The following is a 72,089-nucleotide window of genomic DNA, read 5'->3' on the forward strand; positions in this document are numbered from 1 at the left end:
ATAATTACAATTAATAATTAATATTATACATAATTAATACTTTTTTCCTCCCCCCACAGATTTTACCTTTGTATTTGCAAAGTGTATTGGGCTGGGTTCTAGACAGAGTTTTTCTGTCTCAGATGCATCACTCAGAGGGTGAGGCTCATGTCTCTTGCAGATGTAGGAGGTAGCGGAGTGCCAGACACAGACTCGTGCGCTCAATTAATGCAATAGAGTACAGTGATATTTTATACTTTAAATATTATAAGCTCTTAGAGTTTAAAAAATATTATATTTAATGTTCATATCATCTAGATATGAGTGCGCTCTGCCTTGGAGACATAAAAGCCCTTTAGAAGGAAGATCTCCTTTATAAACTATATAACTTTATATGTTCACGTCCTCAGTTCACAGATGAGAAAACTGAGCCCTTGAGAATTAAGCCCAGGCTCCTGACTTCTCGCCCACTTTGCTTTTACCACGTCAAGCTCTACTATGGGTAAGTGGTCAGTGTGGATCAAGGCGGCCGGACTGTAGGCCGGGCCTTCTTCCTAACGAGGGCCCCTGGGCGGGGGGCTCAGTTCTGCCCCCTCTGCTAGCCGGGGATAAGTGGGCGCCCGCACCGGGAGCCTCGGGCCCCGCTCCCCGCCGTGGCCATGGGTTGTGGCGCCAGCCGCCCGCGCCGGCCCGGGTCGAGAGGGAGAGTCAAGGCCAAGGCCGCCCCGGAGTCTCGAAGGATGCAGGTGGCCCGCCTCCGCGCCAAGATCGCCCCCCGGGTCCTCGCCAGGTAAAGCGCGGCGTGAACCGCAGGCGGAGGGGCTGGGCTGAGCAAGGTGAACTGCTGACCGAGGCGCCCTTAAAGTTCCCCTCGACTTGACCGGACCTTAGGCTTCTTTCTGATCAAAGGCCCCAGACCTCCCTAAATCTTCTCTGCCCCTTTGAGATGTAAATCTTTTACAACCCAGGAATGTCTTTCTCAAGGACCTGGGCGCAAACCTTTTGAAATGTAATCAAAGGAAGATCGAGGTTCTATCTACCAGTCTCTGTGGGAGGGTGGGAATCTCACTTCCAAGACACCCCTTCCTACCCTAATGCCCTTTAGTAATTTACTACAAGCTCACTCCAGCCTTACAACTCTCTTGCGTTGTGTTTCAACAGTTGAGTTCAGTCTCTCCCATCGCAGTAGTTTTGACCCCTCTTGCAATAGTCTGGAATAAAGTCTTCCTTGCTGTTTTTAGCAAGTGTCCAGTGCAATTTCTCTTTGAAAGAGGGGAGGAGGGCAGAAGATAGGGAAAGTTCAAGACTGAAGAAGTAGAAGGAGTCACAGGGAGTAGAGGGAGAGAATCCCTGACCTCAGAGCCCTGGGAAGGAGGAAGTCCTCCCACCCGCACAGCGCCTGGCGGGGTGGAGTTGGGGGGGCTTGCCATAAATACACTGGGGCTGAGGTGTGTGAAGGATCTTCTCTTACATTCTAGAAAAGGAGATCATAATTAGTGGAATAGAAACAGGGCTTTGAATCAACCAGACCTGAGATCCATTCCTGTCTTTTCTATTGTGTGTCATTGGGAATGGTCCTTAGCCTTTTTCCTTGCTCAATTTCCGCCTCTGTAAAATGGGAATAATAATAATAGCTGCCTCGTAAGAATGCTGTGAGGATGATTAAGTAATATATGTAAATGATGCTGTACAGTGCATGGTGCAGATCCTCATGTAGATACTATTATTGTCTTCATAAGATGACCATGTAAGAAATGAGCAAGGAAGGCTGGCCGGTTGGTTGGCCTGAGAAAGAATTTCCTCAGAGTGCCCCACGTTGGCCAGGTGGAGGAAGGACATCATGGAATCCCCTCCACTCTGCAGCATTTGGTTGGACACAGCGGTAGGTGGCTTGACCGGATTCTCAGGAACACTTCTAGTCTTAGGATTATACACTCACCTCATCACACTGTTCTGACCAGAGTCTATGCAGAGCCATTTCCTGGCATCCTTGGGAAATTCTGGTACAAGGATGACTTGAGGATTAGTCTAGTATCTGCTAAGCTTAGAGAAGAACAAAATTGGCTGATGCAACTGAACTTGAATCAGAGGGGATATGGGGTCTTGTCAAGACTGAATTGATTGGGTGGCATCTCTGGTCATCTGTGGCCAGGGGGTCTGGTCTAGTCTTTATCCACCTCATAACCTCCGCCTCCGGGTTAGTCCCAGGCCCTTAGATTATGACAAAGTCATAGAAGTAGAGGATCTCAATATTGGAAAGCTTTAGAGACTAACTAAAGGCTCTTCTTTAACCAATGAGGAATTGAGCCCTAAAAGATTAAGTGACTTATCCAAGCTGGTGACAGAAATGGGTCTAGAACACAGTTGCCTTTCCTCTCCATTGTGAGCCCAAAGGATAGATGATAGAATTTAAGTCTGACTATATTCACTTTCTTCTTGGGAGTTCATTACAATTGCTTCTGTCAAACCGGTTGCAATATTATTATTGTTTCCATGTTTCATTTTTTTAATCATGTTCAGTTTGTGGCAGTTGAGGTCAAAGTAATAATTTTGTTTCTTATAATCTCTGGGATGATGTAAAATTGCATGACCTACAAACCTGACTTTGAGGCTGCTTTGTGAGAGGGTGGGAGTGGAGGGTGGAAGTGGAGGAGGTGGATTGGCCTTGTAGATGCATACTCCCATGCCTGATTCCATTCTTAATGTTTTCAAAATAAGGCAATAATTTGGAAATAGTATTCATTCAGTGAATGATTCTCTCATTCAACATTTATTGCTGTGCCAGGCACTACACAAGATATAGCCACCCAAGTCACAAAAATAGTCACCATCGTCATAAAAATTGTCACCATCCTCATAAAAATAGTCACCATCCATGGCCATCAAGGGCTCGCAAGCAAGGCCACAGCTTCAGGCTTTTCTTGTGGGACATTTGTTATCTGAAAGCATTTATTTGCACTACTCTAAATTTTGGCTTAAAGCTTACTGTTTCTTCCAATGCCAAATTACTGGCATTTTTTCAAACATTTGGTTTATGAAGGCCCGTAACAATGTTGAATAACACTCCTTTTATTTGAGTGAGAGTGTAGTTCCTCAGAAATGGTAATTCGTCTGATAGTTGATGATTAATCCCATGAGCAAATGAATTTTCCTGCAGTTTTGAGGGCATAGTGATAAATTAGTATTTGCAAAGTGCTTTCATCCACATTAGAGGTAATGTGTTGGTCTGCAAAGCAACAGAATTTGAAATGCCTGTGATTATCTTCAAAATCACACTGGGAGTGCATGTGAATGAAAAAAGCAGAGTTGGAAAGAGAAGAGGGGACAGAATCCATTTAAGATTACTAAATTGCTATCTATTTTGATAAGGTAATTGGCCAGAAAATTAAATGCACCGTATAGAACAAAGCTATTTTCTGTAAGCTGGTACAGCCAAGTGCCATTTGTATTCAGTAAGCACAGGAATATAAGGAATAAGTAAGTAGACAAATGAAAAAAAAATACAGGAAGAATAAATTCAGCAAAAAGAAGTAAGGCTGTTTAAAGTACAGATTGATATTTGCATTTGAATCTTTGGTATTCAGTATGTGACTTAAAGAATTACCTTCTCCCTGTGTCCTGCTTGAGTACATTCCATTCGCTGGCATTCTTACCTGGGAGAAGTTTTAGTAAAGTGGGAAAAGCACCAAATTATGATGCAAGTAAGGAGACCTGGGTTCTAATCCTCACTCCACAAATTAAACAACCAATCAGCTAACCTGATCTTCAAATGTCTTCATTTGTAAAATGAGGGGTTGGATTAAATCATTCTCTAATATTCTTTCCAGCTTAAAATCATGATTCTAAGTCAAGCACTTTCTCAACATTTCTTAAATAAAGATAGAAGGTTAAATTTTGATAGGATTCTTAAATTTACATAGACATTAACACAGGTAACTAAAGTTTAAGATCCCTAGCCTTTGAAATCCTAGCTGACTTCCTGGTCTTTCTGAGAGATGATTACTTTACACATTACTCACATACATCCCAGGTTAAAATTTTGTTGGCTGTGTAAAATTGCAAGTGCAGTGGCATCAGGTAGGGGAAACTATGAGAGCTGCTGGCTACAAGGCGGTCCTGACACCACCGCCACCCGTCTTCTGAAAGCTGCCCTTATAATAGTGCAACCATGTTGACTTTCACAATGGTACATCTACTGAGGAGCGATTTAGGGTGATACCTTGGGTGAGATGTGAGTTATGCCTGGGACTGAAAGCTCACAGTCTAGTAACCTGAGGAAGCCTACTCTTTGTACCCTGTCTCCTGATATGGTTTCCTCCATCTTTGGAGAAGTTATAAATAAGACTAAGCTTCTTTTTTATTCTCTCCCCCTGGTTTGGTGGTTGCTGTTGCAGACTGATAAAAACAAGAGTTGGAGGGAGGAAAGAAAATGGTAGATGGAGGTCCCAAAATTCTTCAAGAAAATTTTGGAGAAATGCATTTGAAGGAATTGGATTTAAATCCCATCTATTGCAACTATCAATACAATCTGTATGGCCTTGGGAAATCACTTAACTTTTTAATATCACCCAGCAGGAATTTTATAGGATAGGATTTTAAAAAAATAAAATTCCTGGAGCATAATAAATGTGTAATAAATGGTAGCTATTGTTATTAAGATTATTTGTCTTTCTACCAACTAATTACTTTTATATCACTTGCCTCCATTTCAAAAGAGGATTTGGGGTGACTTTCAAAAATAATGAACACAGTTATGCAAGGAAATTGGATAGGGGGAATATAAAGCTAGAAAAGATGATATAAAGCATCTAATTAAATAATTTTGAAAATCATCGCTTCAGAGGGTAACAGATTTATTTGGGTTTTCTTCCAACAGATATGATATCAAGGCTTTTATCGGGACAGGCAGTTTCAGCAAGTTTGTCAGAGTGGAGCAGAAGACCACCAAGAAACCTTTTGCAATAAAAGTGATGGAAACCAGAATGAGAGAAGGCAGAGAGGCATGTGAGTCTGAGTTCTCCATCCTGCGGTGGGTTAGCTATCATTACATCGTCCAGCTCCTGGAGATCTTTGAGGCCCAAGATCAAGTTTACATGGTGATGGAGTTGGCTACAGGAGGGGAATTCTTTGATGGACTCATCTCTCAGGGATACTTTACAGAGCAGGACGCTGTCAGAATCCTCCACACGGTTGCTGATGGCATGAGGTGTTTGCAACGCATTGAAAATAACTCACAGGCACCTAAAGCCCGAAAATCTCTTATGTTATCACCCAGGTGCATAGTCAAAATTTTTTATCACAGATTTTGGTTTGGCACACTCTGGGAACAAAAGTGGTGACTGGACAGGGAGGATGCTCTGTGGGACCCCAGAGTAAATAGCCTCCGAGATTTTGCTAAGGAAACCTTACACCAGTGCAGTGGACATGTGGGCTTTTAAGGCCTAATCACATATGTTTTACTTAGCGGATTCCTGCCTTTTGATGGTGAAAGCCATATGAGACTTTACAGGAAGATTCTGAAAGGCAAATATAATTATACAGGAGATGTAAGCTCTCACTTTCTTTCTATTGACTTGGTCTTGAATAGAGTTTCTCAACCTTAGTGCTACTGCCATTTAGGGCGGGATGACTCTTTACTGGGGGTGGGGTGGGAAGAGGTCATGGGGTGGGACTGTCCTGTGCATTGTAGGATGTTTAGCAGCATCCCTGGCCTCTACCAACTAGGTACCAGTAGGTATACTACTAGCAGATACTGGTAGATACTGATTTCTAGTAGCTACACTAGATACACACCTTCCCCCAGTTGTGACAATCAAAATTGTCTCCAGACACTGTTTTTTTTTAAAGAATTATTTTTATTTTTATTTTTATTTTTATTTTTGGCTGCGTTGGGTCTTTGTTGCTGCACACGGGCTTTTCTCTGGTTGCAGCGAGCAGGGGCTACTTTTCGTTGTGGTGCACGGGCTTCTCATTGCAGTGGCTTCTCTTGTTGCAGAGCACGGGCTCTAGGCACGCGGGCTTCAGTAGTTGTGGCACGTGGGCTCAGTAGTTGTGGCGCACAGGCTTAGTTGCTGGGATCTTCCTGGACCAGGGCTCGAACCCGTGTCCCCTGCATTGGCAGGCGGATTCTTCACCACTGCGCCACCAGGGAAGCCCTGTCTCCAGACATTGCTAAATGTCCCCAAGGGGGCAAAATCACCCCTTGGTGAGAGCCACTGGTCTCAAGGTAGCAAGAGCCCCGATTACTGAGTTGTCTGTGGTTAGCACATGACATTGACAATCAAGTAGATGCGTGAGTTTTCTGTTGTTTCTTTAATCATCATGCAGAGCCTGAGCCAGCTGAGTAGATTAATGTGTACTCAGAGGCTCAGCATGCTGCTTGGGTGTTTGATGAGAGATTTTCTGCCTTGATTCTAGATGATCCACACCCTTTTTGAGATGTAGTGTTTCCTCAGTGAAATATTTAACTTCACAGTTTGTGTAAAATATTTATCCATTGTTTAAACTTGGAACTCCCAGTGTTTATGAATGTGTTAACTTTTTTGTTTTGTTTAAGGAAGGAAAGTAACCAATACTTCTCTGTGGGAAGCCTGACAAAATAGGAAATTCACTTCATGTTGAGGAAATTTATTTTATGTTTAACTATAAAAGGGCTTTTTTCCCCTCGTGAAGAAAAGTATGGATAGTTTGATTTTACCTACTTAAAGTGTAACATCTATATGTATAACATCTAAAGCAAAATTGAAAGCTAAATAACAAATTGAAAAATAATATTGTCTATACTCTGACAGATTTAATACCTTATAGTACATGTACATATTTAAAAAAAAAACTGATACAAATTGACAATTGAGAACTGAGACTTACATAGGGAGATAGATAGGAAAGGATGGGAAGAATTCACAGACAATGTAAACCACTGATTATTAAAAGCTTGAAAAAAATGTCTAGCTTCACTAATGACCAAAGAAATGCAAATGAAGACAACAATATCTTTTCTTTGTCTTTCAAACTGATAAAGATTAAAAAAAAAACACTCAACTTAATTCTACTCATTGCTGCTAAGAGTACTAAGAGACTAACCCTGTTATTCACTACTGGTAGAGGATGAATTGTAGATTTCTTGGAAAGTAGTTTGAAAAGATACATCTAGAACTTTTAAAAGTTTATGTATTTTGATCTACTAATTCCACTTTTAAGAATCTAAGGAAATATTCTCAGATGCAGCAAAGATTTCAGTGTCAAGAGGCTCATCTGGGCTATACTACAAAAGTGGACAATTGAAAAGAACGCTAAGAGAATGTTTGAATAAATTATTGAACATTCATACGATAGTCCCTAAATTATTCATGTTTAAAAATTATAAGGGTAATGGAAAATATTTCCGATATACTGCCAAGTAAAAAAACAAAACAAAACAGAATACACATTGTGTATACGGTATTAACACAAATCATGTGGGAAAATGTATGCATAGGGAAAAATCTTTGAGGAAATACAGTGTAATGCAGTATAATGTTAACAGGGCTTATCTCCCGGTTTACGGATTATGTACCATTTTGGTTTTCCTCTTTATAGTTTGAGTATATCTGTATTTCTGTTTTGGTTTTGTTTACAAAGAACATATATTTCTGTTTTGGTTATCTATTGCTGAATAACAAACCTTCCCTAAACCTAACGCCTTAAAATAACAACCATTTTATCATGACTCATGATTCTGTGGGTTGACAGGGCTCAGTTTGGTGACATTTCTGCTCCACATGATGTTGCAGCCATCTGGTCTTGACTGGGATGGAATAGCCTTGATGACCCCTCAAATGGCTGACCTCTTGGTGGGATGGCTGGAAAGCTGGATTAATTAGGTCACTGGGACCACTCGGCCTTTTTCTCTCTCCTCTCTCTGTGCATCTCAGGCCCCTTTTCTCCTCATGGGGTTTCTCCACGTGGTCTCTTCAGCAGGGCAGTCAGACATTTTACATGGCGGTTTAGGCTTTCCAAAAGGCAGTATTCCAAGAGGGAGACAAGAAGTCGCCAGTCCTCTTCAAGGCTGGGCTTGGAAATGGCACAGCATCCCTTTTGCCTCATTCTATTGGCCACTGTGAGTGCTAGGCCAACCCAGATTCCATGTGCAAGGAGACCACATAAAGTGTGGCTCCAGGGGGCCTGGTCCATTGGGGCCACATTTGGACTAGATATCACAATGTCTTTTTTAATGTGCAAAAATAATAAACAATTATTCTATTAAGAGGTCCTTTTGTCAGGTTTAATTCAGAGGATTTCTAACGTCAGGTTCCTCAGAAGGCAGCCCTGAGAAGAGGGTTCGTGTACAAGTAATTTATTAAGGATAGACTCCCATGGACACAGGTGAGGGAGTGAGGGAACCAGGATGGGTAAGGGAGGAGGCCAAGGCCATGGAGGTGAGCCTCATCCCACAGCATTGTTCCAGCCTGAGGGAGGTGAGCTGGGTCTTCACGCCCACCCCTCTCTGCTGACCCGTGGGGTGGTGATATGAATGCTGTGGCAAATACTCACTGCTCTCTGGGATCAAGGCAGAGTGACCCCCGAAGCCCAAGGGTGATGATGAAAAAGATCGAGGTGCTGCGTTTCAGAAGCAAAACACTCCAAAAGAGAAGAGTATACGCACATACCAAAAAGAGGGGCTCAGCGGCAGGATGGAGCACTGATATCTCCATGATGTCATGCTCTGTTTCTTGAGGAAATGCCTGTCTGTAGCCCCAGAGTACTGAAAGCAATACCACAGAACAGAAGTGCAACTGCTTTTAATAACTTATTGGATTTATATCGCCTTGGCCTTCTTCCCCATGCTTGTCAGCTACACATGTCTACATATTAATATTTTCTTTTAATATTACCAAGTGTCTTAGTCATCTTGAGCTGCCATAACAAAATACTACAGACTGGGTGGCTTAAACAACAGAAATTTGTTTCTCACAGGTCCAGAGTCTAGGAAGTCCATGATCGAGATGCCAGCAAGGTAGGTTTCATTCTGAGGCCTCTTCTCTTGGCTCACAGGCAGCTGCCATCTCACTGTATGCTCATTTGACCTCTTCTTTGTGTACATGCAGAGAAAGAGAGAATGAACTCTCTGGTGTTTTCTTCTTATGAGGACACTAATCCTATCAGATCAGGGCCCCACCATAATGACCTCATTTAACCATAATTACTTCCTTAGAAATTTCATCTCCAAATACAGCCACACTAGGGCTTAGGGCTTCTATATATGAATTTTGGAGGGACACAAACATTCATTCCATAACACCAAGGAAACATATGTCAATAGACTCAGATAAGGGTATCATCATGTTTTCTCTGTCATAATATTGTTGTCTATACCTATCAAGAAATCTAGTAATTTCTAAATGCACCAATTTTATTTAAAAACCAGGTGACCATCAAGTCTGGAAGCATAGGTGTGATAGACAGAATAATGCCCCCCCTGCCCCCCCCAAAGATGTCCACATCTTAATACCCAGAATCTGTGGCTATATTACTTTACAGGTCAAAAGGAAATTTGCAGACGTGATTAAATTAAGGGTTTTGAGATGAGGAGATTATCTTGGATTATCTGGGTGGGCCCAATGTGATCACAAGCGTCTTTATATGTAACAGGGAGGAAGAAGGGTCAAAGTTAGAGGACATGTGAAGACAGAAAGATAGGTTGGATTAATGTGTTTTGAGGATGGAGGAAGGGGTCACAATGAGCCAAGAAATGTGGGTCGTCTCTAGAAGCAGGAAAAGGCAGGGAACAGATTCTCCCCTAGAACCTCTGAAAGGAACATGGCTTTGCTGACACCTTGCTTTTAGTCCGTCTCTAAGAGGAACACGGCTCTGCTGACACATTGATTTTAGTCCCTAAGACCCATCTCAGACTTTTGACCTGCAAAACTGTAAGATGATAGATTTGCATTGTCTTTTTAAAAAGTTCTGTTGTCTATAACTGAAATTCCAGGTGTGACACATTGTGTGAATCACTTCTTTTCTCTAGAAGTCAGATGGAAGAGTGAAATAAATAGGATCAGAACATCCAGAGATCTCTTATGGTGAAGAAGAGAGACATGTTTAATATAAATAGCTGATATTTTACTAGACACCTGGCAGATCTGTACTCTAGTCTCACCCATGTCTAGGCAAAAAATTAGCTATAATGTTAATGTTTAATTTTTCTTGATTTTGGTGTGAAATACATTCCTTTTCATGAAGCTTTTATGACTATTCCACTGCTGTTCTTTCCTTTTCTGAATGCTGTTTAGGATTACCATAAATTTCTTTTGTTTTGACATTTAATCTATGTGTCATCTTTCTAAGATATTGTAGGCTCCTTGAAGGCTGGGATTCTGTCATATTTTTCGACCCGTCTCCAATATGATATCACAAAGAGGTAAGCATAGACAATGCATTACTTAAAACTAAATTGCTTTTAAAAATTGAGATTCTGATTTATACCTACATGAGTAAATGGATCTCAACCATCACTGCATTGAGCATAGAATACAAATTTTAATTTATGGTATGGTAGACTATTAGACAACTCATATTTTTAGTTGCTGAATTTATTAGATTCATTCTGGAATATTTGGGTGGTTTAAAGGCTGCATTTATTTTACTGGGTTTTGCAGGATAGAGGTGGGGGTTCCCCATTCCAGGTGTTCCTGGCAATGCCTGAGGAGCAACCAGGGTAGCAAGACACAGCACATGGTGGAAAAGAGGTGGAAGAAAGCAAAGAGTTCCTCCCCACTGTGTGAGGGAGACCTTTGCTTATCTACTTTGTCACCAATGCCATCACGATGGCTTTCAGCATGGTGGCAGGGCTCGTGCTGGAGTCTCATCCGTAATTCTCCTGGAGACCGTTTGACGCATGCTTGTGTGTCTCCACCCCTTCCTTCTTCCTGGTTAGGCCTTCTTCATGTCAGGAATCAAGCTCAGCTTGGGGAATACCCACATGAAAAATGCTTAGTGTCCCTGCTCTTAGGGATCTAGTGCTCTTGTCTGACAGTCCACGTATTACTATGTATCTCTTCAAATATGAAGGCTGTGATACACATAGGAAAAAAGGCTCAAAGTCCATGGAGCAAGGGAAGAGAGCCTCTCACTGTGTAGGAAAGCTGGGTCAGATTTCCTGGAGAAGGGGACATTTGTGCTGTGACTTGGTGGAAGAGTAGGAGTTTCTGAATGGGAGATGAGCACATTCTAAGTAGACAGAACAACATATGCAAAAGCACAGGAAACGGAATAAGTTGACTAGTAAAAAATAAGACTTTTAGAGCATTTGTGTGCATGTGAATACATATTTATATGTCTTTTGTAAAGTAGTGTAGTGTAAATGTTAAGAGCGCAGTCTGGAGCGATACTGGCTGCCCTTCACTCCCATCTCTGCCATTTACTAACTGTGTAACTCTGGGCTTGCTTCTTAATTTCTCTATATCTATCTCAGTTTCTTCATTTGTAAAACAGAAATAATGCTAGTGTCTGCCTAACAGGGTTGTTGTGAAGATCAAATGAGCTAATAGATGTAAAGTGCTTAGAATAGATTTATATGTTAGTACATATGTAGTCAGTGCTATATATGTGTTGGCTATTTCTGTTATTATTACTATTAATATGGGAAATATTGGGACTGAAAGTTTGAATTTTGCTTAAGCAATATATATATGTACATATATATATATATATATATAGAGAGAGAGAGAGAGAGAGAGAAAGATAGAGAGAGAATATATAATTATCAAGTGTACCTGTCTCACCTTTTAAATGGAATAGTGAGAAACGTGTGGTGTTAGCTTTTTAATATTCATGATAAATCAATTACACATTCTTGCCAATGAGTTGAGAATCACTTATTTTGCCTAATTATCTCCACTATATAGCAGTAATCTTTTTTTGGTGTGAAGTAAATTGATAATAAAGTGAGTCATAACCATATGAGCTAGCTGACAAGGATAAACACTGGTGTTAAAAAGATATATATATATATTTTTTTTAATAAAATTATTTTATTTATTTATTTGTTTTTGGCTGCGTTGGATCTTCGTTGCTGTGCGCGGGCTTTCTCTAGTTGTGGCGAGTGGGGGCTACTCTTCATTGTGGTGTGCGGGCTTCTCATTGCCGTGGCTTCTCTTGTTGCGGAGTACGGGTTCCAGGCGCACGGCCTTCAGTAGTTGTGGCTCGCAGGCTCTAGAGCACAGGCTCAGTAGTTGTGGTGCATGGACTTAGCTACTCCGCGGCATGTGGGATCTTCCCGGACCAGGGTTCGAGCCTGTGTTCCCTGAATTGGCAGGCAGATTCTTAACCACTGCACCACCAGGGAAGCCCTAAAAAGATATTTTAAAAATAACCCACATGGACATTAATAGAAAGTGGTGCCCATCTGCTTAGATTCACCTATGATTGCTGTACTGTTAGGAAAAAATTTACTGATATGTTCCCTTGGAAGGAACAGATCTGATGAATTATGCTCACCAGCCATGACCCCAGTTTCTTTCTATCTCCTTCTCTCCACTAGTTTCTCACATTTTTTCTTTACTGTATTTCTTCTCTACTCAGGTTATTAAGTAGGAAAAAAAGGAGAGGAGAGCAGAAGATTTGGTCCTTTAACTCACGTTCATTCTTTTTCCATCCTGACTAGAATGCCAATAATGAACATTACACTGTATCTCAGGCCATAATTCTTGCAATTTGGTTCCCATTCCTGTGTTTTAGTTCCTAAGTACTTCTGCTCACAAAAAAAGTGGTGCTCAATATTTTTTAATGACATTTTTACTTTAAAAGTTGTTTTACAGAAAATAATTTAAAGACTATAAATCTTTCAAATTGGACTTCATTTTCTGCTTGTCACTTTCTTCACCTCTTCTCTGACTTACCTTAAATTGAATGTATGGATATCTTCCTTTAAACTCAATCACAAAGAGTGAGTGTTTGTAAGAATTGAAACAGAGAGGAGCTTCAAGATGGCGGAAGAGTAAGACGCGGAGATCACCTTCCTCCCCACAAATACATCAGAAATACATCTACATGTGGAACAACTCCTACAGAACACCCACTGAACGCTGGCAGAAGACCTCAGACCTCCCAAAAGGCAAGAAACTCCCCACGTACCTGGGTAGGGTAAAAGAAAAAAGAAAAAAAGAGACAAAGAATAGGGACGGGACCTGCACCAGTGGGAGGGAGCTGTGAAGGAGGAAAGGTTTCCACACACTAGGAAGCCCCTTCGCAGGTGGAGATTGCGGGTGGTGGAGTGGGGAAGCTTCGAAGCCATGGAGGAGAGCACAGCCACAGGGGTGCGGAGGGCAAAGCGGAGAGATTCCAGAACGAAGGATAGGTGCCGGCCGGCACTCACCAGCCCGGGAGGCTTGTCTGCTCACCCGCTGGGGCGGGCGGGGGCTGGGAGCTGAGGCTCGGGCTTCGGTCGGATCCCAGGGAGAGGACTGGGGTTGGCTGCATGAACACAGCCTGAAGGGGGCTAGTGCGCCACAGCTAGCTGGAAGGGAGTCTGGGAAAAAGTCTGGAGCTGCCAAAGAGACAAGAGACTTTTTCTTGACTCTTTGTTTCCTGGTGCGCGAGGAGAGGGGATTAAGAGCGCTGCTTAAAGGAGCTCCAGAGACGGGCGGGCCGCGGCTATCAGCGGGACCACAGAGATGGGCATGAGATGCTAAGGCTGCTGCTGCAGCCACCAAAAAGCCTGTGAGCAAGCACAGGTCACTATCCACACCTCTTCTCCCTGGAGCTGGTGCAGCCCGCCACTGCCAGGCTCCCGTGATCCAGGGACAACTTCCCCGAGAGAACGTGAGGCGCGCCTCAGGCTGATGCAACGTCACGACGCCTCTGCCGCCGCAGGCTCGCCCCGTACTCCATACCCCTCCCTCCCCCCGGCCTGAGCGAGCCAAAGCCCCCGAATCAGCTGCTCCTTTAACCCCGTCCTGTCTGAGTGAAGAACAGACACCCTCAGGCGACCTACACGCAGAGGCGGGTCCAAATCCAAAGCTGAAACCCCAGAGCTATGCGAACAAAGAAGAGAAAGGGAAATTTCTACCAGCAGCCTCAGGAGCAGCGGATTAAATCTCCACTATCAACTTGATGTACCCTGCATCTGTGGAACACCTGAACAGACAATGAATCATCCCAAATTGAGGAGGTGGACTTTGGGAGCAACGATATATATATATTTTTTCCTTTTTCTCTTTTTGTGTGTATATGTATGCTTCTGTGTGTGATTTTTTCTGTATAGCTTTGCTTTTACCATTTGTCCTAGGGTTCTGTCTGTCCATTTTTTTTTGTACTTAAAAAAATCTTTTTCTCCTTAATAATTATTTTTTATTTTAATAACTTTATTTTATTTTATTTTATTTTATCTTCTTCTTTCTTTTTTTTCTCCCTTTTATTCTAAACTGTGTGGAGGACAGGCTCTTGGTGCTCCAGCCAGGTATCAGGGCTGTGCCTCTGAGGTGGGAGAGCCAAGTTCAGGACACTGGTCCACAAGAGACCTCCAAGCTCATGTAATATCAAATGGTGAAAATCTCCCAGAGATCTCAATCTCAATGCCAAGACCCAGCTCCACTCCGTGACCAGCAAACTACAGTGCAGGACACCCTATGCCAAAAAACTAGCAAGACAGGAACACAACCCCATCCATTAGCACAGAGACTGCCTAAAATCATAATAAGGACACAGACACCCCAAAACACACCACCAGACGTAGACCTGCCCACCAGAAAGACAAGATCCAGCCTCATCCACCAGAACACAGGCACTAGTCCCCTACACCAGGAAGCCTACACAACCCACTGAACCAACCTTAGCCACTGGGGATGACACCAAAAACAACGGAAACTACAAACCTGCAGCCAGCGAAAAGGAGACCCCAAACACAGTAAGTTAAGCCAAATGAGAAGACAGAGAAACACACAGCAGATGAAGGAGCAAGACAAAAACCCACCAGGCCTAACAAATGAAGAGGAAATAGGCAGTCTACCTGAAAAAGAATTCAGAATAATGATAGTAAAGATGATCCAAAATCTTGGAGATAGAATGGAAAAAATACAAGAAACGTTTAACAAACTCGTTTAAAGAGCAAACAAACAGAGATGAACAACACAATAAATGAAATAAAAAATTCTCTAGAAGGGATCAATAGCAGAATAACTGAGGCAGAAGAACGGATAAGTGACCTGGAACATAAAATAGTGGAAATAACTACTGCAGAGCAGAATAAAAGAAAAAGAATGAAAAGAATTGAGGACAGTCTCAGAGACCTCTGGGACAACACTAAATTCACCAACATTTGAATTATAGGGGTCCCAGAAGAAAAAGAGAAAAAGAAAGGGACTGAGAAAATATTTGAAGAGATTATAGTTGAAAACTTCACTAATATGGGAAAGGAAAAAGTTAATCAAGCCCAAGAAGCACAGAGAGTCCCATACAGGATAAATCCAAGGTGAAACACGCCAAGACACATATTAATCAAACTATCAAAAATTAAATACAAAGAGCAAATATTAAAAGCAGCAAGGGAAAAACAACAAGTAACACATAATGGAATCCCCATAAGGTTAACAGCTGATCTTTCAGCAGAAACTCTGCAAGCCAGAAAGGAGTGGCAGGACATATTTAAAGTGATGAAAGAGAAAAACCTACAACCAAGATTACTCTATCCAACAAGGATCTCATTCAGATTTGACAGAGAAATTATAAGCTTTACAGACAAGCAAAAGCTAAGAGAATTCAGCACCACCAAACCAGCTTTGCAACAAATGCTAAAGGAATTTCTCCAGGCAGGAAACACAAGAGAAGGAAAGGACCTACAATAATAAACCCCAAACAATTAAGAAAATGGTAATAGGAACATACATATCGATAATTACCTTAAATGTAAATGGATTAAATGCGCCAACCAAAAGACATAGACTGGCTGAATGGATACAAAAACAAGACCTGTATATATGCTGTCTACAAGAGACCCACTTCAAACCTAGGGACACATACAGACTGAAAGTGAGGGGATGGAAAAAGATATTCCATGCAAATGGAAATCAAAAGACAGCTGGAGTAGCAATTCTCATATCAGACAAAATAGACTTTAAAACAAAGACTATTACAAGAGACAAAGAAGGACACTACATAATGATGAAGGGATCAATCCAAGAAGAAGATATAACATTTGTAAATATTTATGCACCCAACGTAGGAGTACCTCAATACATAAGGCAAATACTAACAGCCATAAAAGGGGAAATCGGCAGTAACACAATCATAGTAGGGGACTTTAACACCCCACTTTCACCAATGGACAGATCATCCAAAATGAAAATAAATAAGGAAAGACAAGCTTTAAATGATACATTAAACAAGATGGACTTAATTGATATTTATAGGACATTCCATCCAAAAACAACAGAATACACATTCTTCTCAAGTGCTCGTGGAACATTCTCCAAGATAGATCATAACTTGGATAACAGATCAAGCCTTGGTAAATTTAAGAAAATTGAAATCGTATCAAGTATCTTTTCCGACCACAACACTATGAGACTAGATATCAATTACATGAAAAAATCTGTAAGAGATACAAACACATGTAAGCTAAACGACACACTACTTAATAACTAAGAGATCACTGAAGAAATCCAAGAGGAAATCAAGGAATACCTAGACACAAATGACAATGAAAACACAATGACCCAAAACCTATGGGATGCAGCAAAAACAGTTCTAAGAGGGAAGTTTATAGCAATACAAACCTACCTTAAGAAACAAGAAACATCTCAAATAAACAACCTAACCTTACACCTAAAGCAATTAGAGAAAGAAGAACAAAAAACCCCAAAGTTAGTAGAAGGAAAGAAAGCATAAAGATCAGATCAGAAGTAAATGAAAAAGAAATGAAGGAAACAATAGCAAAGATAAATAAAACTAAAAGCTGGTTCTTTGAGAAGATAAACAAAATTGATAAACCATTAGCCAGACTTATCAAGAAAAAAAGGGGGAAGACTCAAATCAAAAGAATTAGAAATGAAAAAGGAGAAGTAACAACTGACACTGCAGAAATACAAAGGATCATGAGAAATTACTGCAAGCAACAATATGCCAATAAAATGGACAACCTGGAAGAAATGGACAAATTCTTAGAAATGCAGAACATTCCGAGACTGAATCAGGAAGAAATCAGAAATATGAACAGACCAATCACAAGCACTGAAATTGAAACTATGATTAAAAATCTTCCAACAAACAAAAGCCCAGGACCAGATGGCTTCACAGGTGAATTCTATCAAACATTTAGAGAAGAGCTAACACCTATCCTTCTCAAAATCTTCCAAAATATAGCAGAGGGAGGAAAACTCCCCAACTCATTCTGTGAGGCCACCATCACTCTGATACCAAAACCAGACAAAGAGGTCACAAAGAAAGAAAACTACAGGCCAATATCACTGATGAACATAGATGCAAAAATCCTTAACAAAATACTAGCAAAGAGAATTCAACCACACATTAAAAGGATCATACACTATGATCAAGTGGGGTTTATCCCAGGAATGCAAGCATTCTTCAATACACACAAATCAATCAACGTGATACACCATATTAACAAACTGAAGGAGAAAACCGTATGATCATCTCAAGAGGGGCAGAGAAATCTTTTGACAAAATTCAACACCCATTTATGATAAATACCCTCCAGAAAGTAGGTGTTCAGGGAAATGTCCTCAACATAATAAAGGCCATATATGACAAACCCACAGCCAACATTGTTCTCAATGGTGAAAAATTGAAAGCATTTCCACTAAGATCAGGAACAAGACAAGGTTCCCCACTCTCATGACTATTATTCAACATAGTTTTGGAAGTTTTAGCCACAGCAATCAGAGAAGACAAAGAAATAAAAGGAATCCAAATCGGAAAAGAAGAAGTAAAGCTGTCACTGTTTGCAGATGACATGATACTATACATAGAGAATCCTAAAGATGCTACCAGAAAACTCCTAGAGCTAATCAATGAATTTGGTAAAGTAGCAGGATACAAAATTAATGCACAGAAATCTCTTGCGTTCTTATACACTAATGATGAAAAATCTGGAAGTGAAATTAAGAAAACACTCCCATTTACCTTTGCAACAAGAAGAATAAAATATCTAGGAATAAACCTACCTAAGGAGACAAAAGACCTGTATGCAGAAAATTATAAGACACTAATGAAAGAAATTAAAGATGTTACAAATAGATGGAGAGATATACCATGTTCTTGGATTGGAAGAATCAACACTGTGAAAGTGACTCTACTACCCAAAGCAATCTACAGATTCAATGCAATCCCTGTCAAACTACCACTGACAGTTTTCACAGAAGTAGAATAAGAAATTTCACCATTTGTATGGAAACACAAAAGACCCCGAATAGCCAAAGCAATCTTGAGAAAGAAAAACGGAGCTGGAGGAATCAGGCTCCCTGACTTCAGACTATACTACAAAGCTACAGTAATCAAGACAGTATGGTACTGGCACAAAAACAGAAATATAGATCAATGGAACAGGATAGAAAGCCAGAGATAAACCCACGTGCATATGGTCACCTTATCTTTGATAAAGTAGGCAGGAATATACAGTGGAGAAAATACAGCCACTTCAATAAGTGGTGCTGGGAAAACTGGACAGCTACATGTAAAAGAATGAAATCAGAACACTCCCTAACACCATACACAAAAATAAACTCAGGATGGATTAAAGACCTAAATGTAAGGTTAGACACTATAATACTCTTAGAGGAAAACATAGGTAGAACACTCTATGACATAAATCACAGCAAGATCCTTTTACACCCACGTCTTAGAGAAATGGAAATAAAAACAAAAATAAACAAATGGGACCTAATGAAACTTAAAAACTTTTGCACAGCAAAGGAAACCATAAACAAGATGAAAAGACAACCCTCAGAATGGGAGACTATATTTGCAAATGAAGCAACTGACAAAGGATTAATATCCAAAACATACAAGCAACACATGCAGCTCCATATCAAAAAAACAAACAACCCAATCCAAAAATGGGCAGAAGACCTAAATAGACATTTCTCTAAAGAAGATATACAGATTGCCAACAACATATGAAAGAATGCTCGACATCATTAATCATTAGAGAAATGCAAATCAAAACTACAATGAGATATCATCTCACACCTGTCAGAATGGCCATCATCAAAAAATCTACAAACAGTAAATGCTGGAGAGGGTGTGGAGAAGAGGGAACCCTCTTGCAATGTTGGTGGGAATGTAAATTGATACAGCCACTATGGAGAACAGTATGGAAGTTCCTTAAAAAACTAAAAATAGAACTACCATATGACCCAGCAATCTCACTTCTAGGCATATACCCTGAGAAAACCATAATTCAAAAAGAGTCATGTACCAAAATGTTCATTGCAGCTCAATTTACAATAGCCAAGACATGGAAGCAACCTAAGTGTCCATCGACACATGAATGGATAAAGAAGATGTGGCACATATACACAATGGAATATTACTCAGCCATAAAAAGAAACAAAATTGAGTTATTTGTAGTGAGGTGGATGGATCTAGAGTCTGTCATACAGAGTGAAGTAAGTCAGATAGAGAAAAACAAATGCCACTACCAAACATAAAATAGATAGCTAATGGGAAGCAGCCGCATAGCACAGGGAGATCAGCTCTGTGCTTTGTGACCACCTAGAGGGGTGGGATAAGGATTGTGCGAGGGAGGGAGATGCAAGAAGGAAGCGATATGGGAATAGATGTATATATATAACTGATTCATTTTGTTATAAAGCAGAAACTAACACACCATTGTAAAGCAATTATACTCCCATAAAGATGTTAAAAAAAAGAAAAGAAAAAGAAGATGTGGCACATATATACAATGGAATATTACTCAGCCATAAAAAAGAACGAAACTGAGTTATTTGTAGTGAGGTGGATGGACCTAGAGACTGTCATACAGAGTGAAGTAAGTCAGAAAGAGAAAAACAAATACTGTATGCTAACACATATATATGAAATATAAAAAAAAAAAAGAAAAAAAATGGTCAGAAGAACCTAGGGGCAAGACGGGAATAAAGACACAGACCTACTAGAGAATGGACTTGAGGATAAGGGGAGGGGGAAGGGTAAGCTGTGGCAAAGTGAGAGAGTGGCATGGACATATATACACTACCAAATGTAAAATAGATAGCTAGTGGGAAGCAGCCGCATAGCACAGGGAGATCAGCTCAGTTCTTTGTGACCACGTAGAGGGATGGGATAGAGAGGGTGGGAGGGAGGGAGATGCAAGAGGGAAGAGATATGGGGACATATGTATATGTATAACTGATTCACTTTGTTATAAAGCAGAAACTAACACACCATTGTAAAGCAATCATACTCCAATAAAGATGTTAAAAAAAAAAAAAAGAATCGAAACAGTGGTGCATCTCACTTTGACTGTGTAGATGTTACCCTTGGCATAAGGGATAGTGATTAGAGTGGAAAATAACTATTGGCTTCCTTGATTATGTTGCACTTCTTGACCTTGATCTTATCAATGGAATTCATGGAGTTGAGGAGAAAGAACTATTTGCATAAAGTTTTCATAAACTTAGAAATATATGGATTTAATATTATATTTATATTATTTATATTATGGTTTATGAGGCTTATAATATAGGAACTAGTTCTAAATGTATGTTATGTATGGAAGAATGGGTCAACCGATGATTTAGCATTCAAAGGTCAATTCAATTTTTTGTTATTTTTCTTATCTTTTTTTGAGGATAATTTCTGCCCAATCCTTTTAAAGTTTCAGCACTTTCTTTATGAGTGAAGAACTAAAACCATCCCTCCCCCCATGTCAAGGGCCTCAAAATTATCTTATTAACTTACAAAAATATATTCTATATGAGCCTCATGTAGGATTAATTAGCTCTTTTCCATTTTTAATTAGATGTCACCTATAATAACTTGTGAATGTCTATTCACTTTTTCCAGGGTTTACAAATGTCCCAACAGATAGAGCATTGTGACATAATTAGTCAAATCTTGACTTTGAGCAGTTTCAGCTTTGGCAAATATGAGACGTAATTTGAAGTCTGCTTTGAATATTGGGAAGAACAAAACCTTAAATATCTATGACATAAAGATTATGTACAGAATCTCTTGCTTTTTGAAATGAAGAACAATGATTTTGCTCAGTCTACTGCTAACAAAGTTATGGAGAGTTGTCATTACTTTGGGGCACATTTACATAAAATTTAATTGCAAAGCTTAAGTGAAATCCTACCAAGGCCATAAGGCTAAAGTTCAAAGAAGGAAGGGAAATGCTAGTCGGAGGGTAATCACCAGTAGAAATTTTAATAAAAACTACAATTTTTGAGGGGATTAATATTACTTTGAGTGCTCCTAGTCCAAGGATTTGAATGATAGCTTAACCATCTACCTAGAAAAATGGATGTTTGTAGTTTTATGAAAACTTATGATTAAATCCAACAGTAATTACACTTTACTTCTATAAGTTCTATATTTATAAAATTTCAACATTAATTATAATCCTTAAATTTTTTTCTTCCAGTTTTATTGAGATATCATTGACATACCACACTGTATAAGTTTAAGGTATACAGCATAATGATTTGAATTATATACATCATGAAATGATTGTCACAATAAATTTAGTGAACATTCATCATCTAATAGAGATACAAAACAAAAGAAAAAGAAAAAAAATATTTTTCCTTGTGATGAGAACTCTTAGGATTTCCTCTCTTAACAGCTTTCATATATAACATACAGCAGTGCTAATTATTAAATCTTGTTGTATATTACAACCCCAATACTTATTTATCTTGTAACTGGAAGTTTCTACCTTTTAACCACCTTCATTCAATTCCTCTTCCCCCTTCCCACCTGCCTCTGGTAGCCAAAAATCTGATCTCTTTTTCTATGAGTTTTGTTTGTTTTTGAAGTACAATTGTCCTACAACATTGTGTTAATTCCTAGTGCACAACATAGTGTTTCAATATTTCTATACATTAAAAAATGATCACCATTACAATGTTTAAAATTTAAGACATTGCATCCAGAATTTTAGGGACTACATCTATATTGCATGTGCATGTGCTTGTGGTGTCTAGCTTTTAATAATGATTTTTAATAATGATTCTCTGTGGGAATGCCTCAAAGGAACCAAGAAATATGAAAGCTTTGACTAGTCATATGAATATTATTCATTTTTTAAACTAGTTACGTAGTCAGTTTTTGTATATTTGGTAACCTCCTGCTCAAGCTATTACATTGCCTTTATTAATCAGTGTTCATTAAAAGAAAATAATTAACATGGGAATCTGGAATGTAAGACTCTGTTGTCTCTTGCAGGGGGAGCTGGGAATCTCTATGGGGACTCCTGGGGCTCCTGGGGAGGAGATTGAAGGAGACTATAGGATAAAAAACTGTGGGCAACCACTAGGTAAGAGAATCCTGAACAAATAATTTAATTTGGGAGCTGATGCATAAAATTAGAGATGAAAGTAGGGCCTGGTTGTCAGAACGAGGAAGAAGGGCAGGAAAGGATGGGGTGGAGGACAGAGCCAGTGAATGTAATACTGCAGAGAAGACCAGGGAGCACCAGATGAAGGGCAAGCTGGAAGACTCTGCTGAACAATAAGCCAGGAAGAGCCTCACTGGGGCAGGATCCAGAGAGCCAGACTCTTTCAAAGGCCCTGCACTTGGGTCACATTAAGAGAAAAGTATTCATCAACAAATTGGAAAGCAATAAACTACTATCATTCCCCACTTCTCTGTTTAGAGGCAAAGGAGTCAAGACATCAATAGAATATGATACCATCCTTCTAAAATTCTTTAATTCCTCCAAAGCTAATAGTGCAATTGCTAGTATTGAATTTTACTTTTATACCTTTTTTTGTTTTTGTTTTGTACAGTTTAGCTAGTTTCTATTAGAGAGGACAGAGAAATAGGCAGAGATGAACAAAGGAAGAGAGAAGAAAGTGGAAAAAGGCCCATATTGTCCACAAATATTACAATGTACTTGTAACTAATTGGATGAGCTTGGGATAAAAGAAAGTGCTGTCTTTCTTTTTACATGGTTCATTACCGCTTCACACAGAACAATTTTTTTTTTTAAGGACACACATTTATCATGGTAATAATAAGTGGAATTAGTCTGAGAAGTTTTGGATAATTTGCATCTTCTGGTCCTCTAAATATTGTTAGTGAGGTGTCTATAGAAGTACTGAGGAGGAAGTTACATTGTGATTTAATAGTAACCACGACAAAAGCAACAACAATCTACCTAATATTTTATACTTTGAAAAGCATTTTTCACATACTTTATTAATTTGGTCCTAATAGGAGATACGATGATCCCCATTTTTCTGATGAGGAAACCAAGACCTTGAGGTTTAGAGCTGAGTGTGGCCAGTCAGCCTGTCTGGTCCAGACCCATTTACCTCAATCCCCAGCTCTTTCCACATTAAGACCAGTTAACTGACTGGCTGACAGCAGTGTCTCCCTGAGACTGTGGAGAAAAGCCAAATGGGAATTTTCAAGTCAAAGAGTGGGAGTGGCCATATCTAAGAAGAGAAATGGTGAGGAAAGCCTCATTGGACATAAGGTGGATGTGAAAGCTGCTGACAGAACTGAATGATGTCATCAGGTGACAGTTGGTCCAGAGTAGGAATTTGATTCAACCTGTGGTGCCATAACCTGATTGTTTTGTGTCATATAACACTATTAGTTCAAAAATTTTGAGCATGCACACTCAGTTTTTATGCATTTCTAGAATATATACATGTATGTATATTAATCTGTTTTATACTTCATAAAACATAGACAAAAATAAATTTTGGATTAAGAAGATACAAATACAGTAGAAGTCCTAACATTTTTTTCCTTGTACTTGTTGTCTTCTAATATGTAACATGAAATTGTCTTCTACATACTCTCTAGTTGTTCTTTGTGGCTCAGGGATTCTGTCATTTATAACCTGTGTTTGAATAATGAGCTTTGTCTGAAGAATTTTTTTCCAGGGCACTAGGTACCTTATTTTCTGCAACTGCATTTTCAATGTATATTCATTTGGTCATCTTAATGAGCCCTCCATAAATCTCATTGCACATATTTTATATTCTTTCCAGAAAGATTCAGTTGCTTGTCTTATAATGCTCCACTGGAGACATCTAATTTAACCTTCATTTAACTAGACATGAGCCCAGATAAATATGTCTGGATCCAGGGCCAAATAAATGTCTAGCCAGAATCAGAGGACATGCCATCATGAGTGTCAGCTACTGACATGCTTTGTCTAGACTTGCAAGGTTTATGTTTTATTTTCCCTGTGTTTAGCAAGTGTGTTCATTTATTTCAGGAATTTTATTTTTGGGATAAACGTTTCTCGAATCTCATTTATCTAAATAAACTGAAGGAAAAAAGGAAGAATAATTCCTTTACTGGTTTCTTTGATCCAGATTCTCAGAGTGCTAAGAGATTGGAGGCTGTGATGTTTATGTAAGGAGTTTGATTTTTCCTTCCACAAGGACAAAGCAATAGCTTGTAAGGATTCCCTTATTTTTCTTGAGATACACATATCAACCAGAAATTGCTGTTTGCGATATAGCAAATAATATATGGTCAGTTTTCTCAATCTCTCTCTTTTCTAGATAAGGAGGGATACAAAACCATAGTATTTTCCAGGTACGTGCTACATGTTGATAGGTAACACAGAAAACAAGTTTGAGGAAAAGCAACAGCCCTCTTGTCCCCATCCTCACAAAAGTCACTATGAACTTCTGTCATTGTACTTAAATTATATGCAAAAGCTGTAGATTTTGCCAGAATACATCCTCAAAACATCAAATAGCTGGTTGAACATGTCATATCTCTGCTACAGGCTGAATCCCACTTGTAGGCAACTGACTGGGAGTCATGTGGGCCCTGTGTGCTCAGAGGAAAGGCGCTGTGAGGGATTCTTCCCCGAAGTCCTCTTTTCTCTCCAGGCTGTGGAGATGTAGGCATCGTAAGTCCAGAGTAAGTTTTCAAAGGGAGAGAAAAGTTGATGATTTCCCGGTCCATTCCACTTTCCATTCTAACTCATTCTTGGAGTCACAGGGGCTCTCTGACTTGACCACAATGGGGTAAATACTCACCTGATACTGGTGGAGTTCACCAACAACAGCTGCTTCACCTTGTCCTGCTCACGTGAACAGGATGTGGAAACTTGCATCACTGCTGGCAGCACACTGGACAGATTTCTGGAAAAGAATTCTCATTCGTTGGACAGAGAGTTTGGAAGAGAATTTTTCTGTTTGTTTTTTTCTTTTGCTAAAGAGAGATTTTTTTTTTGTCTTTTCAAAAGTGGAATTTTAGGTTCACTACATGTTTAATGACATAATCTCTGAATGGCTTATTTGAAGAAGTCATTTGGATTTAATAAGCATTGACCTTTATAATTAAGAACATGATTCTGTATGTGTGTGTTTTTATTTTATTTATTTTATTCTATTTTACTTATTTACTTTTCTTCTTAGCTTTGGCCAACTATTTCCCACTGGGCAAAGGACTTAACAAACTACTGATTTTGGAGGCTAAACATCAAGTGTCAGCTGGGCAGGCCCTGGACCATCCCTGGGTCATCATGACTGCAGGGTCTTCCATGAAGAATCTTTAGAGGGTCATTTCCCAGAATTTCATGCGGAGGGCATCTCCCCAACCACAGAGTCCCAGATCTGCACAATCTTCTAAGTGATGTTCTTATCATAAATCAAGGCATATGTGGAGCAAAAGAAACTTAAAGGTAGAAGAATCACCACTATCTGCACTTTAGTGAGCAGATGACCTTTAAAACCACTTTATCCAATTTCAAGCCAGATACATTAACTTCATTAATAGCATTAAGTCAGTAGGGACCATTTCATCATGATTAAGGCACCCTAAAGCTCCAAGGATCTGGGAGTATGTGGTTATTGTTGGATAATGGTGACTTTCACTTTTAACATTTTTTGATCTATAATTTGTTCCATATTTATATAGGAAATATATAAATTCTCCAAAATTACTGCTGTAAACGATGACTAATATAATAAATACTTAGTGCATTTATGTAATAGGAAAGAGTAGATGAAGAAAATCTCTTAATAATTGATGGATTAAATACAATATGAGATTATAGGAGTAAGGGATGAATATGTGAGGGAATGATGAATCAGAGACATAGCAGGCATTGTTAGATATGGGGAATAAATGTACTTATCCTGAAATTACTGATTTGTAGTTAAGACCAGTATATGGTGTTAATAACCACTGGGTAACACTCAAGATAGTTACAAGCATCTGTTAATTTCATATTTAGTCTGCAAGTATTCACGGGAATTGTTAATTATGGGGCATATAAAAAAGCTTAGCAGGTAACAAAATAAAAATAAACCAGTGGGACTACCTCAAACTAAAAAGTTTCTGTATAGCAAAGGAAACAACAAAACCGAAAGGCAACCCACAGAATGGGAAAGAATATTTGCAAACCATATATCTGATAAGAGGTTAATGTCCAATATATAAGGAACTTGTATAGCTCAATAGTAAAAAACAAACAAAAAAACAAAAAAACAAACTAATAAACCCAATTTTTAAAATGGGTGAAGGGCTTGAATAGACATTTCTCTGAAGAAGACATATAGATGGCCATCAGGTACATCATCAGGGAAATGCAAATCAAAACCACAATGAGATAGATATCACTTCACACCTGTCATTAACAAAACAAAAGACAACAAGTGTTGGCAAGGACGTGGAGAAAAGGGAATCCTTGTACACTGTTGATGAGAATATAAATTGGTGCAGCCACTATGGAAAACAGTATGGCAGCTTCTCAAAAAATGAAAAATAGAACTACTGTATGATCCAGCAATCTCACTTCTGGGTATTTATCCAAAAGAACTGAAATCAGGATCTGGAAGAGAGAAGAACACTCCTATGTTCATTGTGCATTGTTTACAAAAGCCAAGATGTGGAAACAACCTAAATGCCCATCTGCAGATAAATCCATAAGAAAATGTGATGTATACATACAACGGAATACTATTCAGGCTTAAAAAAGAAGGAAATTCTGCAGTAAGTGACAACATGGATGAACCTTGAGGACATTATGCTTAATTGAATAATCCAGTCACAGAAAAATAGATACCGCATGATTCCACTTATATGAGGTATCTAAAATATTCAAATTCATAAAATCGAAGAGTGGAATGGTTAGTTGTCAGGGCCTGAGGGGAGGAGGAAATGGGGAGTTAGTAATTAACCAGTGTAAAGTTTTAGTCAAGCAAGTTTCTAGAGATCAGCTGTACAACCTTGTATCTATAGTCAACAATACATAATATACTGTACACTTAACATTTGTTAAGAGGATAGATCTCATCTTACCACAATAAAATTAAAAACCAAAAATGAATTTTAAGATGCTGTAGCTATCCATCAGAAGCTTACAATCTAATTGGACCATTATTCACTGGAAAATGGGATTTTACAGAATCAGACAATAGTGATATTTTTCTACTGTTAGCATCCATCACCCACCAGAGTTTACAAAGGAATATGTATGTGACCTTCTTGCTTCATTCCTCTACTGTCAACTCTTTTTTGGTTAGTCCGGGTTTCTTCTAGAATCATTTAATCAAATACCTTGACGGCTCTAAATACCCAGCATGGAATAATTATAAGTGGTGTATTAAAAGAAGTAAACTCCAAAACTCAGTTCTCCAGGCAAGGCACATATGGTCTGATCCCTTGTACAGTAAATTTTTGCAAAGTGATACAAAGACTGAAATATTATTAAGTATATCACTTAATATCACTCTTATGAATGGATAAATATAGTAAATAGTGATTTATCAGTTGACCTCACTTTATTTTGTTAAGTACAATAATAAAATACTAGAGTGATGTTTAGTATAACCATAAAATCAGTCTTAGTTTTCTATTTCATTTTTCTCTTTTAGGTTATATATATGGAACAATTATATGTGATATATAAATTTGAATGTTAATTAGTGATAGAAATATTTCCAGTATAAATTGTAATGCTGTATCATATATGGCAAACAGTGGTCCATTCCTTTACTATAGAAAAAATACAAATTCATTAAAAAATAGAAAAAAATGGGCAAATATCTTGACAGGTAGTTCATAAAAATACAAATGGATAATAAGCACGTGAAAATGCTCAATTTCACTCATAATTTAAAAATGAAAATTAAAACAACAAAGAGATAGGAATTTTTCACCTATCAGATGAATGCAGTTTAACACTTGGATAAAATGTCTGGTGGAGGTTGCAGGAAAAGAGACATTGTCATGCACCCTTGAGACAGAGGAGTGCAAGCTCCTTTCCACTTCAGCGGGGGAAAGTTTGGCGGCAACATTTATTCAAATTAAAAATGCAGTGGCCCTTTGACCTAATAGTGGCATTTCTAGAAATTTGCCCTATCCATATTCTTGACAAAGTGTGAAAAGATAATATGTGCAAAAGTGTATAAAGCATCGTTATTTATATAAACAAGAATACCAAGTGAATGCCCATCAGTACAGGAACTCTTTAAATAAAGCATGGTACATCTAAGCATTGGGCAACCCCACATTAAAAATGACGTGGTAGATCTGTATGTCATGTTATGTGATATGTTATTGTGTAAAATGAAAAGGCAAGGTGCAGAGAACTATTACAGTATGGTATCATTTGTGTGAAAAATGCATTTAGAAGCCTGAAAGTTGCAAGAATTTGATGAAGATAGTGATTATATCTGGGGAAAAAAAGAATAGGAGGTCTGGGGTGGAAGGGAAAGGTTTATTTTCATTTTATACCTATTTCTACCTTAATTTTTTTTAAATTGATGTATTTACTTTGACTATAGTGAAAGAAAATCCACTTGAAAATGCAAATGGCAGAAGTGAAAAAATCAAAAAGGGAGAAGCTTGAATAAGCAGTCCTAAAAAAATTGGGGACTGACTGACTAAGCTGTGAAAACTAGTTCTTTTTATAAGTGGATATTTTATATCTTTTCCAATTGAAATTTTTCAATTGAAAAAGTACAAGCAATAGAAGTACAAGCAATAAAAATTCTAATGCTAAACATAGAAAACAAATTTATGGTTACCAAATGGGAAAGTGGGGTAGGGAAAAATTAAGAGTTTGAGGTTAACATATACACACATATATATATATATACATATATAGCACAGGGAACTATATTCAATATCTTGTAATAACCTATGATGGAAAAGAATCTGAAAAAGATTATATATATATATATATATATATCTGAATCACTTTGCTGTATACCTGAAACTAACACAACTTTGTGAATCAGCTATACTCCAATACAAAATTCTAATGCTAATACTTTCAGATTTCTTAAACGATTAGAAATAGCTTTAACATGCAGCCATGTTATTCTAACATTTATCGAACACGGTATTACTCTGTGCCAAGAACTATGCCCAATACGCTTTTTTTTTTTTTTTTTTTTTATAAAGAGTGAGATAGAGAGAAAGTCTTATTTATTTATTTATGACTGTGTTGGGTCTCCGTTTCTGTGCGAGGGCTTTCTCTAGTTGTGGCAAGTGGGGGCCACTCTTCATCGCGGTGCACGGGCCTCTCACTATCACGGCCTCTCATGTTGCGGAGCACAAGCTCCAGACGCGCAGACTCAGTAATTGTGGCTCACGGGCCTAGTTGCTCCGCAGCATGTGGGATCTTCCCAGACCAGGGCTCGAACCCGTGTCCCCTGCATTGGCAGGCAGATTCTCAACCACTGCGCCACCAGGGAAGCCCCCAACACCTTTAATATATATTATCTTGTTTACTCTTCACAACAAATTTATGATGCATGTATTATTCCTAATTTGATTTTACACATAGCTCACAGATGTGCAGTAACTTATTCATGATCACACAGCAGGTAAATAGCTCTGGAATTAGAAACTCAGAACTCCTCCCACAATCTCTATGTTGGATTATTTCTAGGAGATTAGAATGCAAGAGGAAGGCTCTGAGGTCTTAGATTTTGTCCATATTGACACAAAGAAATAGTGGAATACAGTATTACCTGAAGTTATGGTATAAATATTTGTAATATCCATGGATAATTTACTTTCATGTCCTTTGCTTATGCAGGTTACCCAGACTTAAAGAGCTCACCTGCAGGCATCCTCTAATCCAGGGGTCCCCAACCCCTGGCGGCAGACCGGTACCGGTCCGAGTCAGAGTCCGAGACCTGCTATGAGTCAGAGACCTGTTATAAGTCAGAGACCTGTTATGAACCGGGCCGCACAGCAGGAGGTGAGAGGTAGGCTAGCGAGTGAAGCTTCATCTGCTGCTCCCCATCACTTGCATTACCACCTGAACCATCTCCCCTGCCCAGTCTGTGGAAAAATTGTCTTCTACAAAACTGGTCCCTGGTGCCAAAAAGGTTGGGGACCGCTGCTCTAGTCCAGAGTCAGCACTGGGTTATTGTGGGGCCAACAGAGGATGTTGAATGCAGGGCACAGAGAAAAGTTTAGGAGAGGTAGGGCTGGCTAGGAAGATGGGTCGAGCCTCAGAGATGAACAACGGCAGGGAGCTTGGAATCCAGGGAGGCAGTCTGGGGCAGCAGGGACGAGAAAAGAAGGATCAGGAACCCAGGCAGAGGGAGACAGTAAGAACTCAGTGCCCCAGGAGAGGAGCCTGACACTAAGTCCAAGGTTCCTCAGGGTCAGAGCGCTTGTTTACATGGTAACTCGGTACCATTAGTGAGAGAACCTATAGGATGGAAGGACCGAGAAGCAGACAGTTGCTCATGACGCATACATTTTTAACTTCTCAAGGGCAGGGACCAGACCTTATTTATTTTTGAAACCCCAGAGCCTGGTAATGTGCACTTAGCAGGCACTCACTGTTTGAAAATGAAATGTGGACAGTTCTCCACCTGCCCTTGCCCCAAGCGTTCTCTGCTTAGCGGCCAAAGTTCCCATTGATCTAAATCTCTTAATCATTTGTAGAAGTTGGGTGGATGAGATGGGAAAGGCTCAAGATGTCTAGCGGGATATACACTATGAATTTTCATGAGCAGAAAAAACACCCTTCTTTTTCCTGCTAGCTATTTGTGGACCCTCACTAACAGTCCGGAAACCTTTAAAGGATTTTGAATGGAGGACTGTGGGTTAGGTAATGTCCCCTTCACTCCAACTTTTGTAAAGTTCTTACAAATCAACTGACTTTGTTTTAATTGTCTCTCTGAAAAATTCATAGTTCTTTCACAGGCTCACTTTCTTGTTATATTGATTTGATGTGACAAGGAACTTGTAGGTCATATTTAACATCCCAGGATGGAGTTCTTCCCACCCTCCTCTCTCCACCACAAAGAAACAGACTAAGGAGCAAATCAACCACATTCCCGGCCATATCATCTTCCGAAATTTTTTTTGGAATAAAAAGATTTTGACAGTTCTACAAATCACGGAACTTTGTAGTCAACTCCTGAGAGAAAAATATAAATTAGCAATTTTTTTCATATGTGTCGACCCTTTTCTACCATCCTCTGGTGAAATTAGGCATTGCAAACCAATTTAAAAATATTTGGATATTCTTCACTTGAACATTGCTAATATGATCTGAGTGAAAAGAACACAGATTATTTTATAAAAGATAATTAAATCTCACATTTCCTTTTACATTTCTTTTTTTTACTTTTATGAAATCACTTCTCTCTTTCTCTAATAGAGAAAACAGGTTTATCCTGAATAATAATATCAACTTCCTCTTTCATCACTGTCTAATATCCATTTAGATTTTGTCTTGTATTATTATTTGTTCTGAATTTTCTTATCTTTGTATATTCTGTCTTACCCTTTCTCCCTGTCTCCTGGTGGTTATGTGATTGTTTACTGTTATCTTTGTTTGCATATTTTAAAAATGTTTGTCAAAAAGATCTACTTTCCATGATATAAGGTTGATAACTATATTTTGAGGAGTTCTAAGTTTGATTGACATAATCTGAATAATAGAAATCATGTGGCTTATTGTTCAAGATGGCGGAGTAGAAGGACGTGCTCTCACTCTCTCCTGTGAGAACACCAGAATCACAAATAACTGCTGAACAAGCAACAACAGGAAGACACTGGAACAGACCAAAAAAGATACCCCACATCCAAAGACAAAGGAGAAGCCACAATGAGACGGTAGGAGGGACACAATCACAGTAAAATCAAATCCCATAACTGCTGGGTGGGCGACTGACAAACTGGAGAACACTTATACCACAGAAGTACACCCACTGGAGTGAAGGTTCTGAGCCCCACGTCAGGCTTCCCAACCTGGGGGTCTGGCAATGGGAGTAGGAACTCCTAGAGAATCAGACTTTGAAGGCTAATGGGATTTGATTGCAGGACTTCGACAGGACTGGGGGAAACAGAGACTCCACTCTTGGAGGGCACACACAAAGTAGTGTGCACATTGGGACCCAGGGAAAGGAGCAGTGACCCCATAGGAGACTGAACCAGACCTACCTGCTAGTGTTGGAGGGTCTCCTGCAGAGGCAGGGGGTGGCTCTGTCTCACCATGAGGACAAGGACACTGGCAGCAGAAGTTCTGGGAAGTACTCCTTAGTGTGAGCCCTCCCAGAGTCTGCCATTAACCCCACCAAAGAGCCTAGGTAAGCTCCAGTGTTGGGTCACCTCAGGGCAAACAACCAACAGGGAGGGAACCCAGCCCCACCCATCAGCAGTCAAGTAGATTAAAGTTTTACTGGGCTCTGCCCACCAGAACAACAGCCAGGTCTACCTACCACCAGTCCCTCTGATCAGGAAACTTGCACAAGCCTCTTAGATAGCCTCATCCACCAGAGGGCAGACAGCAGAAGCAAGAACTACAATCCTGCAACCTGTGGAAAAAAAACCACATTCACAGAAAGATAGACAAGATGAAAAGGCAGAGGGCTATATACCAGATGAAGAAACAAGATAAAACCCCAGAAAAACAACTAAATGAAGTGGAGATAGGCAACCTTCCAGAAAAAGAATTCAGAATAATGATAGTGAAGATGATCCAGGACCTCGGAAAAAGAATGGAGGCAAAGATTGAGAAGATGCAAGAAACGTTTAACAAAGACCTGGAAGAATTAAAGAACAAAGAAACAGAGATGACCAATACAATAACTGAAATGAAAACTACACTAGAAGGAATCAATAGCAGAATAACGGAGGCAGAAGAACAGATAAGTGACCTGGAAGACAGAATGGTGGAATTCACTGCTGCAGAACAGAATAAAGAAAAAAGAATGAAAAGAAATGAAGACAGCCTAAGAGACCTCTGGGACAAGATTAAACACAACAACATTCATATTAGTGGGGTCCCAGAAGGAGAAGAGAGAGAGAAAGGACCCGAGGAAGTATTTGAAGAGATTATAGTCAAAAACTTCCCTAACATGGGAAAGGAAATAGCCACCCAAGTCTAGGAAGCGCAGTGAGTCCCATACAGGATAAACCCAAGGAGAAACACGCCGAGACACATAGTAATCAAATTGGCAAAAATTAAAGACAAAGAAAAATTATTGAAAGCAGCAAGGGAAAAACAACAAATAACATACAAGGGAACTCCCATAAGGTTAACAGCTGATTTCTCAGCAGAAACTCTACAAGCCAGAAGGGAGTGGCATGATATACTTAAAGTGATGAAAGGGAGGAACCTACAACGAAGATTACTCTACTCAGCAAGGATCTCATTCAGATTTGATGGAGAAATCAAAAGCTTTACAGACAAGCAAAAGCTAAGAGAATTCAGCACCACCAAACCAGCTCTACAACAAATGCTAAAGGAACTTCTCTAAGTGGGAAACACAAGAGAAGAAAAGGACCTACAAAAACAAACCCAAAACAATTAAGAAAATGGTAAATAGGAACATACATATCAATAAGTAACTTAAACGTGAATGGATTAAATGTTCCAACCAAAAGACACGGGCTTGCTGAATGGATACAAAAACAAGACCCATATATATGCTGTCTATAAGAGACCCACTTCATACCTAGGGACACATACAGACTGAAAGTGAGGGGATGGAAAAAGATAACCCACGCAAATGGAAATCAAATGAAAGCTGGAGTAGCAATACTTATATCAGATAAAGTAGACTTTAAAATAAAGAATCTTACAAGAGACTAGGAAGGACATTACATAATGATCAAGGGATCAATCCAAGAAGTAGATATAACAATTATAAATATATATGCACTCAACATAAGAGCACCTTAATACATAAGGCAACTGCTAACAGCTATAATAGAGGAAATCAACAGTAACACAATAATAGTGGGGGACTTTAACACCTCACTTACACCAATGGACAGATCATCCAAACAGAAAATTAATAAGGAAACACAAGCTTTAAATGACACAATAGACCAGATAGATTTAATTGATATTTATAGGACATTCCACCCAAAAACAGCAGATTACACTTTCTTCTTAAGTGTGCATGGAACATTCTCCAGGATAGATCACATCTTGGGTCACAAATCAAGCCTCAGTAAATTTAAGAAAATTGAAATCATATCAAGCATCTTTTCTGACCACAACGCTATGAGATTAGAAATGAATTAGAGGGGAAAAAAGTAAAAAACACAAACGCATGGAGGCTAAACAATACGTTACTAAATAACCAAGAGATCACTGAAGAAATCAAAGAGGAAATTAAAAAATACCTAGAGACAACTTACAATGAAAACACGATGATCCAAAACCTATGGGATGCAGCAAAAGCAGTTCTAAGAGAGATGTTTAGAGCTATACAAGCCTATCTCAAGAAACAAGAAAAATCTCAAATAAACAACCTAACCTTACACCTGAAGGAACTAGAGAAAGAAGAACAAACAAAACCCACAGTTAGCAGAAGGAAAGAAATCATTAAGATCAGAGCAGAAATAAATGAAATAGAAACAAAGAAAACAATAGCAAAGATCAGTAAAACTAAAAGCTGGTTCTTTGAGAAGATAAACAAAATTGATAGACCATTAGCCAGACTCATCAAGAAAAAGAGGGAGAGGACTCAAATCAATAAAATCAGAAATGCAAAATGAGAAGTTACAACAGACAATGCAGAAATACAAAGCATCCTAAGAGACTACTACAAGCAACTCTATGCCAATAAAGTGGACAACGTGGAAGAAATGGACAAATTCTTAGAAAGTTATAAACTTCCAAGACTGAAACAGGAAGAAATAGAAAATATGAACAGACCAATCACAAGCACTGAAATTGAAACTGTGATTAAAATCTTCCAACAAACAAAAGTCCAGGACCAGATGGCTTCACAGGTGAAATCTATCAAACATTTAGAGACGAGCTAACACCCATCCTTCTCAAGCTCTTCCAAAAAATTGCATTGGAAGGAACACTCCCAAACTCATCCTATGAGGACACCATCACCCTGATACCAAAACCAGACAAAGATACTACAAAAAAAGAAAATTACAGACCAATATCACTGATGAATATAGATGCAAAAATCCTCAACGAAATACTAGCAAACAGAATCTAACAACATATTAAAAGGGTCATACTCCTTGATCAAGAGGGATTTATCCCAGGGATGCAAGGATTCCTCAATATATGCAAATCAAGCAATGTGATACACCATATTAACAAACTGAAGAAGAAAAACCATATGATCATATCGATGCAGAAAAAGCTTTTGACAAAATTCAACACCCATTTAAGATAAAAACTCTCCAGAAAGTGGGCATAGAGGGAACCTACCTCAACATAATAAAGGCCATATACAGCAAACCCACAGCAAACATCATTCTCAGTGGTGAAAAACTGAAGGCATTTCCTCTAAGGTCAGGAACCTGATGAGGATGTCCACTGTCACCACTATTATTCAGCATAGTTTTGGAAGTCCTAGCCATGGCAGTCAGAGAAGAAGAACAAATAAAAGGAATACAAATTGGAAAAGAAGAAGTAAAACTGTCACTGTTTGCAGATGACATGATACTATACATAGAGAATCCTAAAGATGTTACCAGAAATCTACTAGACCTAATCAATGAATTTGGTAAATTTGCAAGATACAAAATTAATGCACAGAAATCTCTTGCATTCCTATATACTAATGATGAAGAATCTGAAAGCAAAATTAAGGAAACACGCCCATTTACCATTGCAACAAAAAGAATAAAATACCTAGGAATAAACCTACCTAGGGAGACAAAAGACCTGTATGCAGAAAACTATAAGACACTGATGAAAGAAATTAATGATGATACCAAGAGATGGAGAGATATACCATGTTCTTGGATTGGAAGAATCAATATTGTGAAAATGACTATACTACCCAAATCAATCTACAGATTCATTGCAATCCCTATCAAATTACCAATGGCATTTTTTTTACAAAACTAGAACAAAAAATCTTAAAATTTGTATGGAGACACAAAAGACCCCAAATAGCCAAAGCAGTCTTGAGGGGAAAAACATGGAGCTGGAGGAATCAGACTCCCTGACTTCAGGCTATACTACAAAGCTACAGTCATCAAGACAGTATGGTACTGGCACAAAAACAGAAACATAGATCAATGGAACAGGATAGAAAGCCCAGAAATAAACCCACGCACCTATGGTCAACTAGTCTATGACAAAGGAGGCAAAGATATACAATGGAGAAAAGACAGTCTCTTCAATAAGTGGTGTTGGGAAAACTGGACAGCTACATGTAAAAGAATGAAATTAGAACACTACTTAACACCATACACAAAAATAAACTCAAAATGGATTAGAGACCTAAATGTAAGACTGGACACTATAAAACTCTTAGAGGAAAACATAGGAAGAACACTCTTTGACATAAATCACAGCAAGATCATTTTTGATCCACCTCCTAGAGTAATGGAAATAAAAACAAAAATAAACAAATGGGACCAAATGAAACTTCAAAGCTTTTGCACAGCAAATGAAACCATAAACAAGATGAAAAGACAACCCTCAGAATGAGAGAAAATATTTGCAGACGAATCAATGGACAAAGGATTAATCTCCAAAATATATAAACAGATCATGCAGCTCAACATTAAAAAAACAACCCAATCCAAAAATGGGCAGAAGACCTAAATAGACATTCCTCCAAAGAAGACATACAGATGGCCAAGAAGCACATGAAAAGCTGCTCAACATCATTAATTATTAGAGAAATGCAAATCAAAATTACAATGAGGTATCACCTCACACCAGTTAGAATGGGCATCATCAGAAAATCTACAAACAATAAATGCTGGAGAGGGTGTGGAGAAAAGGGAACCCTCTTACACTGTTGGTGGGAATGTAAATTGATACAGCCACTATGGAGAACAGTATGGAGGTTCCTTAAAAAAACTAAAAATAGAACTACCATACAACCCAGCAATCCCACTACTGGGCAGATACCCAGAGAAAACCATAATTCCAAAAGACACATACACCCCAATGTTCATTGCAGCACTATTTATAATAGCCAGGTCATGGAAGCAACCTAAATGTCCATTGACAGATGACTGGATAAAGAAGTTGTGGTACATATATACAATGGAATATTACTCAGCCATAAAAAGGAACGAAATTGGGTTATTTGTAGAGACATGGATGTATCTAGAGAATGTCATACAGAGTGAAGTAAGTCAGAAAGAGAAAAACAAATATCGTATATTAACGCATATATGTGGAACCTAGAAATATGGTACAGAGGAACCGGTTTGCAGGGCAGAAATTGAGACACAGATGTAGAGAACAAATGTATGGACACCAAGGGGGGAAAGTGGTGGTGGGGTGGGGATGGTGGTGTGCTGAATTGGGCGATTGGGATTGACATGTATACACTGATGTGTATAAAATGGATGACTAATAAGAACCTGGTGTATAAAAAAATAAATAAAATAAAATTTAAAAAAAGGTTAAAATTAAAAAAGAGACAGAAATCATGCACATATGGGCTGTATTTTTTCATTCTATTGAATATCATACCATCGTTTATTAAAATGCGTAATATAAAAATGTGATGGAGAATAGTCTTTAAGTGTACAAACTTCTGGAAAGTTAAAACGTTTAGGCTACAGTATAAACATCTTCAACTGAATATATCTTAATAATTACTGATTTGTGTTTCAAATACTTTTTCAAAGTGAAGAAGCTTCACTTTCAAAAAGTCACTTTAATCAAGAGTTAAATTCATAAAGAAAGGTTCTGAAACCTAAAACATGGATTGGTGTGAATTTGAATCTGGAGACCTAAGATGGTTCATTATTTTCCCAGGGCTGCTGGAACAAATGATTGCAAACTGGGTGGCTTAAAACAACAGAAATGTGTTCTGGAGACCAGAGTCTGAAATCGAGGTACCTGTGGGTTTGATTCCTTGTGGAGGCTCTGAGGGAGAATCTGCTCCGTGCTTCTCTCCTGGCTTCCGGTGGTTGCTGACAATGCTTGGCACTCCTTGGCTTGTGGCTGCCCTCCAGTATCTGCATCAGTCTTCATATGGCTTTTCTCTGTGTGTCTGTGTCTCCTTCTCTGACTCTTATAAGGACACTTGTCATTGGATTTTCCACCTTAATTCAGGATGATCTCATCTCTAGATCCTTACCTTAATTATATTTTAAAAGACCCTTATTCCAAATAAAATTGCATTCTGAGGTTCTGCTTGGACATGTGTTTTAAGGTCACCATTCAACCCATTACAGATGGGAATTATCACCTATATTTGCAGCTCTGAGGTCACACTTGGCGTCCTCCTTTAGACCTGGCTTCCTAAACCGTTGTCTTCCTCTTTCTGTTGCCTGTGGCCCTGGCCTTGGGGCTCCACTTCCAATCTTTCATGAAATGGTACTCAGAGTATTAACTAGTGGATTTTTTAAAAACTATATTCCATAGAATTGTTCCAATTCTATAATTCTATTCTATTTCCTAGTATATCAGGAAAAGAGAACACTTTTATTTGCCTCTGATAAATAATTAAAGTACCAGATATTCCAGTCTTTATTTATTTATTCATTTCCCTGTTTCAAAGATTTTAAGGTATCTTACATAAATAGATAAAAATGAGGTAAAAATAAATTTGAATTAAATAGAAGAGGAAAGCAGGAAAAATGAAAATGAGAGTAGAAGGGATAGGAAGAAGCTAGAAGGTAAAATTATTACATAAAATTTATAAATAAAAATATTAAAACCCATAAATGGTAGAAGGTGATTTGCTAAAGGTAAAGTTCAAATTTGACTCTCAACTTTCTAGCAGTCCATTCAAAGAAGAAAGCAGGTATGTGCTTCAAAGTGTCCACAAAATTAAAGCAAATTAATTTTATTTAGTTGCTTGGAGGAAGTACATTCATTCCTGACGATTAGAACATTTCTTGTGGGATCTCCAGGTGAGAATGTGCCATGTAATTAGCAAGTGCAATGCAATTAGCAGCATCTTTACACAGTGAGAAGGTGTGTGTGAGAAGTTTCAACAGGTTACATTCATCATGGCTACAGGTGGAACTGGGGAGGGGGGGAATGTAATTTTTTATGGGAATTTTGATATAAAAAGAAACTAGTCATTTATTTATACAATAGGCTTGGCTCAAAAAGTGTTTTTCAGACTCGGTATTCCTAATGTGGGATGTGACTTTATTTTTAGTAGCAAATTTGGATGTAGACTGACAGACATAGCTGAATGTCTTAATAAATTTAAATTTGAAGATTAAAAAAAAAAAAAAAACACAGTGAGACACAGTGAGAAGTTTCAACAGGTTTCTTGTTTGTAATGTCCCTCAATATAAACCTCTGGGTAATTTGGTGAAAATAGTTACAGGGAGCTCAAAAGCATTTGGTCCAGGTACAGAGCTCAGTGTTTGTCTGGAATGCTGGAAAGAGGGATTTTTAGAAAATCAAAAAGAAGGGATAGCTAACATGTCTTCCAAGTGATATTCCAAATATACTGTTTCTCATTACGATTTTGGCTTGTATTGCACAGCAGTTACATCAGGCTGTTCTAGTGAAAATAACCTGGAGGGTGGCTCCCTGCAATGTCAGCTGTCATGTGCTCCAGCTGGCAGCCAGAGGGACAGGCTGACAACCTATGTTGCACACATGCTGAAGAGAAGCTGCCCACCCTCCCCACGTGGAGGGAGGATGAGGGCACAGCCTTGGGGGCCACCAGGATTTTCTCCAGGAATTGGGGCCTGCTGCAGTGCCCTGAGGAAAGGGCAACCAGGGCCACCAAAGCTCCACAGCAAATGGTGTAGATGTTTTTATTTGAAAAATCTTTAAATGTCTATGGCAAAATATTTTCTTCATATGTAAAAACATTTCAATAAAGTTTCACAGAAACTTTACTGTTAAATAGTGCTTTTTCTTGGTGTAACTTCTGAAATAAACTAGCATAAAAAACTATTTCTAGGGTAACAGTAAATTAACATGTTGTGTAGACTTAATAACTTTATGCTAGTTTAAAGTTGGGAATCATCTGACAAAAATGATGACTTTGATTCTAAAATATCACTTGCCCTTCTTTCCAACAGATATCAGACAGGCTCACTCATCTATTGAAAGCATACCTAGTTAGTGGCAACAGAGCCTCTTATCCTGTATTTTAAAAAGTGACTACCTATGATTTTATTTTATACAGGATTCCTTACAAATAATTAACACATTTTCTTAATAAAATAGGTGATCTAGTTACGGATAGAAGATAATCTCCTCTCAGTGGCAAGGACCGGAGAAAAGGCAATTTGACTTGCTTCCCATCACTGCAGAGGTTTGGGATGGGTGAAAGGATTGTCACTTTTAGGCTGGGTCCTTGACCACACACACCTCCTGTCCCTTTAAACACCAGTACCTCCAGCATTCAAAAAATGGGGCAGAGAGCCTGGAGCAGGAGGGCCAGATGCTGCTCCGTGTCTGTAGGGCTGTCCAGGGGATTAACTTGCGGGGTGCAGTTGGATAGTTTTCCTCTGGATACAGAGGCAGAATTCTGCTTGTTCTTACAAACCGTCTAAAGTTAGATTCATGCCCCAGGCAGTTCTTCTGGTACTAACTTGGTGTGGCGGCTCTGGCTACAGTTTAGAGCAACTTCAGAAGAGCCCTGCTCACTCTGTGCCAGGGCTGGCTTCCGGTTGAAAGTGATTAGTGCAGTCCAGTGCTAGGTGCCATGCATTAGCAGCACTTCAGCGCTGAGAACATTTATGCCACGATAACTGCCATCTACTCAGTGTGGGTTAGGGACAAGCAGAATAGTGAGAAGGGGGTGGATGGTGTGGGAGAGAGCATTTCACGGACTTTTAGAAGAGATTTGTGCGCAAAACAGAAACAGAAACCAAAAGGGAAGGGAGTCAAGGACAAGGTCGCTTCTTAGCATACACTCCAATGTTGTTGAAGAAACCAAGGGACGCTTCTTCTCCAGCCAGAGCGAATCTGAAGCAAAGCTGCCCTCTGGAGTGGAGAAGGCGACCCAGAAGGAGTCGTGAATCCCAGCTTGGGTTGAGGTTTTCACTAATCCAGGCTCCTGCCAAGACAGAGGACCTGGACTGGCACCTTTCCAAGGGATAGCTGGTCTCCGCTGGCATCCCTGACAAAGCAGGAGACACCAACAGCTGAGGGGGGTATGCTCACTGCTGTCTGGCAGGAAAGCCAGGGAGGAAGGTGGCATTTTGGAAATGTGAATGTGAACAGAAGCCACTGTGAAGTGCTCCGTGAACAAAAGTCTTCTTAGTGGACAGTGCATTGCCCCCAGTGGGAATTATTCTCCATGAAAGACCAGTATTACAGGAGCAACTGTTTTCCATGTTCAGATATGGGTGTTTCTGAAGATAGGGCTTTCTTTAAAGTCTTGAAAGAAAAAAAAGCCAAAACAAACAAACAAAACCCTTGTAGCTGCTGGATAGAAAAAGAGAGAAAAAAAAAGAGGCAAAAATCAGTCCAGAATTGGGTCCTCAAAATTCCTACCCATTCAAGCCTTCAATAAGAAAGGAAACCTATGAACACAACTTTATCAAAAGCCTGTATGTAACTGGTAGATAGGTTGAAATATGTGTCGTAACTTAGAAAATGCAACATTTGATACGTTGCTTCCATTGGAATGTACACATCTATGTGAGGACATTTCACAACTGTGACAGCCATTCAAACCAAGCAGAGAAATACATCTCATTTAGAAACAAACATCTAATTACAATGTTGCAAAGCTTAGACAAGGTTTCCAACAATAATGAAGCATAATTAATTATATGATCTTATTAAATATATATTTTAATAAAAGTGAAATATATTTTATTAACAAATGACATTTTATCATTAATAAATAAAATTTAAATTAAAAAAATATTATTTTACCTTTAGCTTGCCGTTTTGAAATCACTAGTTTGTGTATTTTCCCTAAAGTCTCTATTAATATAATAGTATTTGCAAATAATTTTATATATAAATATATAAATACATTTACTGATAAAAACTAGATAAGAAAGTTTGGGGATCATTTATCTAAGCTATCAAAAGAGTATTTCTAATGATCAGCACACTCAGATTTAAGTTATTGATATTATTGAATATTCTGAGCTCTGCTTTGAATTCAGGAAGGTAACCTCACTGAGTCAAATACAGAAGAAAGGCCAATAAAAGCCACAAATAATTTTGTTGTTCCTAACAGATTTTTTCCCCCCAAAGGGTTAAGAGTATACAATTGTGGTCAATAGCCCAGTCTATAATTAATTTGTCAAGAATAAAAATGGGAAATGGCATTTCTTTGCAATGTCTAGTAAGTTAATAATTTACAACTTAGGAAAAGAATTGCTCTTTTAAAAATGGGAGAGACCACCTCTAGTTGCAGAGAGAAGGGATAAACTTGTAGATACTGTAATCAAAGAGGTCAGGGTTGAAGCTCAAGGTTCATAACAATCCTTAAATAGTTTTGAGGGCAGAATATCACCTTGTTAGTCAATCAGCATCATTTTTTTCAGGCTTCTCTCTATGTATGTAAAGCACTATTATTTAAAACCTTTTTCCTGAAAAGTTTTGTTCTGCTAAAACCAACTTTAATCTTTAAGAATAATATAACTATATATTTACCAGGTTCTATTTTAAGTCTTCAATGGACTGTAGTAGCCTTTCCAAGTTAATGGTAAATATACTTTCAAAAGTGTAATGCCAATTTTGAAATTTGTTCAGCCAATGAACATTACCAATGTAAGTAGATGAGAGGAATATGAGAAGTGAGATGCAGCCTATAGGGGTCAACGACCAGAAACTACACAGATGCTTTGCATGGAGGATTTGTTGCACTTTCCACGGGGAGCCAGTGAGACAGACATATGACTCAAGTGTGGCTTTCCTGCTGGATGAGGAAAACCATCACCCTCACCCAACCAGCCCCCTTCTGTCTGGCCCAACTTGAGCCCCGACCCTGAGAGGTGACACGAGGCTCAGGGAAAAGCTGAGGATGTTGCTTCACATGTTACTTAATAGTAAAATCGTAGCAGTAGGAGCAACAACAAAAAAAACCCTATACCTGTAATGAATTCTTTGTTTTTTGGTGGGAGGGTTAGGTCAAAATGTGCTTCTTTAATAAATATACCTACAGGGAACTCTGCTCAATATTATGTAACAACTTAAATGGGAAAAGAATTTGAAAAAGGATAGATACATGTATATGCATAACTGAATCACTTTGCCATACACCTGAAACTATCACAACACTGTTAGTCAACTATACTCCAAAATAAAATTAAAAGTTAAAAAAAATAAACCTATATTCTAAAACTAATATTTAAAAAATATCCAGTTTTAAGTTATACATATCATTGCTCTTCTGACCTTGTGCTTGACGCAGAGGTAGCTGGACATAGAGTAATAAATTCCATTTATTGCTCCAAGGTTTGTAGGGGCTCTTCGTGGCTATAAGAAGCTAAGAGTAGAGTGGCACATTGTCACGTGCTAAAGGGGACCAGATTTGTAGTCGTAGGATGTTTTCCACTCACATAAATTGTGATAATCAAAACTTCCAAAGTGTGTGCTGGTGCCACCATCACGGCTGAGCAGTCAGTCACCTTCTAAATGTTTTCTCAGTCACTTTCTGATTCCACTGGATCACCATGCCCTGTTCTCTCTACCTCCATGATGCCTCTTTAGTCTGTTTCCTTCTCACCACCATTTCTGTTGTTCTAGTCCTATTTCAGGCCTCTTATTTTTATTTTTTGTTTATAGTTCCCTGTGCTATAAGTAGGTCCTTGTTGTTTATCTATTTTATATATAGTAGTCTGTATCTACCAAACTCCAAATTTATCCCTCCCCACCCCTTTCCGCTTTGGTAACTATAAAGTTTGTTTTCTATGTCTGTGAGTCTATCTCTGTTTTGTAAATAAGTTTTTTTATATCAGTTATTAAGAGTCCACATATAAGTGATATCATATGATATTTGTCTTTCTCTGTCTGACTTACTTCACTTAGTATGGTATTCTCTAGGTCCATCCATGTTGCTGCAAATGGTATTTATTCTTTTTTATGACTGAGTAATATTCCATTATATATATACCCCACATCTTCTTTATCCATTCATCTGTTGATGGACATTTAGTTGTTTCCATGTCTTGGCTATTGTAAATAGTGCTGCTATGAACATTGGGGTGTCTATATCTTTTCAAATTAGAGTTTTCTCCAGATATATGCCCAGGAGAGGGATTGCTGGATCATTTGGCAACTCTCTTTTTTAAAAATAATTAATTAATTAATTTTTTGGTTGTGTTGGGTCTTCGTTTCTGCACGCAGGCTTTCTCTAGTTGCAGTGACCGGCGGCTACTCTTCATTGTGGTGATGGGCTTCTCATTATGGTGGCTTCTCTTGTTGCGGAGCACGGGCTCTAGCTGTGCAGGCTTCAGTAGCTGTGGCACACGGGCTTAGTTGCTCCACGGCATGTAGGATCTTCCCAGACCAGGGAACGAACCCGTGTCCCCTGCATTGGCAGGCAGATTCTTAACCACTGCGCCACCAGGGAAGTCTCTTGGCAACTCTATTTTTAATTTTTTGAGACCCTCCATACTGCTCTCCATAGTGGCTGCACAAATTTACAATTTACAAGTTTTGATTATCACATTTACAGCAGTGTAGGAGGGTTCCCTTTTCTCCATACCCTCTCCAGCATTTGTAGACTTTTTGATAATGCCATTTATTTTTATTTTCTAAAATTTGCCCTACTGTAGTAGCTTCCAGACTGGCAAATCTGCCTCTGGTTTCTTTTCTCTCAATTCAGCTTCCACATTACACACACATACACACACACATTTCTAAAACACAGATGTTAATTGTGGCATCAGTGTGCTGAAAATGCTTGAAAAAAAGTCCTGCCAGCAACCTACTGACTATGTCCAAACTCCAAGTAGAATTCTTTCATACCATCTTTCCAAGGCACTTAAAGTCATCTTTCCAGTTTTCTCCCTGTTCCCTAATTGCACCATGAGCTGTGGTCACGCTGTAGCCTCCCGGTTACCGAAACACGGTGCACACTGTAGCTTCTCCCAACCACGACTGCGCAGTCTTGGCACACTGTGTGAGCCCCATTCTCACCATCTGACTCAGCATGAACCTTACACAGGCACATTGCCTAGCCTAGTCCTGCTGCAGGACATTAGGATAAATTATTATGAAAATAAAAGCTGGAGGAATTTCATGTAATCCCATCACCTAGGTCCTAAACAGCAATGACACTTGGCTGGCCCCTGTTGTATCTGCTGAGTTGCAGTTACAGAGTCATGATTATTTTGGAAGAACAAGGGATGTTTCTGTTTCTTCATTCAGGCTCATGACTCTATCCAACACATGACGCTTCTTCTTAATTTTTTATAGAAAACTTTTATTGTTTATTTTTCAGATTACAATGGGCATACATGCTCATTGTACAAATCCATAAACTGCAAAGAGAAAATCAAATTACCCGTAATAACAACACCCAAAGATAGCTACTGCTCACATTGCTGTACTTTATAAATATGCACACACTGTTTCATAGTATGTTTTTCCTCTATTTTTATATTGTGAAAATTTTCTCTTTATTCTTTCATACACTTTTCAAAATGACTACACAGTGCTTCATCATGTGGATAGATCATAACTTATTTAGCCTTTATGCTACTTTTGAGTGTTTCGGTTGTTTCTAAAACTTTGTTATTGTAAATAAAAGGTGTAATGAAAATCCATGTAACATCCTTCTTTCCACATTTGTTCTTGGGATAAATCTTCAGAATGGAATTGATGTGTCAAAGGGCATGCACTTTTTATTCTCTAGAAAGTTTAAATAAGTTTATACCTCCTACATCCTTGCCAATCTACTGGGTACTGGTAGTTTAAAAAGAATTTGGCCAACTCAAATAGGTAAAAAAATGATATCTTGATTCACTTGGATTTTTTACTTTTCAGTTGCAAATGATCCCAAAAATGAATTAGAAGGTAGAGAACAGAGCTAAACATACGTATGCAAGGATAGTGTGTTGTGTTATTTTGGCAAGCTTTTAACATTCAAACCCCTCCTCCCTCCTTTGTTTTACCTATCAGGAATAAAACAGACAAAATCCAGAGCAGAAATATCTTATTCTATAATTTATTGACACATTATACAAAGTAGCTTATTTTAATGAGCTATTCTTGGTAACCCTCTTGCCCTGCCCTTTTCTGCCAACATCAGAGCCTAGAAAGGGCTGCCTCACTTCCCGGTCAGGGTTGAGACCTGTGTCAACCCGACCTGAATGACCGTAGTGTGATCATGACCTTCAGTTTGAGGCAGGAGCAGGGATAGATTTCATTTGCGCCTGAATTTCTGTGAGCTGAAATACTGATAAAAGAAAGGACACCAACCTTATTGTTACTTTGAGTGCCTGCTCTCACTGAATTCTGTGGATCTATTTGTTTATGCTTTCAGGGAAGCTGCAGTCAAGTGGATTTGCTCAAACTTGGGAAGTCGTTGTGTCGCACAGGTATTTCCTTAGCCAATAAGGGCAAAACGTAAAAACACTTCTTACCAATAGCTAACAACTTGTCACAAGCAATAAAAATACCAATTTTTTACTTTATTTTGTTGAAATATCTGAGACAATTCAATTTACAATTAAGAAACCAATTCCTGCTTTTGAAAAACACACAAGCAAAAACACAAGCAAACAAACAGAATGGGCTATTCTTCACTGAGGCTTTGTGTACCATCCCCAAGGATACAGATCAAGAGAGCTGAGGCTGCCTGTGCTTCTGGTCAGCAGCACAAACCCCTAGCCTCAGTGCCTCTCTCTAGACTGCTACACACATGTGAGGTGTGCTCTGTGAGTAGGGCTATCAACACAGTCAGGCTATCAAAGCTCAAATTGCCAAAAGCCTCAACTAAAGCAACTTACAGAAGAAATGATTGTATATAATTTTACCACCAGAGATGTTTGTTATTCTTTGTAAAGATACACCTTTATCTTGTAAGGAAATTATTTGGGCCATCATTTTTTTTTTCCTTTTAAAATACAGTGTAATTCTACCACATTGTTTATGTTTCTATTCTCATCCATTGTTCCAGGTACTGCGAACAGCATGGTAGCCACAGAGAGGAATGAGACTGGGTTCCTACCTGTCCAGGACACGGGAAAAGATCATGTGTGGGAAAAAAAAAATCACATAGATTCAACGGGTAATAAGTATAGAGTATAATGCTAACAGAGACAAAGGACTGGCCCCTTCCAAATAACGGCTCATGAAATCGCTGTATAATAAGGATCTTTAGTCCTAGAAAAGCAGATTGTATTAATAACTCTTTGACACTAGATGGCGCCATAAGGCATTCATGTGTTAGTATTTTGGCGGTCTGGAGTGAGACTACTTCAAACTAAAGTTTGAGGTTGAAAAAATTTATTAAGGAAAAGGCACAGTTTCTAAAGTCTACACTTTTTCACCGTTATAAAATCTTCAAAAACTAATGGATTATAGACATACATTTTGTATGGTTACAAAATAGATTTTTCATTTAAAAATAATATGTAGGTATTATTACCAAATGGCAAAACGTTCCATTTTTCATATTTTCAGGCCTAACCTTTATTAAACACTTGCTGACTTCTTTTTTTAGACTGAAGTATAATTGACATACTACATTCTGTTGGTTTCAGGTGTACAACATAATGATTCAACACAAACACTGCAAAATGATCATCATAATGTCTAGTTACCATCTGTCACTATTTTTAAAACTTTCTTTCTCCTCAAGGCTAAATTAGGAATGCTTATTAAGCATTTTTCTTGTACTGAGAACTTTTAAGATTTATTCTCTTAGCAACTTTAAAATAATCAGTACAATATTACAGACTATAGTCACTATGCTGTATGTTACATCCCCATGGCTTATTATATATATTATCCGGAACTTTTTACCTCTTGACCCTCTTCACCCATTTTGTCCCCCTTCCCTCTGGAAACCACCAATCTGTTCTCTGTATTATGAGTTTTGTTTTGTTTGGTCTGTTTGTTTGTTTTGTTTTTTTAGATTCCACGCATGAGCGAATTCATACAGTATTTGTCTTTGAAAGCACTCACTCTCTTCTATATCAAGATAGTATAAAAGTCAAGTTAATAATACTTGTAATAATGAAGATGCATTCCATGAATCTCTTCATTTTCAGAAAACTTTGACAAAAGAAGAGATACCACTGGTAAGGATATAGATCAGAAAAATAGAATTACAGTATAAAAATATTTGATTAAATAAATTCTGATTTAATAAATAAATAATTATTGAGTGCCCCTGTGTATTAGCACCTGGGCTAAGTGTTTTCCAAACATAAATAAATAAAAACTTTGAAATAGTTTTCATGACTCCCATTTTATGGTAGGGAAAACTAAGTCTCAGAGATGTTAAGTAATTTGTAATAGATAGTGTTGTTAATAAATGCCAGGATGCCATTTTTTTTTTTTTTTAGTAAAAGTACTTTATTTTCCCCTTATATTTGCTTTATATCTTGCTTTACAAAGTTAGGAAGTTTGCAGCTTTATACCAAAATGTAAGAAGGCTAAGCTATTTGCTTATAAACATTTTTGCAGTCAAGTGTCATCTGATTTCATTCTTCTAACCCATATTCAATTAAAAAAAAAATCAGACATCAAGGGTGCTGGCACAGCTCTAGGGCATATATTTCTCTTGAGTAGGAGAAAGATCTTCAGCAGACTTTCCTCCTTGACTCCTTCCTCCCCCAGTTCAATTGCGCTACTACGTTGAATTTAGAGGAAATCTGGGAAACGTTAGTCACCATGTGACCCAGCAAGGCCACATACTTGGGGGTTGGAGGTGAGGTTAGAGGTTTTTGTCTGGTAAGTAGTAGGTTTGCTTTAATCAGGATTTCACACCCACTTGTATATGGAACTCAGTATAACCCAAATCATCTCTACCACAGCTTCTAATTCTAACCATTAGGCAGTTTCTCTGAAATCCTGAGGAATCTGATGGTTTGAGGCAGGGATAAAATCACTGTTTTAACAATGTGGCAGGCATGGCCTTCTTAACAGATTTAGGAGTTCTCCTTTAGGTAACAGGAACAAAATTTATAAGACAGCGTATATAAATTGCAAACCAGAGGGTACATGCTGTTTAAATCCCACTTCACAATATACTTTAATTTTCCCTCCAATGAATTCTCTTCCATAAAATATACCATACCACTCCGCTAAGTTTTGTACACCTACTCACACCAAATCATCCACATACCTAGTCACTAAAGTTGTGCACTGTATAATCTACCAAAAAGAAAAAACCAAAACACCCTTTGTTAGGCAAATAATCACTTAAATGGCAGTAATGTTGTCTATAAGTTATAGTTAGGTCAGGAGCTAAACACTCAACTGCTAACTCTTCTGAGGCAGAAAAAAATTCTCCACAAAAGCAGGAGTGTAGTAGCAATGACGTTCTCTCAAATAAATGCCAAAATAGTGTCAGATTGTCAAAGACCAAGTGTACTTTGATGTGAATTTTAATATTTAATTCTGAAAAATTCTTCTTTTGCTCTCCCTGACCATCTAGATTCACTATTTCTGCTACTTCTAGTGAATAAACATTGGAACTCCTTCATTTATCTTCCAAATATTTTATTTTTTCTCTTTATCACTCCATATCATATTCTGAGTAATTTCCCCAAATTTAACTTCCAATTCTAGTTCTGTCAATTCTGTCCAATCTACTCTTGAGTCTTTTGTTCCAGTAATTATATTTCTTATTTAAAACATTTTTTTTGCTCTTTTTCATTACCTCTTGCTGCAGAGAGCCTATTGGGGAAGAAATTTAGTGCAGAGGTTAAATAAAGATGGAGGTTCCGGAGTCAGACTGCCTGGTTTGCATTCTGACATCTTTGGTTCCGAGCTATGTGATCTCAGGCAGGTTACTTAACCTCTCTGTACCTCAGTCTCCTCATTTATAAAGCATGATAGTAATACCTACTCATAGGAGACAGAAGTCATTTTTACCATTTGAAAAGGAACCCTGCCTTGAGAAAGATAAGTTAGAAGGAGGGGAAGCAAGTAATAGTTGTCCTCGGGTGATGTGAATTGGGTTCCCAGGGCCTCCCTTGCCTGACCCATCACAAACAGAAGGCTATCAGCTGTGAGGGGTGGCTCTGACAGCTACTTTGCTCTTTTCTTTTCTTCCAGGTGAAGCAATCTGGAAATCTCCCTGGAATTCTCACTCTGTCTGTGGATTCATGTTGGCAGAAAATGCAGGATTTGTGCCTCTCTCAGGCAGTCTCCTCCCATGATTCTGCCTCCCATCTCTGGTGATATGACCGCTCAGTTTGGGCAACACCCACTTTGTGAGCCCTGGAATGTGGCCCTTGCAGCTGCCAGGCTTGTAAGTGGCTGATACAGAAGGTGCTCCAGATGGTGCCAACACATTCTCCATTATTGCCGCCCACTCTCTTTTCAATAGTCTCTCCTTTCCTCTGCCCCAGTCCCCATTTCCCACCTCTCCACATGCTGACCTCCAAAAGTTATGAATCTAAGACAGAAATTGTTTGGGGGGAAAAAAAGAAGTGAGTGAGAGGGAGGAAACTTTTAGAGGTCATGGTCATGTTTTATGGTATTGTTTATGGTGATGGTTTCACAGGTGTATATTATCTTCAAACTCATCAAGATGTATACTTTAAACATGGACAGCTTTTTTGCATGTTAATTATACCTCAGTAAAAACAGAGTTGTATTCTTTGGGAATTTACTAGTAGGGAATCATTGTAATGAAGATATCTTTCATCTAAGGACATTTTAAAATTAACCCTTAGAAACATTCTTCCCCCTCCCAGTTCACGTAGACAGTCTACGGGAGGCTACAGGCCTCATCAGGCTCATGAAAGCAATGAAGCCGCTGAGCGCAGGTACCGCCAGTGACTCTGGTGTGGGGTCGTCCTGCTCATATGTGCTGGATCTGATTTTATATGAGTCTTGCTCTTCTTCCTGCTTTTTTAATGGCGTCACAGTCCTCCCAGTTTTTAAAGCTAGAAACCTCAGACAATCTTCAACATATTTTCTTCATTGTCCCCTATGTTTAAGTATTCACTGAAGCATGTCAACTCTAACTCCAAAATGCCTCTCAAATGTATCCCCCTGTTGTATTTGCTCTTCCTTACTTAGGGTCACGCTTTATCAGTCTCACCTGGATTGCTTAGTTACCTTCTAACTGGTGTCCTTGGCTTCAGGCTTGTCCCCCTCAAATCCATTTTCACACTTATTCGAGGCAGCTTTCTTAAACACAGACCTGACCCCAGTCCTCCCCTGTGGTGATGGTGGCCCCAAACCCAAAGGCTCAAGGCAACTCCTTTACAGGTGATAAGGCCCTTCACAGTCATATAATGGGCCTGTCTGTGCACTTCTCTACTGGCCAGTCCTGTGGGTCCTATCAGGATGTTATTCCAGGGAGCGGACAGTGCCCAGGCTTGTGGGTTTTCTCACTTCAGCTCAGCAGCAATGTGTGGAGCCCAGGGGCAGTTGTTAGGAACAGCATCCAAAGATGTGCTGGGGCAGAACCCACAGCCCAAAGTTGGGTCCTCAGTCCAGGGGGACAAGAAGAAACAGGCAAGGTGTAGACCAGAAGAAATGGACACTGATGGGAAGTGAGGAGCAAGGAACTTGGGTGGAGGGAATATGAATAAGCCCCTCACAGGTCTGTGGGAAGCAAGCTGGATGGATCTCCTAGTGGTGTGCCTGGAGGGTTATTTTTATTTTGCATGGGGGGGCGTTAAATGGCCTAAGAGGAGCCAATTTCCTTTATGAACCTTCCTTCCACTCTGATTGCTGCTTCTCTAACACACTGGGCATCTTGGCTGTATATTTGCTTTCTGCATTCTGATTATTAAGTTATAAATGAACTGTTCAAACATAGGAGATTGGTAATGAACTTGAAGTTGAAAGGTCATAGATTGGTTGCGCCCAAGATAGGGAAAAAAGGCATCTGTTACCTTGTGGATGTGAGACTTCATGTTTCTCGAGCGTAAAGAGTAGAGACACACATGCTGGCCGAGGGAAACTGACATGCAGAGCGTAACAGCTGAGATCATCGTTCTCTGCTGCGGGACTTACAATAGTGTCAATACTGACAAGCTTTTGGGACAAGAGGCAACTGAACAGATAGTTATAAGAGAACAAATAAGAGCAATACCTGTGATATCAATAGAAATGCATGATAGTACAGAGGAGCGATTAATTCTGTTTTGGAGTATCTGTAGGAAGCCTGTATGGAGGAGGAGACCACAAACGAAGTCCTGAAAGGTGAGTAGAGGCTTGCAACCTGGCAAAAAGAAGGAAGGGAATTCCAGCAAGAAGAAATGTGCACATAACCGCACGAAGGTATTGGGGAATCACAGCTAATCTGAAGATCAGAGTGACACTGAGTGGAAACGGGGTGGAGACAGGTGGTGTGTAGTGAGGCGACCTCGGCCAGGAGGCCAGGCTGTGGTTGGGTTGTGAGGAACCCTCTACACCATACTGAGAAATGTGTGAGGTATCTTTCAGGGATGGCAATGGGAAAACAGTTTACTTTATCCATTTAAAAATAGCAGGGCGATGAACAACTTCCTGGGAGATACACTTTGTGTCTGGCGTATCTCTGGTGGAAACTTCCTTTCTGAGGTTCTCACACTAGAAAATACAGTAAGAGAATTCTTCAGCATAAACGCGACTGCCTTTATTACTTTGGCAAATAAGAGGGTTTCAAATGCAAGTGCAGATTTTCTCACTCCTCAGTGGAGTTCTTCTAGAAGGAGACAGAAAGCAGTATATATAGTACAGTGGTTCAGAGCAAAAAGTTTGGCTTCTGATTGTCTGGGTTTGAATGCTGGCTCTACCTTGAGTAAACTAGTAACCCCTTAAAACTTCAGTCTCCTCAGCTGTGAAACGATATGAAAATAATGCTACTCACCTCATGGGGCTGCATAACGATGGAGGTCATGCTTGTAAAGCATTTAGCTCAGTACCTCTGGCACAGGGAAACACTGCATAAATATTAGCTGACAAAAGGTCCAACTGTTATCCGAGATGTATTTAGTGCACATCAGAATCCAGTCTCCTGTCCATGGAGGCTGAATCAGTCATTGTTCAACTCGAGAGCTGCCTCATTAGAAATTCACTGAAGTTAGAAATGAGTCTTGTTTTCTGGGACCTTATTAAATATTCCTTCCCAGGCTCTATATGATGAAACCCCAGTGACTGATGAACAACAGCTATCTGCACATCTGTCACCCTGAGACCCTGAAGTCATTAAGGCCGTAATCTGAATACAAGTAGTTTTGCCTTAATTATTTTTGTGACAATTAAGAGCTTTGCAAATCACATTTTTGGTTACTAGGAGGCAGAAAGATTGGAGTAACTCTGGAGCAGTCATTACTCTTGTCATCATAGTGAAAGAATGAAATGAGCTAAAACATGCAAGTTAATGGAGAGTTATGTGTAAATTCTTATACAACGTGGCTTAGAAAATTCAAAGAAAAGTTGTAGTTAGGCAAGTGGAAGGCCGTGGATGAGAAAGGCCATAATAGAAGAGCTTTAAAAGAAATGGCTGGTAGGAGCAGATATTAATCTCTGTCTCTCCTTCTCTTGGCAGGAGTGGAGGGTGAGATGCAGTGGGGAGGGACTGGCTGAGAGGCTGGATTAGCACAGCCAAGACAACGATAACTTCCAAAGTCCAGTCCTAGACATTGAGAACGTTTAAAAAAGAAAACACAACAAAATATGCTGAAAAGATTTTCGGTAACAAAAATTTTGGTAATTTTTTTCTCCTTCACATTTTATCACGAAGGGAAAGATCTTTTTCATTTAACCCCTATTTGCTCACCACCAGGGTGACCACAGAAAATGGGAGGGAGGCAATTATGTGCAGAATCCACAAAGAATTGAGAAATTCCAAGAAAAAAAATGATGTTAACTTAGCAAATCACCTCAAACCAGAATGTTGATATGACTCTGGGGATTGTGCAACTGAATTCTTCTTATATGTGATGATTATATGGAGAACCTAGCAGGTTTGTACTTAATATTTCTTACATCTGCTGAGGATTTCATCGCCCCAATACATGTTCTTTCTGTCTCTCTTTTTCAGCTCCCCTCTCTCTTTCACTCCCTTTGTTGAATCACTTCAGTAATATTTCAAGTGGAAAAACATTAGAAACAAAACCAATGAATGACTAAATTAACATGCATATATTTTAACTTTTATCTACTAAATTTTAAAGTCCTTAAGAGCAAGAAATGTCATGGTGTTCCCACAACAGCCTATATCTGCTTGCAATGTGACTTTGGGTAAGCATCTAAGCTGTCTGTGTCATGCCTTTACTAGCTGTAAAATATGAATAATAGTAGTTCCTACCTCATTTGGTTATTGTGATAATATAATGAAATGACACAAGTGAAGCGTGTATTGTGGTGCCTGACACGTGTCCTTTGTTTACTAATATAGTGCCCCATATTTGTAAATGCACTATGACACCTTTCACTCAGGGTGTTGTATCTTTCAAAAATTTTATCATCTTACTTCTTTTTTTTTTTTTTTTTGCCTGTGCTGTGCAGCATGCGGGATCTTAGCTCCCCGACCAGGGATCGAACCCGTGCCCCCTGCGGTGGAAGCGCAGAGTGTTAAACACTGAACCGCCAAGGAAGTCCCTTATCTTATTTCTAAGTACCACAAATTGGGTGGCTTAAAACAGAAATTTATCATCTCACAGTTCTAGAGGCTAAAAATCCAAGATGAAGATGTTGGCAGGGTCACACTCCCCTGCAAATCTGTAGGAGAGACTCCTCCCTTGCCTCTCCCTGGCTTCCGGTGGTTTCCTGTCAGTCCTTGCCTTGTAGCTGCAGCCTTCAGTCTCTGCCTCTATCATCACATGCTTTTCTCCTTGTGAGTCTGTCTCTCCTTTTTCTATAAGGACACCAGTCATTGTGGGCTAAGGGCCCACTGTATTCCAGTATAACCTCAACCTAACTAATTACACCTCCAGCTAATTACATCCTATTTATAAGGTCACATTGTGAGATACTGGGAGTTAGGACTTCAACATATCTTTTGGGTGACACAACCTATAACATTACTTCATTTTATGTTCGTTAAAACTATTGACTACATATGATCATCAAGCGTTAGTTCACAATCAAATAAACAGAGAAAAGGGAGGTTGTTTAAATTGCCCAGGATTATGGCAGACTAGAAATCAAATTCTCTGCTTCACAGCTCTTTCCCTAATACAAAATCCTACCTGAAGTTATATGACTGTAGATTAATGAATAGCAAATGGAATATCAGCATTTTGGTTTATGTATATTTACACATATCGTGTTGATTTTAATCTTGAATCAGTTATGATTGTGTTTTCTTTTTTTTTGTTTGTTTGTTTGTTTTTGGCCATGCTGTGTAGCTTATGGGATCTTAGTTCTCCGACCAGGGATTGAACCCAGGCCCTTGGCAATGAAAGCACAGAGTCCTAACCACTGGACCGTCAGGGAATTCCCATGATTGTGTTCTCATTCCAGGCTCTGTTGTAGCATTACCGAATACAATCACAAAGCAAACAATCTCGGAACAGAGCAAATGGTAGTAGGAACACACCCTGCTACAGATGAGGAGACAAAGATGAAGTTGAAGGCCTTGGCTGTTTCATTTGTGTTTTTTTGTCTGTTTGTTCCATCAAAAAAGAAAGATATTTTTCCAAGAAAAACACTACAGAGGAGATCCAACAAGAAGAGAACTTTTCGAGAATTTTTTTTGGATACAGATATAGATTTATTTTAAGAAGCTGGCTCATGCAATTGTGAGGGCTGGAAAGTCCTAAATCTGTAGGGCAGGCCATAGGTGAGAGGTAATTTGCAGTCTTTTCTTTTTTTTTTTAATAAATTTATTTATTTTTAAAATTTTTATTTACTTTTGGCTGCGTTGGGTCTTTGTGGCTGCACGTGGGCTTTCTCTAGTTGTGGCGAGCGGGGGCCACTCTTTGTTGTAGTGTGTGGGCTCTCACTGCAGTGGCTTCTCTTGCTGTGGAGCATGGCTCTAGGTGCACGGGCTTCAGTAGTTGTGGCTCACGGGCTCTAGAGTGCAGGCTCAATAGTTGTGGCACACGGGCTTAGTTGCTCTGCGGCATGTGGGATCTGCCCGGACCAGGGCTCGAACCCATGTCCCCTGCATTGGCAGGTGGATTCTTAACCACTGTGCCACCAGGGAAGCCCTGATTTGCAGTCTTGAGTGTGGGGTGTGTAGGGATGGCCAACAGGCTGGAAACTCAGGAAGGATTCCTCTGTTACAGTCTTGAGGCAGAACTCCTTCTCTGAGAACTTGCAGATTTTGCCCTAAAGCCTTCAGCTGATTGGATGAGACCCACCCACGTTAGCAAGGTCAATCTCTCTCTCTCTCTCTCTCTTTTTCACTTTGTGGGATCTCGATGAAGTCAGAACTAAGTTGTAATGTTGTCCAAACTTGAAGGAGCACATGTTGAGAAGAGCAGTATAAACGTTTGACTGGCAAATGACTGAGCAGTACAAATGACTAAAAGGATAGGGAGATAGAAGTGCAGGAATTGACTCTCCTGCAGTTACTGGATGGGGCACGGCTAGAGAGCTGGACTCCAGACCCCTTGCCCAATTTATTGTCTGGTAAGCTTCTAGTTCCGACCCCTGCAGCAGTGTCCTGCCTGGGCCTCCTGCCTCTGTTCCCAACCTCATGAAGTGGCTCAGATCCAAGGCTACATGAGGGCCTCTTTAATCCCACCTCCTCAGAGAGAACATCATTGGTCAACAATTATTCTCACCACTTCACCCTTGTTTTATGTTTTCATTGTTTTTATTGAAGGGTATCTAATTTTGATAGGCTATATTTTCTAGGAATGAACCCAATTGTTTGAAATTCAGTTCAAAAATCTGCATAACAGCAAGAAAAACTATGGAACATCGATTGAGCAACGTTTACATACCAGTCATTGACCTCACTCATCACTGCTCCTGAGAACTCCCAGAAACAGAGGTGTTAGTACTCCCTGTTCAGAGGTTAGAAAACAGAGACAGTGAGGTTTGTGCTTTGTCCCCAGCCTCTCAGAAGGAAACAATTCAGTCTAAAGTGATCTTAGGATCATCTTGGTTCTTCTTTTCTTTTTTATGGAGGTATAGTTGATTTACAATATTATGTAAGTTTCAGGTGTACAAGGGATCATCTTGGTTCTTAAATGTCTCTTTTCCCTTCTGGAAGCAGGCTAGGCCTAAGGCTCATGTAAATCATGCTTCTTGTATATTGAAGCCTATCACATGGCCATCACTCTGCAATGCGTCTTAGCTAAAATAATCTAAAACATGTCAGGTGCAGTGAAAGTGCTGATGGCTCTCAGAGTCACATCTCATAGGGCTGGGAAGTTCTTCCCGAGGAAGCTCACATTTGCAGATATCAGCTCCACCGTGCACCATGTTGGCTATTCTACATCTCCGCATTCTAGAGCTGCTTACATACAGAAATGTGCCAAGAAAATGTACACAGAGTGTTTTGGAAAAGCAAACATTTGTGCAAAAATGATGCTTTTCAGTTTTTTCTGTGTGACTGGTTGCTTTCTTTGGAAGGTAATCTTTACACTGAGTATGGTTAGCACAGAACATCAAGGCACTCACAATCTCAGTTAATCCCTCAGTCAGCATTTCTATTGAGTTATAAATATTGCATGCACATTCCCAAACCATTTTTGTCTTTCTGGCATTTTCCTGAAAGAGTAAGTTCCATTGCTCATTTCAATCATCTGTCTCTTTGACATATCATTCAGATCTTCCTTTATATGGAAAGGTGAGCAGTCCCTCCTGAGCTGGTCACAGCTATTTCTGAGATTGAAGGAAGACAATAGCATGTAGGGATTAAGTGTGTGAGCTCGGGGGCCAGACGGAAGCTCAGAATCCCATCTCTGCTTCTTATTGAAAACTGCTCAACCTCTCTAGTCTTAGTGTACCTATCAGTTAACTAAGGATCATAGTAACTGTACCTAGTTCTTAGGGTTTCAGTGGAGATTAAAGGCGATCATGTACTCACATCGCTTAGCACAATGCCTGGCACATAGTAAATCTAAAATAAATATTAGCTAAAATTATTTTCCCAGTCGTTCCTATCAATTCAGAAGCCAGAGGACTTGCATACATACAGACGTCTTGAGAAATCTTCAATCAGTTTTATGAATTAATGTCTAATTCAATTCAGTGAACACTTGGTGACCATTCCTAGGGCACCAGGCACTCAGCTGGGTGCTGAGAGTATGGGTTGACTAACCATGAACCCTGTTTTCAGGAAGCTCACAGCCCACAGGCGAGGCAGTTATAGAAACACCTGATTACACAGTGCATGTACAATGACACAGGGACAGAGGGATGCAGTCGGTGCAGCAGGAGCACAGGTGTGGCACCAGGTAGCTCTGAGTGGGCCCCAAGGAGAGAACATACAGGGTAAGGGCACCTAGGAAGCACGCGGACTCTTCCTTCTACCCCTTGTTCAGGGCATCATCAGTTCCCACCCAGTTAACCTTTAAATGTTTCTTGCCGCTCTGTACCACTGCAGTGTCCCAGTTCGGATGCCCATCAACTCTGGCCTGGCCTATTTCAATGGTCCCCATGTGGTCTCCAGCTTGTTCATGTCCAATCTGTTGAAAAATAAAAAACAAGTCCTGACCTAGTAAGGAGAGACTTTGTTCCAAAGGATAATTGCTAAGCGAGGAGTGTGAAATGGATTATAGCAATAGGGAGAATGCTCTGACCATGAGATCTGCAAGCGTTTTTCTTTTGCGGGGAGGAGTAAACAAGGCTGCAGAGAATCAGGTGCGGGCACGTGGGTTGAATAGGAGTGGCCTATTGGACCGTGTGGCCGAGAATGTTCTGAGGATTCAGTCTGCTTTCAGGAGGGGTTTAAGGAGGGGCTGCTTGCTGGCTCAGGATGATGGGGCCAAAGCTCACCTTATCCAAAATTTGATTAACAAACCCTTTGTTCTGATTGAGCAGTGGGGACAAAACAGTTCAGCTAATTATTTATGAGGCAAAAATGGGAATCTGGAAGGTCTGTGTCTGGCCTTGTCAGAGGTAAACGCAGGGTGTCCACGAGTCTTACCTAAGTCACATGGGAACTTCTTTGCAGTAAGTAAGTGTTTCCAGAACACAAAGGAATTTCTAAAGCTTCCCCATTTTCCAGGAACACAGGGCTCGGGTCAAGTTCAGCATTGTCACCATCCTCTATCAGCTACAAGAACTTTTTCTCTGAATGATGTGTGTGATCAGGTGGCCCTTTGTGTAGCACAGCTCAGTGGCTCTCATCAGATGGCCCTTGCTTACCTCTCCTGCCGAATGTCTGGTTTCCGGCTCCAGCAATACCAAACTGCTCATGGTTTCAGGCCTACACCACGTGGCTTCCAACCTCTGTGTCTTTGTTCATACTGTCCTTTGTGCCTGCAATGTCATCTCCCCCTTTACTTGATGACACCTAAACTCCTAATTATCCTTAAAGTCTCAGATGAGGCAACATCTTCAGGAGACCTCCCCCAGCCCTGCACTGGTTTGGGTACTTTTTGGTGTTCCTGTAGCATTCTGAATTTATAGCTTTTGGTGTAATGATTGCTTTTGTGTCTTTAGTGTCAGGGACTATATTATAAATCTTATCAGTGAACATTTGTTTAGTGTGTGCCTGGTTCTCTGTCCAGTGCTATAAACTCACTTATTTGTTAATCTCTGTCTTTCAGACAAGAATACTGAGATTAGGAGGATAAGCAACTTGCCAGCTATCATGCAGAGACTTTGAATTGAATAGAAAGGATATGCCAACATGAAGATTATTTTAATATCCTCTCTCTAGAGTTCTCTTACAGTTTGCCTAGTAGTGACAGAATGTTTGAGCTCAGCGGAATTGTGGTGTTCATCCAGGTCACTGTCACCAGTGTACAGGTATTTAACCTTTGGGAGGTAGAGAACACAGAGCTCTTTGTGCTTGAACAATATTGTTTTTTCTAGATCCCGTTGAGGTTTTGCAACAGTGAGCTTATCGTCTTCAGTAGTGGCGCACTCAAGTTAACTAGTATGTGTGGTCAACATGACCCCAGAAAGCTGGTATCTTTATTCAGAATTCTGAATAATATGTTCAGAAGCTGCTTAGCTCTCACTCCCAGAGAAAGTTTCCTGGTGTTTCAGAGGTTCCTCCCTTGTCTCATTCTTGATCCTCTAATAGTGGCAAAAGGTGGGCTCTTTGGCCTTAAGAATGGCAAAGACCTACTGAGACATTCAGCAGTCTTTCATTTATCCAGTCATGCAATTAATTATTGACTCATTCATTTGGTACCTCAACCAATATTTATTAAACACTTAATTTGTGCCAGGTATTATCAGAGGCTCTGGGGATAAAGAGAAAAATAGGACGCGATTCCTATTTTCAAGGAATTTATAAGCTTCTAGATGAATCAGTCAGGTAAACAAGGAAGCAATAAAACGATATCAGTGCTAAGTTAGAAATAATGCTGGGGCAAAAGAAAGGAAAAATGGACTATAATTCCTCAAAACATTATTTACGGTAATTATCGTCTCCCTGACTATTCCAGGTCTCATGTCACTCAGTAATTATAAGGCTTGAAGCCAAATCACCAACCAGATTCTACCGAGAGGCAATGCAATTCAATCAAAACACTCTTATAATTTTGCAGATTTAAGTCTGTCAACTGAAAAAAAAGCACAACCTAAGAGTTGAGGATTATGTCTTAATCAGCAAATTTACTGAGTACTGAAGCCCAGGATACAGCCTCTCAGATAGCTCTGAGGAACTGTTCCAAAGAGGTAAGGGAGAAGCCAGGATACAGAGGAGTTTTGCAAAAAACACCCCAAAACCACTAGGTACTCAGAACATCAGAAGATTGCTGCTAATTAAAGAGAACCAGACATGTTAAATTAATGAATTTAATGCTTTTCTATGGGAAGATCCAAGTCGGGGCTTATTGAAATTATCCTTTGATATGCACCTTACCTATCTAGGGTCAGTATTCTGTTTTTTTCCATCCTGAATTCCCCTCAGGATATACCGTCAGGGGCCACTGCAATGGCTGATGCTTGATGGTCTCAACAGCCTTTGTTTACTGAAATGGCAGGCGACATTTTTTGTCCACAAGTCTGCATGTATAGATTGCACATACAGCAAAAAATTATAGGAGTATACTTTGAATCATTAATAAAACTTGAGACTCTGGGTTGAACAGAGAACATGAGTGCTGATTGCTGAGTCTGAAAAATAGTAAATGTCAGAGTATCAGCAATGAAATTGTCAGCCACAGAGTCTTGATAAAAATACCAACATAGAAATCAGAGGGCTTTCTTTTGCTTCCCTGTCTACTGCAGGTGGTTGACAGGATGTAACTCTGAAAGGCTTTCTTAGGAAATTTTTGTTTCTCTTGTTTGTTTGTTTTTCTCTTCCTGTGCCTCCACACAGGGCTCTGTGACCTGGTGCCACCTGCCTCATATCCAAGAGCCCACAGAAATGTTGCTCTTTTTTGGTAGAAGTCTTCTGGGACATATTGACTTCCTTACAAAGGAAATAGCTTGTGAAAGAAAAGTGCATGCAAGTCCAGGAAATGTCTCTTTTCTCATCTAATTTTTTTTCAAATGAGAACAAAATATGGTAACTTATTCCAGCTGCCAGTGTTGTTTGCAAGATGGCCATATCTTTGCTGAGCTAGTGAATCTCTGCAGGACTCTACCAGGGACCTAGTGAGGTCCCAGCACCACATATTGGAGCCTCTTTCTCTTCTCACCAAGTGAGGACAGTAGTAGCTTTCTTCCCCTGGGAAGATAAGTTTATATTTGCGAAGTTCAGCAAAAAGATAAATGATCCAACTTGGGGAAAATGAAAAAAAATGATAATATAGTATGCTATCTAATGTTATGTAATTAACTCACTAACCCTGGGAGTTAATTCTTTACTTCTCTTATCAGAAGGGCACCACAGTGGAGGTGGATGGTGTCTGGAAGCCAGATAGACCTGGCATTGATAGCTCTTATACTTACTAGCCAAGGGACTTGGATTAATTTCTTTTTAAAATTAATTAATTAATTAATTAATTATTTTTGGCTGTATTGGGTCTTTGTTGCTGCACGTGGGCTGTCTCTAGTTGAAGCGAGTGGGAGCTACTCTTCGTTGTGGTGAGTGGGCTTCTCATTGCGGTGGCTTCTCTTGTTGTGGAGCATGGACTCTAGGCACACAGGCTTCAGTAGTTGTGGCACGTGGCCTCAGTAGTTGTGGTGCACGGGCTTAGTTGCTCTGCGGCATGTGGGATCTTCCCAGACCAGGGCTTGAACCCGTGTCCCTTGCATTGGCAGGGGAATTGTTAACCACTGCACCACTAGGGAAGCCCTGGGTTAATTTCTTAACCTCATTTTCCTCCTACTTGCGATAACACCTTTAACAGTTGTAGGATTAATCGTGGTTAGAGACCAAGGATGCTGCTAAACATCACTAGATGCCAGTAGCATACCTCCCCTCCCTGATTATGACAATCAAAAATGTCCCAAGATGTTGCTGGGGGTTCAAAATCATCCTTGACTGAGAACCATGACTATAGAAAAAGTTGTCCTGGACTCAGAAGGGGAAGGATGGCTACTTCTGGCTAGTCTACCTACTAATTCTAAATTTTGCTTTTCTCACCTTTAAAAAGTAGGGGTTAAGCAAGATTATCTTTAAGGTGCTTTCTAACTCTAACAAGATGAGATTCTATGGAAGGAAGAAAAAAAGATGATGAAGATTTAGGAAGACATGCAGTGAAGGCCAGGGAAATTGGCTAAGATAGGAAGACGTCAGGTAAATTCTGTACTTCTGAGCAAAGTTGAGAGTGCATACCACCAATTTGACAAAATTGCTAACCTAAGCTGACTAACTAGGGAATAAAGGGTCAGAAATCCAGACCAGGAATTGGGACTCCTACAGATGATGGAGGCGACAATGATGATGATGATGGTGGTGGTGGTGATGGAAATGACACGGCAGCTAACATTTATTGAGCACTAACTATGGGCCATACTCCGAGGCCAGAATGTGGGTGACAGAATGTTGGCATATAGACTTGGGTGGGATATGATAGTAGGAGTCATAGAGAGACGCTGCAAGAACCAGACTGCTCTCAGATCTGGGGTAAGTCAGAGCCAAGGGAGATGTGCTCTGGAGATGTGCACACGTTTTACATGGTCCTTTGTGAAACAACTGCAGTTTCTCTTGGGTGTTTGGTGCTGAGCAAATGAATCCCATTCTTAACTTTTTCCTTCATCAGATCCTCTTCATTTGGCTTTTAAGAAGATCAGTATGTTAGGCTGGAGTTGTGACCAAGGAGGAACTTTTGAGTCTCCAATTCTCTGTACACCACAACTTGTGCTTTGGATAATGATCTGTTTTCTGCATCCCTAACGCAATAGTTTAAGTAGAATAGCAGACTAGTCTAAGTAAGTAATGGGGGGCTGGGAATAAAAATTCAACATAATGAGGTAAGAGTGATTTTCTTTTTCTATACTAAGAGCGGAATTGAAATATTTACAATGGCAATGGAAAGAGTATATGCAGTAGAACAGTTGAAATACTAATATTGTCTGGATAAGTGGGGCATTGGGAATTAATTTTGGAAAATAATTAAAGTGAGTCAATAACAATAATGTCTAAAGTAGTTTTTGGCCTTTTCCTGAGAAGGATATTAGTGATTTCTAGTATCACATTTCCCTCATATTCCCTTATTCTATATTATCAGATTAATAGAGAGGATACACAATTCTTAAGGGTGAGTGTGGCAGGGGTCATGGGGAGGATAGTAAGTTTCTGGACATACTGAGCTATATATAATCCAGAAAAAAAATCTATGTTTGTATGTATGCACATATGTATGTATGCATCTATTTCTAAAATAACTACAGATTTTATTTCCACTTTTTAATAATGGTAATTTATTGTTATGAATTAAGAATTTTGAAAGCAATTTCATTCTCAGAATTAAGAATAATTTTTGGATAAAATTTTTCCATGAAGCGTCATTTCTCCATAATCCCATCTAGGTTGGGAGCTCACCTGAGTTGAAGCTCACCTGATGCATTTATAATTCTTCCAGTCAGTGTGCAGTAACCCATCCAGAAGAGTTTTACTATGAACCTTATGCTATATGTGCTTGTAAATGCTAACCCATCAGAATTCCTTTCAGAAGGAAATAATAATGAATTAATTTTGCAAGCAGTGAAGAAAAGAAACTATGACTGTGAAGGGTGTAATCCAAACACAAACAAATAGGAAATATGTACTTTCCTCCTACTCACTTTTTAAAAAATGTCTTAAAAACCAAGTATATTAATTAAAAGCACTTAAGTATGCATCTTGATTTGACAGTGTGATCAGAGGAGAAACACACTAAATGTATAGATTTAGAACTAATATAGTTTAAAATACATTTCAATCAGCTCAACATTTCCCCTATAACTCACTAATCAGACTGAGAAATAGATATGGAAATAGTTGGAACTCTCATAGGAATACTAAGTAACTGAGTGGCATGGTCTCTACTAGCCTTATACTATACTAAAAAATAATATTAAAGTTTTACTATCAATAATTATGAAGTGCCTCCTATCTTTAAGATAATTCACTATATGAATGCTTTCTCTTGTCACCTACCAGCAACAAAAGTCAATGCAAATCAAAAGACGAACAGAATATTTGCTTGGGCCTGGTTGAATTCTGAGACCTGAAAATTAAGGTTTTCAGTGTCTTCTTATTGTATAACAATAAAGCCTGTCATTCACTGCTTTCCATGCTTTGTTCCAGACCTATCTTTTTGACCTGCTACTTCTCCAGAAATGACCTCCAATTATATATTTTTGGTTCTATCTTCCATTCTCTCTTCATGCCCATCATATTCTAGCCAAGCTGACAATTTTCTTCCTCTATCTCTTTGCCAGTATATTCTCTTTTGCTTAGAAGTTCCATTCCTTCATCTCCAACTGTGAAATCCTTTGCATACATGATGCCCTCATCCAACATTACATCTTTTTTGAGGTCTCTCATGATCCCTCCTGTTGGGTGTGTTTTCCCCTCTCTTCTGAGCAAGTGAGGCTGGTATCATATCTTGCATCATGCCTAGCCCAGAGTACTGTACAAGGTATGAGCGCATTAAACATTGATTGAATGGGCCGTACGTGGAATGATTGTAGAATAGGCCAGCAGAGTTGTATTTGCATCTCTTGTGGGAGAATGTGGGAGGAGAACGAATAAATCAGTCTCAGCTCAGTCAAGGTTAAGGCTAAGCTGCTGAAGAAAAAGACACAAATAAACAATATGCAGTGGCCTGCAACAGACTAGAGCTTGACAGCAGTCTCCCTGAACGAGGCTGTGGGGTGGCTCTGTTCTATATACTCATTCAGGGACATGGTTTGCTTCCATCATTTTCCTCCCTTTCCCAGGGCACTGGCTTATCTGGAAGGCTGAAGCTGCATCTCAGGCATCGCTGTGTTCAATTAGCACAAAGGGGTAACACAGCAAGTCAAGGGAAAAATAGCTTCCTACTAACAAAGTGCAGCAGAGTTTGCATACATCACTTCTGCTTGCACTCCACTGGTGAGAAATTTAGTCGTATGGCCACCCTTAGCTGCAAGTGTGTGTGGCTATAACCTTTAGTTTCTGCACTGTGCCCAGGAAAAAGAGGAGGATGCATTTGGTGAGGAGGGTAGCTGTGAGGCTACTTCCTTCAGGAACTAGGTGTCGAGCCCAGGGAGGATCTGATTGCACTTATGTAGGTCCATGCTCTCTCAGGGCCTGGACTCCCTGTGAATCCGAAATCCTGGAGAGGAAAGAGAAAATGCCAAAATGGAGTGTTTGCATTTAGCTTCGAAGGGAGCAAACATTAAAAAAAATAACATCAAGGACTTCCCTGGTGGTGCTGCAGTTGGGACCCCGCTTCCACTGCAGGGGGCGTGGGTTCAATCACTGGTCAGGGACCTAGGATCCTGCATGTCACGTGGTGTGGCCAAAAAACCCCCAAACTGAAACAACAAACAAACAAACAAAAACTCAGAATGTGTAATGACACAAAGTTAAACAACATAATGGGACATTCTTCACATTTGGGGGTGAGAATGGAGAAAGGCAGAGAAAGAGAAAGAGCAATGAGGACCAAATGCATTTCTTCTCCCACGCTGTGCTACGAGGAGCAACTTGGTGGAAGCAGAGGATTGATTTCAGTCCCTCTTTATTGTATTCCCGACGTCATTGATTGAAGCCTAACACTAATCCATGAAAACTGCTGAGAAGACTTGTTCATATTTTTCTGAGGAGCCATAAAAAATTTAAAAGTGTTAACATTCTGAAGACTTACACAGATCGTTGCAATAACAGAGAGAAAGGAAAATTTTAAGCATTGTGAAGGCGCTAGAGAATCGAAAGTAACTAGTGACAACCCAATTGGAAGTGTCATTTCCACTGCGTGAGTTAGGATCTGCCATGAAGCCAACAGCAGTTTCCCGTGGACATTTCTGGCCTGTGGTGGAGGTGAGAGCATTTGCAGGGCGCCATTTAAAAAACTCTTTATAAATTGCAGGAGCAATACTAGACAATGTTAAGAGCTTTATTTATTTCTACCGAATATAATAAAATCTGTAATATCTTTGCCTGAAATTGTGTCAGCTCAGAGAACAGAGCGAGCTTCTATTATTGTGTGTGCAGGAAACCAGGTGAGGAACAGGTGTCCACAGATGGAAGAAAAGCCATATTTTCAAAATAAAAAATGTTTTTATCTCTCTTGAAAGAGAGACTACATAAAAAATAAAGTACTTTAAAATTATAAATATTTCCTCATCCTAAAAATGACCTCAGACACAGAACAGAAATTCTAAGAGACGAGAAGGATCAGTAAAGTGCATATTTAAACACAATAAAAACTCAAGGCTCAAGGAGCTGAGATTTTATTTTCGATATGAAAGAGGAATTACTTTAACGGGAGACTGGAGAGGCTAAGAACGGAAAATGACATGGAAAAATGACAGTTTTCAGGAAATCAGTGTTCTCATCTCATTGACACATTTGTGCACATTTTCTGACCTGAACTCAAAGTGTAAGAGGCAGCAGGTTTATGAAGCAGAAACCTTGAAAGACATAATGGTTTCTGGACTAACTATGTGCTTCCAGTTTCTGAATCTTCTCTACACTGTTTCTGTCTTCTGAAATGTCCCCTTCACATCCTTTCCATGTCTCATTCTATTCTTTCTTCCATCCTCTATACATTCATCACAACTTTGCCCAAAGATTTTGAACTCATAGCATTTACTAACTGTAACATCCACTCAGTTGTTACTATTTGCTTCTTTGCATTGTTAGTTTTAGAAGTGCTTGTCCATTCTCCCCTCATTTATGGTACCTCACCCCCACCCTCATGAAGTCAGGAGCCAGACAAGAATCAGTTTCAGTGATGCATGTGGGAAATCATGAGAGTTAGATAAAACAGTGAGTGTGAGGAAGGAGAAACATGATGGATTTAAGACACTGAGCCTGTCCACTAAGTATAGGTATCTATTTTATTGAACAAAAACTGATATTGAGATTACTATGTGCCAGGCTCTGTTCTAAACGCTTGACAAACAGTAACTCATTTAACACTCATGGTGAGCCAAGAAATAGACACAGTACTTCTGAATAGACATTATCCTCTCCAAATACTATTCCTGGAAACCATTTAGTATTATTATTTCCCAGCTGGCACAAGAACTTGGGGGTGTCTTTCCTCCCATCTTCAACCTCCTAACTTTCTTGAGACTAAATTGTATATACTCAGACTAAATTTCGTATACCCAGGAGACTCTTGTGCCTCTTTATTGGCCCTGCCAAGCCAACATCTATCTCCTAGTAGGAAAAGAACCAGGACTATTATCTTCTCTGCCGAAACTCCCCGGATATGCCTATATCACCAATTCCCCCCAATGCTGAAGGAATGGGTAGTGGGGGACTTAATTCTTATCATAATCAAGTTCTCTTGTGCTGGGCAGAGAATACTTTTCTGACTCATTGGATCTTCTTTTTCCAGATTCATGGACTTTGGAATCAGACTGCTTGGGTTCAAATCCCAGCTTGGCCACTTAATAACTGTTTAACATTCATCTGTAAAATGTGAATTATTACTACCACTCCATTGGTTGTTATAAGCATTAAGTGAATACTTACACATCAAGAGTTTAGGACAGTGCCTGACATAAAGCATCCAAAAGCTTTTAGATATTGTAATTCTTTATTATAATTTCATAAGATTTATCTTGCCATCAAAACAAAGTTTAAAATTTGTTCAAGATATTAAAAATTCTTTATCCTTCTTTTAAACCCTCCACAGACCCTAGAACATTGTCAAGCTTATAACAAGCATAGTGAAAAGCACTGAAGGAAAATGGGGGAGTCCAAATTTTGAAGCTAACCTAACCAGATTTGGGGCTCAGATCCACCATTTACTGCTTAAGTGGCAGTTTCCCCGACCAATAATCAGGATAATGGTTGATTCCTACACAATACAGCTGTTGAGAAAATTAAATTATAGGTATGTATACATATATATATATATTTAAACATCTTTATTGAAGTATAATTGCTTCACAATGGTGTGTTAGTTTCTGCTTTATAACAAAGTGAATCAGCTACACATATACACACGTTCCCATATCTCCTCCCTCCTGCATCTCCCTCCCTCCCACCTCCCCATCCCACCCCCCCAGGCGGTCACAAAGCACTGAGATGATCTCCCTGTGCTATGCGGCTGCTTCCCACTAGCTATCTATTTTACATTTGGTAGTGTATATATGTCCATGACACTCTCTCACCCTGTCACATCTCACCCCTCCCCCTCCCCATATCCTCAAGTCCATTCTTTAGTAGGTCTGTGTCTTTATTCCCATCTTGCCACTAGGTTCTTCATGACCTTTTTTTTTTTTCTTTAGATTCCATATATATGTGTTAGCATACTGTATTTGTTTTTCTCTTTCTGACTTACTTCACTCTGTATGACAGACTCTAACTCCATCCACCTCATTACAAATACCTCCAATGAGGTATCATCTCACACCGGTCAGAATGGCCATCATCAAAAAATCTACAAACAATAAATGCTGGAGAGGGTGTGGAGAAAAGGGAACACTCTTGCACTGTTGGTGGGAATGTAAATTGATACAGCCACTATGGAGAACAGTATGGAGGTTCCTTAAAAAACTACAAATAGAACTACCATACGACCCAGCAATCCCACTACTGGGCATATACCCTGAGAAAACCATAATTCAAAAAGAGTCATGTACCAAAATGTTCATTGCAGCTCTATTTACAATAGCCAGGACATGGACGCAACCTAAATGTCCATCGACAGATGAATGAATAAAGAAGATGTGGCACATATATACAATGGAATATTACTCAGCCATAAAAAGAAATGAAATGGAGGTATTTGTAATGAGGTGGATGGAGTTAGAGTCTGTCATACAGAGTGAAGTAAGTCAGAAAGAGAAAAACAAATACAGTATGCTAACACATATATACGGAATCTAAGGAAAAAAAAAAAAAAGGCCATGAAGAACCTAGTGGCAAGACGGGAATAAAGACACAGACCTACTAGAGAATGGACTTGAGGATATGGGGAGGGGGTGGGGTGAGATGTGACAGGGTAAGAGAGTGTCATGGACATATATACACTACCAAATGTAAAATAGATAGCTAGTGGGAAGCAGCCGCATAGCACAGGAAGATCAGCTCGGTGCTTTGTGACCACCTAGAGGGGTGGGATGGGGAGGGTGGGAGGGAGGGAGATGCAAGAGGGAAGAGAAATGGGAAAATATTGTATATGTATAACTGATTCACTTTGTTATAAAGCAGAAGCTAACACACCATTGTAAGGCAATTATACTTCAATAAAGATGTTTAAAAAAAAAAAAAAACTAAAAATAGAACTACCATACAACCCAGCAATCCCACTACTGGGCATATACCCTGAGAAAACCATAATTCAAAAAGAGTCATGTACCAAAATGTTCATTGCAGCTCTATTTACAATAGCCAGGACATGGACGCAACCTAAGTGTCCATCATCAGATGAATGGATAAAGAAGATGTGGCACATATACACAATGGAATATTACTCAGCCATAAAAAGAAATGAAATGGAGGTATACATATATATTAATACATCTGTATATATCTATAAGTGTGTGTGTGTATATATATATATATATGTGGGTAAATATACATAGTATATATTTATACCTGTATATATTTATATAGTATTCAACAAATAGCAGTTACTTCATGATACAGTGAGGTTACGTTTATTTATCCACAGCCTGAGGTCAAGAGAGAGTCAATAGAAAAATGGCTACACATTGACATCTATGAATATAGTCTTTAACCCAAAGAAGATGTTACTTAGTTCTGCTGGAGGCCTCCAATAAGCAATTTGGACTGTAGAAAAATTTTAATTATAGTGTCATGGAGGCAGATACTCCTGCTTAAAGTTCCAGGTTGGCAATATAACCAAGCTCTCATACGCATTATAGATATGTTTTTAGATGAAGAACTTATAAAATAAGCTTTGTCTTACTATTGAAAGCTTATTTGATGTAATTTAATTTTCTGCTCTTTGAACCTCATTAAATGATATTATTTAGAAAGAAGTTTGCTGCTAACTAGAATTTATTGTCAGGACAAATCTCAGGAAATAAAACTTATGTAATGTGGCTCTTGTGAATTTTCCCAATGATAATGTTGTGTTTTTCTTTTCTGTAAAATTTGTTTGGTAATAATCAATTTTCTAAATTTTTAGAAAAATGGATCATAAATTAATCAAAGCATAATTGTATTTATTGATGAGACTATATTAGTTTATAGCAATCTACCATTGTATTGAATATTTAAAATTAAATTTCTGATGACTCTAGGAACTAACATTTCTTGAAATGAAAATAGAAAAATGTACTCATCTGCTTATTGATCAATTCTGCTTGAGCCAGAGGTCCTGAGGTTACAGGCAATTCTCTGGCTGTGGTTTTGCTTATCAACTGGAAGTTTAGATACCAGTAACGTACCTTCAGTTTCTCCTTTATTTTGACCTTATTTTTTTCCCTGATTTTAACTTCTTTGATTTAATAAGAATAAATGCAGGAGAGGGAGCATGTTCTTAGGCTGATATTAGTTTATTTGTGTTCTTTCTGGTAAGAAAGAAGTAATATCCCTGAGATGATAGCAATTTATTAATGACAGTAATACCATGTCCTAGTTTGTCATCATCCTTACCTCCTAGCATTTAGATGTTGAATAAAGGTATTGCTATGAAAAGTTTAGCAACAGTCAAAGGAATGAAACATTGAATTCAGGGGACAGTGAAGATATAAGGAAGGTGCTATGGACTGCACTGTGTCCCTCCAAAATTCATATGTTGAAGTCCCCCAATGTGATTATACTAAGAGATAGGGCCTTTATGAGGTAACTGAGGTTAAATGAGGCCAGAATGTGGGGCCCTAATTCGATAGGATTGGTGGCCTTATAAGAAGAAGAAGAGAGAGTGATGTCTCTCTTTCT

The 72,089-nt window shown here is 39.2% G+C and overlaps 1 protein-coding gene across 1 annotated transcript; it reads left to right on the forward strand.

The window, feature by feature from the left end:
• Nucleotides 1-638: 638 nt before the first annotated feature.
• On the forward strand, nucleotides 639-25,825 carry PSKH2 (protein serine kinase H2). The gene is given in 6 exon segments (XM_036830076.1): nucleotides 639-769; nucleotides 4,856-5,192; nucleotides 5,194-5,415; nucleotides 5,418-5,525; nucleotides 25,530-25,560; nucleotides 25,563-25,825. Coding segments are annotated over 6 exon segments (1,092 nt in total).
• Nucleotides 25,826-72,089: the final 46,264 nt, after the last annotated feature.

The sequence above is a fragment of the Balaenoptera musculus genome, chromosome 17, assembly GCF_009873245.2.
Source record: "Balaenoptera musculus isolate JJ_BM4_2016_0621 chromosome 17, mBalMus1.pri.v3, whole genome shotgun sequence".
NCBI lineage: Eukaryota > Metazoa > Chordata > Mammalia > Artiodactyla > Balaenopteridae > Balaenoptera > Balaenoptera musculus.